Here is a 71,029-nt window from a genome sequence, read left to right as displayed (position 1 = left end):
CTTAGTAGTTGATGAGATACATTTAGTATAAGTGGATTACCCTCAATACAAACCAATCCCCCTTCACAGACAAGAGGAGAGAGACAGAGACAACCAGAGAGAGAGAGAGAGAGTGACTGTGCAGGGAAGGAGAACAAAGGAAACCAGGTGTGTGTGTGGAGGTCAGGAAAGAGCGCAGGCCAACTTGGTCAGCTAGGAAAGGGGAAAGCAATCAAGCGTCTCAGTACGACACCAGGGGAGGTGCTGACACAGTGACCGAGCAGTGCCATCCCATGATTGGACATGATGAGCCCATGTCAACACTTCACCATGGCACACTACACCGGGCATCTGCACGTGGGCGTGCAGCTATGCACCAACGCACAAATAACCAAACAAAGAAAGTCAGGGTGGATTGTTTAGTTACCTAGACATGCTGAAGCAACAATCTGCCAGATACCCTAAACACACTAGAGGATGGCACAAGACAGAAAAATGCTTCACGTCCTGCCAAATCCCATTGTTTCCCATCTTCTCCCAAGCCTGTGACTTGAAAAATTAGATTTCAGCCCTGTCCATGTGCCCTTTCTGTGGAACTGTTCCTCACAAATTCAGATCAATTCATCATACAGCGAGTGCAGCGGCAGTGCAATGATATTGCACAGGAGGGATAGAGGCTTATTCAATGCAGTGTTTATGAAGAGGGTCATTAAACCAGCAAGTCATTCCTGATAAGAAGTCCCCTCGTGACACAAACAGCTTTCCTGTGCCATAGGAACCACAGGATTCCTGTTCATGTGCATACTCTCCAATATATAATAAAAAACAAACAGCGCAAGTGTGTGCATAGCAGGGTCTGTGTGTGTGTGTGTGTGTGTGTGTGTGTGTGGTGTGTGGTGTGTTACCTCTGGCAGACAGCTTCTTAGTGTTGATGATTTTTGCAGCATATTCCTGTCCTGATGACTTCTTCACACACCTACGCACCACTGAAAAAGCTCCCCTAAGAAGACAGAATGAGAACAACCAAAAATCAGTTCCATTTCACATGTTTGCACACATGCCGTGACATTTGAGATTGCATCCACGCGTGTGACAGTAGTTTGTGTATGCTAACAATCTCGCTCTGCGTTTCTCTCACTTACACAAACACACAACAATGCCATTATCTGCATCATTACTACCACATCGGCAGTGTACATGGCCTGAGAGGGCAACACATTTCACAAGCAACAATATAACAAGCTTCTCCAGTATGAGTGCCGATATCAGGTTGGGTTTTAGATTATGAATGAAATGGACAACTACTTTTGCTAATCCATGATAGGCACAAGATACAATGCAATTTATTGTCCTAAAGGAAATTCAATTTGCAACGGCCAGCACAGAGAATAGTCTGCATCTCACACAACGGTGGGCAACATTTAATACATTCACAAGGTAACATCATTCAGTTATCAATCTACTCAGGCGCAAAAGGAAGTGCATAATGTACCAAGCATTGTGCAGCGCATAAAACAGCTCCTACTCCAATAAGTTTCATACTGACCTAGATGTTAAGACTAGTAGAATCCTCCAACTTTTTCACCTGCTATGATGATCATTTCAGTTTTGAGCATCATAGAACTAGCAATTACAGCTGCTTTTTATAGTGACTGACTATATTGCAGCCTCTACAGTGACCCTGTAGGAGGTAGGCTACCACTCATTATACTTGTCAGGATTTTTCATGTGCAGTCCCTACTTCCAAGCCTGCTGCATTCTGCTCTCTACCACTCTGCACTTAGTTTCAATTATTTACAAGAAAATGACAGGTGACACAAGTACGGTGTGCGCTTTAAACTTAGTTACATATGACAGAGTGAAATGAATTCAGAAAAGGTTGCAGAAATGTAGCCTAGGCAATGGTCAGCCTTGAGCACAGTCAGGAGCAGCCTTGCCCAGCTCCAGTATGGAGGATGTGTGTGCACTCGCTGAGCAATCAGTGCCATCGATTACTGTCAATTATTAGGCAGAGAGTGGAAGGGGAGCAAATGGCAGTTGGAAATTAAGGCTGTAGTGTCTTTATAGGGCCAATGTCGCCCTGCTGCCGCTGGTTTGGGTACAACAGGGGGAAGGAAAAAAAAGCCTATACCGGCCAAAAACAACAGATGCTGATGATGAGGAGGAGGAGGTAGTGGCCCGGTTTTCTTGCCGTCATCAAAATACCGAGAAACCACGTCACTACCCCTTACACGGTAAAGGCCAAATCGCCGTAATAACAACTGGGGCTTGACCATTACGCTGCGTTAAAGCCACACAATGACCATGAATTTATTGTTAATTGGTGATCGGGCCAGCTGTTGTGGAGCGTATGGGGATTACAGTGCAAACAGATAGCAATAAAGCCAGGACCGAACAACTTCCTTATCAAATGAACTGGGCTAGGTAACGTTACTCAGCACGGTTACACAAATCATCTGCAGCTGCTCGGAGAGAAATGGTCGGCCTAGCATCGACCAAAGCCTCCGGTCTACCGAGCCCACACGGAGCTGTCAGTTGAAATGTCAGAGGGCTTCGACTCCAGCGTCTCCCCGGGCCCGCTGACGGAATCAGCAGACCGAAAACACAGACTAGCAAACATAGCAGGCTGCAGCTGTTAACACGCCAACTTCTGTGCAATGCGTTCATCACCATTAGCTACTGAAAGAAGCAGTGCTAGTGGGCTAACTGAGCTAGTTTATCAATATACTGTATATCAGCGTGGTAGCTCGTTAGCTAGTAGTGCGCTGTTTCATCTACCGTTACTGCGGGAGCAGCTAGCCGATAGCAACGTTACTTAGCCTAGCCTGCACCACGACACGCAGCCAGGTCTCACTGGCTAACGGGCTCCTGTCAACATCCACGGACAACTGGATGAAACACGTAGCCCGACTAGTCAGTTCGCTATTTTGGCTGGCTAACGCCTGCTAGCTGGCTAACTAGACATAATGTGAGGCGAGGTTGCGGGGGTGGGGGACAAAACGACAAGACAACACGATGCACTACGACAGCTGCTTACTTCCCGAGCTCCTCGTACAGTTGGTACTCGTCGGTAAACCTGGTGGAAGTCACGATGGTTGCCATGGTGGAGCCGTGAGAGGAGCCTGAGCCTCGGGGTACGACAGCGGCTGGCTCTCGTACGGGATCCGGGGGAGGGTAGCCTCCGACACTGGAGTACCTTTCTGACAGGCAAGGCTGAAGAGGAGAGAGGCAAGCAGAGACGGGAAGGGAGGGGCTGAAGAGAAGAGGAGGAGTGATGTGTGTGTGTGTGTGTGTGTATGCGTGTGTGTGGTGGGGGGTAATTCTCGCGAGAACAGACTCATGCAGCGTGAGACCAAAGCCTCTAGTTCAATGAATTCACTGAGAATGTGGGAGGTGGTGCTGAATTCTTTGCCCATAGACAAAGAATCCTTATTTTGGGGACAGTAGGTTACACTGAGGTGACATATTGTTGTCAAGAAATGAGCAGATTATTGTGCAGATTACTTGTTGAAAAACAGCTTTATGATTGCCCTCTATTTACCAATTCTCCTCTCATGCCTCCAGAATACAACAGAGAAGTAAAAGACATCAGACTATTATTTAGCTACACTGGTTGAGATACACCCAGCCCAGGGTCCCACCTCACTGCAGCAGCAAGGCAGACCCTGACACACACACACACACACACACACACACACACACACACACACACACACACACAATGCACACATACATAGCATTTGGTGCACACACACACACCACCCAGGGATCAATATTGATCAATGCAGGTCTGCTCTCAGACAGTAGGCCATTCTGACCCACTGATTTTGCCTGTGTTCGTGTGTGTGTGTAGGGAGGGGAGGTGGAGGAGGGCTAGGAGGGGGGTAATGTGACTGCTGTATCAGGTTTCCACAAACGAGCCTCCACCTATGTTTTTCCACAGTGTGAGAGCTGGAGCTTGGTGGCGCTAAAAGATGATGTCACACTGATCCAGAGTGCTTCCCTAAATGTTTAATGTGGCATGAGTGGGAGGCCATCAGAGGACAGGAGAGTGGGGGAGGGGGAGCCATGAAGCCTGAGAGTTAGAGGACCTGTGTGTGTGTGTGTGAGGGGGAGAGAGAGAGAGAGACAGTGTGTGTGTGTGTGTGTGTGTGGCTGCCTGCTCAGCACTCTGCCTCAAAGGTGGGACAACGAACAGCACATAGACACATTCAGAGAGAGAGCAAGAGAAAGAGAGTAAGTAAGGTGGTTTCACTTGAATATCTTAATGCGTGGTTGTCAGCGTGGGATCACAAAGTTGGAACACTGAAAAGTTCAAATATTATAAGTCCATATCTGCGAGTGCTGACTGCTGAATCCGTGATGGAGAGATGGAAAAGGAGGGCAGCGTGTGTGCGTTTGTGCGCGTGTTGTTTTGTGTGTGCATGCGTGTCCATGCGCACGTTTGTGTGTTATGTGAAGTAACAGACGAACGCGCACTGCAACGTAGGCTACTGGCCCTCTCTTGCCCTGCCTTTCCTACGTGCTAACCCTGCTGCCTCTCCTCCTCTTCCTCCTCCTCCTCAGCCTCCACAGCGGTTACATAATGGTGAACTCCTCAGCCTTTGTTATCTCACCCCAACCACACACTACGCCGTGCCCACTTGACGAGAGACAGAGGAGCAGAGGAGGAGAGAGGAGTGAGAGGAAGAGAGGCAGAGAGAAGAGAAAGTGGGACGGTTTCAGCTGAAATCAGCACTCAGTGAGGGAGACAAAGTGTGTGTGTGTGTGTGTGTGCATGTAAGAGAGAGAGAGAAAGAGAGATGAGAGAGCGAGAGTATGTCTGTGTGTGATTTTCCATATAGTAATATTATTACTGTCAGACCTAATGTCATCTTCATCTTGAGCTACCTTGCATTAATTATACATCAAATCAGAGGAGGCCATTACGCAATGCACTGTGCAGTGTGTGTGCGTGTGTGTGTGTGTGTGTTTGGCAGCGTCATATTGAGATGTCTTGCCTTAGGTTCTACTGTGTCACTGCGATTCTTGTTCTTAGGGAGCGCAGCCGCTAGCCGACTGTGACTTTAGCATGACTTGTTTTTCACAGAGAAGCTGTCTCTCAACACAACGGAGACAGAAGGCCAGCCTTTCATATCAGCTTCCCTCTCAAGATTGCAATGGACCAGGTGCGTAAAGATGGTGGCCACTTGGATTGACATCATTTGGTCTTCCCGACACACCCCACTGCGACAAACACACTCAGCACTTCTGAAATGGCAAGAGGACGTTGACGTTATTACACTGTGGGACCACTGTAGCTGACACAAAGTGCTAACAGGGAGAGCATAAATACACTCATAACTAGATAGCTATGCTGGTCAGTCAGTTATTCAGCCATGTGATATGGGGCTCAGAAATTGATTAGTAATTTTGCATGTGGACTTCACAAACACACCCTGCATAGCTATAGGCAATAGTGGAAATGTAACCAGCCTGTTAGCCAGTCGCTTGCATTCCTCAGAAGGGGCTGATACAAAATTCTCCTCATTAGTCAGAATTTGAATGGGAGCCAATAGAGAAAGTGTGAAGATAGCAGCCAAAATACCTGTGCTGGGCTAATGCTCAAATTTCTTACATTCCACCCCTTTTCGGAGCTAAGATAGTCAGTCCTGTGGTATGATCTGCTATGCCAAAGTATCACATTTCTGTTTGGAGCAGACTCACATGGTTGGCTGAAGTTGTTTGTGTCCAGAATAGACTAATTGTACGAATAGACCTTCAGTAGCCGCAATACATTTAAGCGTTACTTTCCTTTGTTGTGAGTAATAAGACCGCTGGTTGGGTGAATATGCCATCCGTTACATCATCACAACTCAGAGGGTGGACAGGACCCAGAGTTGAGTCATAACACTCCCGTTCTTTTCCAACAATGGTAACACACTGCTTTGGAAAAATAATCTGACTGGGGGAAGTGAATGAGTAACGCTCTCTCCTCCCTCAACAACTGCCGTCGTGATGCCCTGGAGGAAGTTACTGACCCCCAACCGCTCCGGTGGATCTGCTCAGTAGTCGACAGTCCACTGTGGTGGTGTTGGGCAGCTCCCAGCCATTTGTGTGTGTAGCTGTATGAGTGAAAAGCAGGGTGTTGCTGATAAAAAAGTGAGTGTGCCCAGTCAGCCTTCCCTGGATAAATAAATAAATGTTCATTTTTTGAACGACACACTGCAAAACTCCTGTCGAGAACGCATGTGTGTGAGATATAGACCCGCTGACAAGATCCTTCAACTATGCCCATCCTACTCCAAAATTAGATTACAGTGTGTATATTCCTTTAATTGCTAAATTTCTAAAAGATATGAAGACTGCCAAAATTAGATAGCCACCATTTGAAAAAAGTGATACCTACAGATATGATTGGACAAAATTAAAACAAATTATAGTACTTTCTAAAGGACAGTATGTAACTAAAGTTCTTGGTTTATATAACACTTTTACAGACCGGGTCCTCTATATTTTAGACATATTGCAATAAAACTTCATATAATGATTGAATTGAATAATTTTTTTTTACAAAAATTGATACAAATTGATAAAAATTGAGTTTTGGAAATGGATTCTTCACTTTATAGATCGATATATTGATATTTTAGAACAGGTATTGGCCTTTCAGTAAAAATGGGACATAAGCCGGTCAATGTCAGCAACCTCTTATATGATAGATATGATACAATTTGTATTTATTGTACAATTGATCAATACTACACTGGTTATCTATTGTAAGCCCTATTGGAAGCTCTTAGTTATTTATCTATTTATTTATTTGGTTTTCAATGGAAAATGTCTCTGATGTTCTGACTTTTCCATCCTGGCAAGATTCAAATTCTGGGGGAAATGCTGAATACTGAATAATAAGTTTTTGGAATCTTTTGGAACTGAAATTGTCAGATTTAAAGATTTTTAATATCAGCATAAAATATTGGCTATCCACAGCTTCAATCCAAAAATTTTGGTATTAGGCTACTCTCTGCCTTCAAAAACCTGCATCAGTCAAACCCTGCTTCTTATAGAACTTGCAGGGCCGACACAGCAGAACTTGGACTTTGCTTCCACCATCTGTTCAACAGCCACAACTGCAGCATGCAGCAGCTTGACTGGTGTAGAATTAGAGACTGCGTCCCCATAAAGACAGTTGTTGTGCACTCACTGGACTGGTGCACATGAATGACAAGTTCACTGGACGGGTTTGTTATGTAGAAGAATTCTATATTACAGTAGATAGAGACCAAAGAACAACAGAACTGTGTAAAAATTGAAGAAAGCTTAATAGTGATGAAAGGAAAAGTGTTCTCAGAAGAGCAGATACATGATATGAGGAGCTGTATTTTCTTTTGTTTGTTTTTATTCAAGGGGAAATGTGCCACTAAACGCACCCTGCCCATGTGTTCAAGCATATTGAACTCGTAGCCTTTCACTGAGGTGGCAGCCAGCAGCACACCAGCACCTTCATGCATATGCCAAAATGCACACTCCAATTCACAGAAACAACCTGAACTGAAAATGAAGTTCAGCCAACCACCCACTAATGATCCACATCCGGCATGAAGGCAAATAACTGCAAACAGATAAGCTCCCAACATAATAACAGCAAATGTATTAAATGTAAATACTCAGCTTAGGTGAAGTTGCGGCAGCAGGAGGGACCGTATGGAAAGCCAAATGGTCCACAGTTCATCTTACATCCACGCATAGATGAATTGTGGGCCATTTGGTGTTCCATACTATGTGCTCCCTATTTTCACCCCATGTTGCCTGGGACCGGTGCCTTATGTCTTCTTCGTTTGCATGATGCCTGTCTGCTGTGCGTTTTCACAAACTCAAACCAACTCGCAGAGTCCAACTGAGGCCTTGTCCACACTAAGCTGGGTAAATTTGAAAACGCATCTTTATTTCTCCATTTTGGCCTTCCATCTATACTAAGATGACATTTTCGACCACCGAAAACAGACCTCTCCAAAGTGGATAAATCTGAAAACGCCGGTTTCGTGATGTAGTGTGGACAGGGAAAACGGAGCTTTTCAAAAACGCTGACGTGGGATTGTCATGTGATCTCAGGCGGTAGTCACACTCCCAAAAGACTCCCAGTCTATATTCTCTGTGGCTTTGGCGGTCTTGTAGTCATTTGTTACTTTCAAAAGCAGCTCAAACTTTGTCGTCTGTCCAGACAAAGAAGTCTGACTTGCTTTTGTCCGTGTTTTGTCGTGATTTGGACGTCTTGTTGGCGCTTAAGGCTCTGCTACTGCAGCCATGACAACACTTTCGTAAACAGTGGTAACCATGGTGGTAAACACATAAAGGTTATGGGTCAGAGACTTGCTCATGCCCAATAGGGTAGATATCACCGTTTTCCTAGATGTTTTGCGTATTAATGTGGGGATGGAAACTTTTAGAAAATGCCATGGAAACACTAGTGTGGATGGAAACGCAAACGACATGAAAACACCGTTTTCAAATTTACCTGGATTAGTGTGGACAAGGCATGAGTTAAAGCAACGATTGTCCAGTTCTTTAATATGACATGGTTTACCAGAAAAGGCATATACCTGGTAGTATATGACTTGAGGCACTTTTTAGAAGCTAGTTGTTTTCAATTCGGCATACAGCCAATAAACCAAGCAGCTCTTATTTCAATAAAATCTCAACTTTTATAAATGGTTCAAACTGTTCGCTACTGCCTTCCATGGTGTATTTTGTGGAAGACTGGGAGTAGGCTAATAGGCAAACCAATTATGAAAGCTGAAATTTTATTTAAATAAGTAGTGCTTGATGGATTATATGTATGCCAAATTTAAGAGTGGCTCCTAAAGGTTCAGAAAAGGTTTTATGAAGATTTAGATTTATGAATGGAGTTTAACAGGGATAAATTGAGTGTAACCTATTATATTGTTTATTTTTTTTACATTGAAATCTTGAAAGGCAGGCTACCCATATACTGTTATATAAACATAATTTTCCTTATCCCAGTTGCACATTATACTATCTTTTGAAATGCAAAAGTCCCACATCATTCACATAAGGTAAGTGTAGGGCAATTAATAATAGCTTCTATAGTCTATATTGACAAAAGCAAACTCAGATCTGACTGACAACTCCCTGCTGAAAAAAAGGTAGAGTGAGTCTAATGACTCTCAACACCACCGATATGCTGCAGTAAATCTCCAAAGCACCCATTTAGGAGCACACGTTCTGCTGCAACAGAAACCACCAAACATGGTAAGAATTTCAGATAGCAGGAGCATTGTGTGTGTGTGTGTGTGTGTGTGTGTGTGTGTGTGTGAGAGAGAGAGAGAGAGAGAGAGAGAGAGAGAGAGAATATTCCTTGTGTGAATTACACCATAGCCTACCATAGATCTCTCGTTTATGGTTTACCCTCTGACAGAGGGTAAGCCAAAGCAACTGTAAAAGGAAATCATTTATTTTCAGTTTGGATGTACATAAAAATCACACAAAAAATCCAACATCTTGCAGTTCTCCAGGTCAGGAATGGAGGCTGATGTCTGTCTGTCTCTCTCTCTCTCTGTCGCTCTCTCTCTCTCTCACACACACACACACACACACACACACAGTATATAAACTTTGCAATGTTGCAAAACATATACCTAGGCCTATTTAACATTATTAATCAACATTTTTTTCATTTTAGCTTAATAATGCTGTTTAGGCAAAAGCGCAAACAAAGACTAAATTACAAATTGATTAATTGACGGGAGCTACATCTGACGTGATGCCACAATGTGCTGTCCTATTCCTCATATACCATTTCATATGGATGATTTCTCGCACTCAGACACTACAGCTGCGCACACAGGTGACGTCAATTAAGACCATCAAGGCTCAGTTCGTAGGGGGGACATTGGGATTGATTGGGCCTCAGTCTCTGCTGGGTTGCGACCGTGTCGGCGGCGGCAGCAGCGACTTTGTATTATTACCTCTGCCAAGGAGGTTATGTTTTCATTGCCGTTTGTTTGTTTGTCTGTTAGCAGGATTACGGAAAAACTACTGGCCCGATTTTCATGAAACTTCGTGGAAGGGTGTAGCATGGGCCAAGGAAGAACCCATTAAATTCTGGAGCGGATCCGGATCCGACTCACGAACAAGCAATAATAGCACGAACCTTGGCGGAGGTCTGTGCTCTCCGAGTGCCCTTCTAGTTATTTCAAGCTCTAACGTTGAATCCGTGTTTCTTCACCTGACTCAAAGCAAGACATCTTGAACACCAGACAGAAGGCAAGGCAGCTAAAAGACAAGCAAACACTGAATAGCAGTGGCATGTACGACTGCAGTGTGATTGTGCTTTCATGTGTCGGAAAATCAAACATGAAAGACATACAAACATGGGCCTGCAGTTTAACAAGCTAATTTGACAGACTGGTTAGTCTGACTAACAACAAACTTGCAATGAAGGTACACGCATTGGCTAGGCCTATGTGTTTTATTACTGTTGAGTGTTGACTGACAAAACTCAAAAACTAAAATTTTTTTAGTCTTGTTGAAAAGATTAAAGGTCATCATTGCGTCATAACTCGGGTAGCAAACGTTTTCATCCTAGTTTGCAGGGCTTCATGTGAAATATTCCAGTAGGAAATTTTTTGTGTTTTTCCGATATTGATACCACCACAGAAAAAATATTAGGAACTTAAAAGGTTGTGGGATCATCTGGTGGAAGGACTTTGGAATAGGCTAGTATAATGTGCGCTCCCGTTTATTAAGTCCGCGCTTTTCCCCGGTGCGCAGACTCTATGGGCAGAATGCCGACCAGGAAAAATTTTTATGAGCACTCCCCAAACAACGTCACTTATGAGTCCATTCACTGTTTTATGGTCTATGCCTGGATTTTTTATGTATGCCTCTTCATACACAATGCAGTCACCACTAAAGACTGTCTGACAGGAAGCAAAAGTAATGATATTTTGTTGTAAAAATACAATAAAATACATTTTTAATTTCAGTGCACTTTACGCTGTCCGTCAGATACTGAGTTCTCCACGCTTCATTTCACTTTGTTTCCACCCCTTTGCAGTTACAGGTCAGACTCAGCCGGTTTCTACAGTTTCTCTACAATCTGTACACTTACAAGGAACTGTAAGTGTACAGATTGTTTGTGAGCTAGCTCACATACTTACATCTGAAAATCTGGTTTATCTGTCTATTCACAGGAGATACAGCATTTAGACTCACTGAGAGGTAAGAATGGATACTCCTGTGCAGATCCCAAAACTGCTGTTGGATTATCTGGAGGAGTTGAATGAGGAGCAATTGAAGAGGTTTCAGTGGCAGTTGGTCCAGTCCAGGCTGGAGAAGGCTGACAGGGAGGACACTGTGGATAGATGGTGGAGGCTTACGGGGAAGATGGTTCTGTGGAGACTACAGTGGATATCCTCTTCAGGATTAAACGCATTGACCTCGCATACAAGTTAAGGTGAATTGTGTAAAGTATCAATCTCCCCATTTCCTGTCTGCCTTGTTACACTCACTAGATTAGTAACTTAATCTGCCTGTTTCCTTGACCATCACTTTAGGTCCCCCTTCCCCTCTTCACACTGTCTGTCCTACACTGTCTACTGTCCACAGAAAGGCCTTGTTTGGTAATATTAATGGGGAATACATTTTTTGTTTTCTGTGGTGGATCAAGAAAAGCTGAGATGGTTGTTTGAGATCATTTATATTTGCAGATTATTTAGAGAAGACATGGGTGACGTGGGAAACACAAATGTTTTAATCATAAGAAAATGTGTGCTGTTTAAGTGCCATTAGTGTCACTAATTTGTATTGTTCTTTTCATTGTATTGTTGTGACTTGTGTCATTTGTAAATAACATTTCGGTATCACAAATAATAATAATTCCATTCAAGGGGCCTGTGATTGAAGTATAGCAAGAATATTTTGTTGTCTAAAGCTGTTCATTTATTTGATTTTCAGACATTGCAGACAGACAGCAATCATGTGAGAACGTGTCCTCCACTGCCTCTCCTGAGAAGAAGCGTATGGATTTGTCCTTCCAAGAGGATCTTTGTTGTCTGGTTTGCCTTCAGGTTTACACTGAACCTGCCGTGCTGCAGTGCGGCCACAGCTTCTGTAAGACCTGTATACACAACCACTGGGGAAAGAAAATCATTCGGAAATGTCCGTTGTGTGTGACAGTCTTACCTGGAACTGATCCTCCTACTAATTTTGCCCTGAAGAGTTTGGGTGAAAGCTACAAACGAAAGAGAAGTCTCAGTGATCCATCAGGAGGAGACAGAGAGTGCAGAGAGTGCTTCAGCTGTTGAAATGATTATGCTCAAATACATTACATGTAATGTTATGGATAAAGAAAATGTTTCAAAATGCTACTAAATTTGATCTTATAAGTATGCTTTTGTTTTGAAGTCTGTTATATCTGTTGTTACTGGTAGGCTGCATTCTGGGGCTCTGGTTGGAAAATGGAAATTCATACTTGATGTCCACTTTCTGGAACTCGGCTTATTTTGCCGGTAAATCTTTTGTATAATCAGCATTAAGGACAATTTAAGTTTGGATTATGGTGCATTATGGTTTGATTTAGTTTAATGTTGAGAATAACTTTGTTGCTGATGTGATGTTGTAGACAGAGCTGGGGGGAGGCTGATCATAGTTTAGTGCTAGAGTGGGGTAAATATGTGAAATTAAAGCATATTCCATAATGCAGCAGTATAAAATATTGTCTGCCTAACATGTACAATTGCTATCAGCAAGTTTTCCCATATCTTTCAATACCTTCACTGCTGTAAAACCGATAAGGCCAAAATCAGTACTGCGGTGAAACATATTACTAATATAGTGCATGCGTATATAGTGCAGTGTGGCATGTCAACAGTAGATACAGAGGGAGGATGGTTCTGGGACACCTAAAGGTTTTGGGCTGCTGCTGGTGCCTTGGGCTTAATTCAACAAAATATATTATATATGTTGGGAGATACCCATCTGACATCTCATCCTGACGTGTGGTTTAGGGACATCAGATCCTGTGTATTTGTCATTTCTGTGAGAGTGGGATCATTTATTGACTTAAAGCGTTTTGGTTAGGTCTAGTATAAAATGTTTTCTCCTCAACAAATTCAAGAGAGGATTCTGTTTTATTCCAGACTCTCCCAAAGCCTGTCAAAGAGAAGCAGGACGCTTTTCAAAAGGTTAAACGATTTTGTGATGCATCCATTGCACACATTAAGGTTAGTGTGCAACTGTACATATCTTTTGAATTTCATCTGTCCAGTCTTAACCACAATACACAGTGGAAAGATTGATAAGGTGTTCTTCACATGACTCTCAGAATCAGTCCCAGGATGCAGAGAGGAAGATTAAGGAGGACCTTTTGGAGCTTCATGTCTTTCTTCAGCAGGAGGAAAGAAACAGGATAGCAGCACTAAAAGAAGAAGAGATGCAGAAGACACTTATAATGCAGAGGATTAAAGAGATGAACAGAGATACAGTCTCCCTCTCTGACAAACTAAAGCCATGGAGGACTTAGGAGCTGACGGCTTGTTTGTGCATGTAAATGAGAGGATCCAGCAACATCCTTTGTGAAAATGTCTGATTGAGATAAAGGAAAGACTGCTAATGTGTTTTTTGATTTTGTTGTCTGCAGAACTTTAGGACTGAGATAGGTATGTAGTACACTTTCCCTTCTCTTTTCTTTGGCTGGACCGCAACAGCGGGGCCAGCCCTATAAACGTGAATGTCTGTCACTCACTGAGTGAGTGATGAAGTTACACCATTGGTTGGCCGTGGCACGTGGCACATCATAGGATCACAGAGCCAGAAATGTAAGTTTTGTTTTCTCCGCCATCTTGTTTCTCCACTGAGCTCGGGAGCCCGTTTCTCCCACACAGTGAGAAGGCTGACCAATATCATGCATGTAAGCTGAAGCTAACTGAAGCTAACTGAAGCTAAAGTAGAATCTATACAATTATATCACATCGCCGTTTATTTCAAGGCATATGCGCGAGCTCAGTCCACCTGACAGCCCTCTGTTCTGTCGGCGGAGAGAGAGACACAGACAAGTGTGGAGGTTTCGGTGTGCCGAGGGTTTACTGCTGGCGCTTCCCGGAGTTTCCTGGGGGCACGGTTTCGCCCAGTGCCGATAGCTGGGCGCCGATTTGTTCCCGGTGATCCGGCCGAGATTTCGGTTGGGGTCCCAACGCCGATGCGTCACTGGGTGTCCGGCGAACTGCGTTTTCGGCACCGATGGGTACCAGAGCGACCGGGGCTTGGATCGGGAGGATCAATACGGGCCGTGGGTGCGGTGGAGAGGACAGCGGCGGAGAGAGGAGACGGGACGTGCTGGAATGGAGATCAGTATGGATGTATGGACTATTATTCTGAATAGTAACAGTCTATAGCTGACTTTTTACCAGCTGGCTTGACCTGGACTGTGGTAAGTCGAAACAAACACCAGAGTTTCCCGGGGGCACGGTTTCGGCCAGTGCCGATAGCTGGGTGCCGATTTGTTCATGGTGATCCGGCCGAGATTTCGGCGGGGGTCCCGATGCCGATGCGTCACCGGGTGTTCGGCGAATGCCGTTTTGGGCACCGATGGGTACCAGAGCGACCAGGGCTTGGATCGGGAGGATCAATGTGGGCCATTGGTCGGCCGTGGTACGTGGCACACCCATACACGGTCCAGCCATATACTAGGTTTTAACCTAGTCTTGTTGTGGTTCTGCGCTTGTGCTTACAATAAGGTTACTATCTCTAAATTTCTATCCAGATGTAAGAGCGCCCTACCAGATCCACAGTTGCTACATCAATCATTGATAAATGTGGCTGAACACGTGGGAAACCTACAGTTCAAAGTGTGGGAGAGGATGATGAGCATCATACAGCACAGTAAGATTTAGGCTGCAGAATCAGAAAATGAATGCCAATTTCCTCTCTTGTCAGGAAGCTAAATGATGTTTTTTTTACCTACTGTTCTCCTATTTGGTCTCCAGCCCCTGTGATTCTGGACCCCAACACTGCGCTCCCCACACTTCTCTGTGTCTGCCGATCTGACTGAGGTGACAGTCGCAGATACCTGGCAGCAGTGTCCCGGGAACCCAGAGAGCAGCACCAGTTTCTTCCAGGTCCTGGGCTCCGAGGGGTTCAGCTCAGGAGAACACTGCTGGGAGGTGGAGGTAGGGAATCACCCCAGATGGATTCTGGGGGTCACTGAAGAGGCTGTAGGCAGGAAGGAGGAGTTGTGTTCAACTCCACGGAAAGGACTATTATGAAAAGGAGGAGTAAGTATAAAGTAGGGCTGAACAATTTTGAAAAAATATCTAATTGTGATTATTTTGACTGATATTGCAATTGCGATATGATTTTCAATATTAGAGGGAATGATAATTTTTACATCATTATTCTCATTTTCATTGAAAAACATATTAAAATGATTATGGCGTGATTTTTGCAGGGATCTGTACCAAACAAAGATGTTTTCTTTAGAATATGATGTCTGTAGAATATGATGTGTAGGCCAGGACATCTCTGCAGCACGACAATATTTAATTTAAAATGGTATTTTGACACACATTTCGCCTTTAACAAATATTGCGCCTCCTGCGATTTGAAAATTGTAGTGGGCCATATTGTGATTTTGATAAAATTTTGATTAATTGTTCAGCCCTAGTATAAAGATTCTGTGGGCAAAACCTTGACACTGGGGGAGAGACCCAAAAGGATCAGAATACAGCTAGACTATTAAAATGGGACCGTGTCCTTTCACAACGCTGAAAACAACACGCCCATTACAATACATATACACCTACGAGAATACATTTACCCAGAAGCTGTACCCATATTTTGCTTTTCTGAAGATTGATGAGGAGGAGGGGAGGAAGATGAAGATAGCAGCAATGATGATTCAGGTGGAAATGATGTACAGACCTGAGTCAGAGGTTTCTCATACAGTCCCACTGTATGTGTGCGACTGAAGGCTGTATACGTGCATTGGTTGTTTTTTCGCCATGTCTGCTGTCTAATGAGGCAAATGGATGCTGTGCACCCACATGATATTATAACCTCGCCAAAGATCAAGATGCCATAACTTTCAATGGAGTGAAAGTGTTTTTGTGATTTACATGACCGACTTTAACTGTCTGAGATTTTATTTTATTTTTGTTTTCAGACCTTTTTGGATTTACAATTATTTTTTGATGTACTATTATTTTTCAGTGAAGGGACAAACGGGGATAGATTTCCAAGACCATGCATCTGCCTTTTCTCCATCAGCCCTGCTCAAGCCCAACCTCTCTGTTGATTAACCACCAAACTAAAGAACATTTTGAAAACTAGAAGGGCACTTCTTCCTTGGCCCATGCTACACCCTTCCACGAAGTTTCATGAAAATCGGGCCAGTAGTTTTTCCGTAATCCTGCTAACAGGCAAACAAACAGACAAACAGACAAACAAACAAACGGCATCGAAAACATAACCTCCTTGGCGGAGGTAATAATAAGCATATCTCAAACTGTCAATCAGCATTTAGGTTGAGCACTAGAGTGAGAGACTAGCAAGGCAGCTGTCAGAAAAATGGTTTCATTGCTGTTTATCTCCAAATTGATAAGAAAAATCAATGCCTTGTTGATGTAATTTTAATGATTTTTACTGCCTGCTCTATTTGGATGTTACATCATGTAAAATTAGATTTTCTTTTGATCCATTGTCTTTTTTGTGATATGTTCAGATGATATCCTGATATGCCAAATATTGCTGTATATTCTTGTAAAAGTTTAGATTATATATTACTGAGGTGATTACTCACAGACTGCTTTTCATCTGATGCCAAACTGTTGCACTAACAAGATCAATGCATGATTTTAAATAAAATGAAATAAAAAGATGTTGCTGACAGTTTCTGAAAAATTTCAAACTTTGTTTTTAAGTGTAATTCAGCTCTGAATCAAAATGGAATATCTAAAGCTGTTTCTTGTCTTTATAGTAAGTGAAACTGTGCCTTACAAAACTCTGGTTCATTTAAGGACATTATGTAAAAAAATGTTCGACTTTGCATGAGAACCACAAGTTTCCTGTTGTGTCACTACCAAACAGCTCAGAGAGGAAGCAAGAGACAGCTTCATTTATCTGGTAACTGTGCAAACGAGCAGCCATTGCCAATATGACAATCAGACAGCAATCACAGCAGTAAGATTACATGATTAAAGAAGGTAAGCATGTCCTTCATATTTTGATTTGATGCATATGAAAAATAACATTTACTGAATGTAGACATCCTGAATCTGAAAGAGCATTTAGGATTGTCTGTGTTGTATCCAGACGTTTTTTACAGAGACGGACACTGATCTTGTTCTGATGTGCTGGAACTGAATGACTGGAAGTGTATGGGAAAGCCTCCCTCCCATTACCAAAGCCCAGATGAACACTGATGAGCGGGATCAATGGATTGAATGAAAAATGGACACATACGACGAAGAGGGAGCTGTGGAGAAAAAAATGGAGCAGAATGGTATTTCTGATAAGATAGAGAAGGGCTGTACAGGTAAGGATGTCATATTATGAAAATAAAATGATTGCCATTCTAGGCTATGAGGCAACATTTTTGATGGGAATATTAAATTAAACTGATGTCGTTCCAATGGAAATTAATTCTTGCTAGACAGTTAATGTTTAACCCAGTATCACGGTTTGTTAAAATAAAAATAAAAATGAAGAGTTCAATTCTAATATATATTAATATATAATAAAAATATATTTGGGCTAAAAAAAGAAATCATTATCTGATATTAATCATTCAATGTCTAAAATATATAAACATATTTATAAACATATTTTTAACCACTAGCCAGAATTTGTTTTGATTTTGCTCAATTGATCATTGTAAAGAGTCACTCTTTTTTCAAATGGTGCACACCAATAAAATGCAATATAATTTTGGAAGAAAACTGTTGAAATTGACTTTCCTGGTCTCTCAGAACCAGTTCCTTCTATTCAGGCTGCTGTCCATCCATTTCATCTCAATTGCACAGCCCAGCCTGGAGCCACTGTGGTGGCTCCTGCCATCAGTGGCTGCCATATTGGTGGTTCAGTCAACTTAAACATCAGTATCAACTCCACAGGCCAAGGTAGACATATTAGATACAAAGATGCAAATGTGGGGGTAATCAAAACTGACAGACCCTCATCTATATATATATATGCTGTATATATATCTCTATAATTTCCTGTTTTCAAGCTGAGGGCTTCAAGCCCTTCTGATCTGTTTCTCCTTTTGCAGAGTCTATCCTTCCATCGCAGGCATTGTCTAACCATGCTACTGCAGACGCCTCTGTTGCTCTGCAGGCTAACAGTGAGTTATCCATGCAGAATCTGATTTTCTTCTTTGACACATTGATTACTGAACAGCTTAATTCTTCCAAAGGCAAAACAAAATATCAAAATAACCTTTCGACATATTGCCTCTTTCAGATGATCAGATTCCAAAATGTCAACAGAATTTGAAATGTATTCTGAAGAGCAGATTCAGCTATTTGCTTGAGGGGTTGGTGACACAAGGAAACAAAAGACTTCTCGATGAGATCTACACAAAGCTCTACATCACTGAGGGAGGAAGTGGTGAAGTTAATAACGAGCATGAAGTGAGACAAATTGAAATGGCGTGCAGCACAAAAGTGACACAGGAAAGACCAATCCAATGCAACAACATCTTTGTTCCTGTTCTGGGACAAGACCGCCCTGTAAGAACTGTGATCACAAGGGGAGTTGCTGGCATAGGAAAAACAATATCTGCCAATAAATTCACTTTAGACTGGGCTGAGGAGAGAGCAAATAAGAACCTGGCATTTGTATTTCCACTTTCTTTTCGAGAACTTAATTTGATGAGTAAGAAAGTCTTGAGCATAGCAGAGCTTCTCTGTGTCATTTTCCATGAAACAATAGACTCAGGAATCTTTGCACAGGACAAGTACAAAGTGCTGTTCATCCTGGATGGGCTGGACGAGAGCCGCCTCTCTCTCGACTTCCACAACATCGAAATAATGTCTAATGTTACACAGCAAACCACGATAGATGTGCTTCTGACCAACCTCATCAGGGGAAACCTGCTTCCCTCCGCTCTTGTTTGGGTAACATCCCGACCAGCAGCCACCAATCAGATCCCTCATGAATACGTTGACCTGGTGACAGAGGTGCGAGGGTTCAGTAACCCCCAGAAGGAGGAGTACTTGATGAAGAGAATCAATGACGAGAGATTGGCAAACAAAATAATCACACATGTGAAATCCTGCAGGAGTCTTCACATCATGTGCCACATACCACTCTTCTGTTGGATGGCGGCAAAAGTTCTTGAGAAGGAGCTGGCAACGCCGGACAGTAAAGACATGCCCAAGACGCTTACTCAAATGTACATACACTTTTTGGGCTTGCATGAGGAAATCATGAACACGAAGCTGCATGGAAGAAGAGAGTCAAACGCTGTCCAGACAAGGACCCACCTCCTCTCATTGGGAAAGTTGGCCTTCAAAGAGCTAGAGAAGGGCCACCTGATCTTCTACGAGAAAGACCTGGAGTTGAATGGTATAGATGTCACGCAGGCGTCGATGTTCTCAGGAGTCTACACACAGATCTTCAATGAGGAGCTGTCACCATGCAAGGAGAAGGTGTTCTGCTTTGTGCATCTGAGCGTTCAGGAATTCTTTGCTGCGTTGTACGTCTTTCTCACATTCAACAATGACAATGATAACGTCTTGGTTAAAAAGTCATCCATCTCAAGGCGTCTCAGAGATTCATCAACGCTCATCCTCTACAAAGCAGCAGTGGAAAAGGCTTTGCAGTGCGAGAATGGACATTTTGATATCTTCCTACGCTTTCTTTTGGGCCTGTCGCTGGAATCCAATCAGACTCTGTTGAAAGGTCTATTGACCAAGAACAGAACAAACCAAAAGACAAGACCAGAGATCATTAAACACATCAAGGAGAGGATCAGGGCTAATTCATCCCCAGACAGATGCATCAATCTGTTTCACTGTCTGAATGAGCTGAATGACCACTCTCTAGTTGAGGAGATTCAGAGCTACCTGAGCTCAGGCAGTCTTCACAGAGCCAAACTTTCACCAGCCCAGTGGGCCACTCTGGTCTTTGTATTACTGACTTCAGAAGAAGAGTTGAGTGTGTTTGAGCTGAGCAAGTACACCAGGTCAGAGGACGGTCTTCTGAGGCTGCTGCCTGTCGTCAAAGCATCCCAAGTGGCAAAGTGAGTATTTTCTTATGACAGGAGGTTGGAGAGCTTCTTTGATAGTGGGGTTGGGTGCGCTGTGGAAAAAGGGTTCTTACAGCAATGATGAAAAAGAGATACAAGGTTCTCCAAAATGGGTTAACAAGCCTTTATTCTATTTTGCAATTCATTATGAAAAGATTATACGGAGCCCCTAGGGGGACATGGGCAAAAAAAAAAAATCTTTACGTTTCTGGTGCGCACCAGATAGTTTTCCGTGAGCACGGGAAACTTTCTCTAACTATCTGGTGCGCACCAGAAACTATCCCGTGTGCACGCAATACTTTCCCGTGCCCACGGGATAGTTTCAGGTGTGCACCAGATAGTTAAAACTTAAAGATTTTTTTTTTCCCCATGTCCCCTTAGGGGCTCCGTAAGATTAAAAACTGACCGAAATATTTTCCTATTGCAAATGTCAGTCAGCTTATCTCATTTCCAGACGTACCGTATGCCAATCTGCATGTGCTTTAAAATTTGTTTTAACCTGCGTGGAGTGACAGATAGGTGTTGTGACAAATTTGACTACCACAGGAAAGTTAATTCAGTATACTGTGATCGCAACTCACATGAGACTATCTGAGCCCCACTCATCTAATACTTCAAGCAGGCTGAATCAAACAAAATGTCTAATCTCATACAGGAAGTTTTGACTTTGCACCTTTGTCAATTTGCCTTTCCTGTTGCAGTCTAAATGGATGTAACCTCACAGAGAACTGCTGTGAAACCCTGGGAACTGGTGTCAGCTCATCCCAACTTAGAGAGCTGGACCTGAGTGACAACAACCTGACAGATTCGGGGATAATACTGCTCTCTGCTGGACTGAAGAAATGCAAACTGGAGACACTAAGGTTAACATCCACCCTGTTTGTTCCTGTACATAATTTCATTTTATGCAATTGTAGCTATCCTCATCAAATGAAGAATGTTTTTGCTTATTAGCTAGAGGCAAAGCAGCTATTGATTGGCACTTTCCTAATGATTTTCTGTTCATCTAGACTGAAGAGCTGCAACCTAACAGATCAAGGCTGTGATGCTCTAGCCTCAGTTATCAGCTCGAACTTCTCTCAGCTGAAAATGTTGGACCTGACAGACAATGACTTGCGGGATTTAGGAGTCAAATGGCTCTCTGTTGGACTGGGGAGTCTTCACTGTAAACTGGAAATACTTATGTAAGTGTCCTGAATGGAATTCCATGCCAGTTGAATTATTTCAAGGGAGTATACAATATACCAAGCATACAAACTCAAGTTGTTGCAGTCAAAGAGATCTAGTGAAATGACATGTCTGTCGTCTGTGTTGAAGTTTGGCCCTATGCAGAGTTACAGAAGAAGGTTGTGCTTTCTTGGTGTCCGCTCTCAATTCCAACCCCTCCCATCTGAGAGAGCTTGACCTGAGCTACAACCACCCGGGAGACTCTGGCCTGAGGCTGCTCTTTGCCCTGTTAGAAGACCCACACTGTAACCTGGAGAAACTCAGGTAGTGATGATGGCGTCAACACTCAACATTACTGCCAAGCCAAATGGTGACATTCAGTTGATTAAGTACATTTTATATGCATGTATGGAGTTGGTATTGGTGTAGGTCTACATGTTTGTGCAGTACTGACCATATTAAAGACCTTGCTCTAAATTCTGTCAGGAAACTCTACAATCTTCTGTTTTGTTTCTATAGTGTGGACCAATGTGGTGAATCCAGAATCCAAGTGGGGCCAAAGAAATGTGAGATTCTGTCACTTTGGACTTAATGAACACAATTTCCTTCTACACTGATAACGCCATAGTGCAGTGTATTCTGCTGACATTCTCCATCCTGTTTTACCAGATACCACTGAACTCACCCTGGACCCAAACACAGCACACAGAGACCTCACTCTGTCAGAGGGGAACAGGAAGGCGACGCGGTGGACCAAGCAGCAATATCCCAACCACCCAGAGAGGTTTGATTTCTGGACGCAGGTGCTGTGTAAGGAGGGTCTGACAGGCCGCTGTTACTGGGAGACCGAGTGGAGTGGGAGAGTTCTGATAGGAGTGGCCTATAAGCGGATGAGCAGGAAAGGAGAAAGTCATGACAGCTGGCTGGGCCGAAACGACTCGTCCTGGGGCCTGAGCTGCTGCAAAGACGGTTACAAGACTTGGCACAAAGGCATGAACACTGCTATACCCACTCCCGCCAGCTCCAACAAAGTAGGGGTCTATCTAGACTGGTCAGCTGGAACGCTGTCCTTCTACAGGGTTTCCTCTGGCACACTGACCCTCCTGCACACCTTCCGCACCACCTTCACCGAGCCAGTCTACCCAGGATTCAGGCTCGGCTGGGTGGACTCCACAGTGTGCCTGTGCTAAGTTCAAAACATATGGATATGGTGGAACATCTTCAGTGGGACATGCTCTATATTTTCTTTTCTGTTGAATTTGAGCCTGAAGTGACACTGAAAAACTGAAAAAAAGAAAAGAAAATGCCTATTCAGTGACTGATTACTTCCGTTGTACACCAATATCAATAGAATGCATTATGATGAAGATGGAAAAAACAAAATCACATCCTGAGTGTAATAAAGTATATCTGCCATGCCAATTGTCACAGTTTATAGTACAGACACAGAAAGCCAACAGGGATGGGAGAAGCGCAATGTGGAGTTTCACTTTCAACAATCATTTTATTAGCAGTCCCAAGAGGCAATGAACAAAACAAAATGAAAGAAGTGGGAAAAAAAAAGGAACAGAAATTAAGATTACATTCAGACAGTGGGTCAATCAGACAAAGTCAGCGAACGCAAGACGGAACAGAGGGGTACACACACACACACTGAACAAACAAAAAAATCACAATGTTAAAAAAGGAACAGAAAGTGATAAATGGAAAAAAAAGCCTGAATTCAATCTCACAGGGAGTGTGTGTGTGTGTATGTGTGTGTGTGTTGGCTGATCCCTCTGTTCCTCAGGAGAAATTCACCAGGACCGTCCCCACATGCACACACAGTTAACACACTCTTCCCTTTCACTCACACACATATACACAAACTTCTCAAAAAGCCAGTCTAAGCCTTTCCTCTTTTTAGTAAATGCCATGATTTTATATTTAGGCTAACTGTGTGTTTGTGACAGAGAAACCTAACCAATTAACAAACCACAGCTGTTCAGGCAGGTCTTTAAAATTGATTCTTTTTAAATTCTGTACAGATTATATACTTTATTTACGCACCCAAAGTCTTCAGTGTGGAGACCCATAAATTTAGCTAAAAGACAACTCATGTCCATCTATCTGCTGTTATTCTCTGCTCATTTGTGTTGGCTGGAAATTGTGAATTACTTTTTTACACAATTTTTGCCACCACATCCTTTGACTTATGTATAGTCTGCAGCTCTATACATCATATGCAATGCAGAACAACCCAACAGACAGAATTATCCACAGAAACTAATCCTGTGGAGAATTTACCAATGCTGTGATGTTTGAGATCACAAGTCCATACCCCTCCTCCCATTTGGGGATTTGTACCAGCAACGTTCTATTTTTTTGCTCTGGCCTTTCGTAATGGTGCATAGACTTTCAGTTAATGGTGGTTTCCTCTCAGATGTAACATAATCATGACAGCAATTCAAAGTGCACATCTGGTCCATCAATGAAAAGATTTGAGGCTGCGCTTGAGCCAGATGTCGATGCATCGACGGGCAAGACACTCGACTGAAGCTGATTTTAGCAAATCTGGATTATACCAATTACTGTAATTACTGGTGAGGATGACAGTAGTCACAGCAGCCGCTTGGCCCTTACTAGTGTTATTTTCAGTGTGTTTGTGGACACCAGAGTTTAGATTTAAGATACTCCCTGTATGTTTGCTTCGGGTAATAACTATAAAAAGGTAAGCAGACTCCAGATTGAGTGGTCGTTCACTGAGTATTTAGATCTGAAGCTCTGATGCGAGCACCCACCGACACACCGGGAGATAACACAGAGGGCAGCGGGCGACTAAGTTCACATCTGGGAATGAAAGCACACATACATTATGGATGAGTGGAGCAGCATGGGGGGGGGGGGTACTAAGGCCATGGCAAAATGTGAGAAAAGACAGATAGAAAAATAATTCTAGATGGAAAAGAACAGCATTTATTTCATTTCATATATGTCTTGTTATGTAGTTATTCTTCGCTCTACTGGGTTTCAATCATACAAAAAGAGTCGAGTTTGCTATCGGAGGGTCGTTTATGCACCCAGAACAGCCTTTCAGTGCTAGTGTTACAGACAGTACACCGACTACAATCAACATCAGCCCTCTCCCTCACTCACTCACTCATTCATTCACTCACAGTCAGTTGCATACACAAATGCTCGCTTGTGTATATACACACTACCCTCCCTCGCCAATTATTTAGCTCCTGCTGTGTTGGAGCGTTAAGATTTGAGGCAGAGTAGAGCTCTATGAACATTAGATTCTCTCTCTCACACACACACACGCACTTTCTCTCTAACACACAGGCATGACAAGATCTGCCAGCTGGCTGCGTATATGTCTCTGGCCCTTGGCTGACAGGGAGAGCGAGGGGAGGTTTAGTTTATTAGGTAAAAAAAAGAAAAAAAAAGAAAAAAAAAGATAAAGCGCTTTCAGAGGGAAGGGTGAAAGGTGACGGGGGGTCAGTGGGGCCGTATAGGTAAAGGGGCGGAGGGGAGGGGGGAGGGGGGGGCCTAGCTGAGAAGCTGGCGGATCTCCTTGTGCATGTGACACAGGAAGTCCACGTATGACGCTCCCCCGCTGGCGCTCTTGTCCTCAACCAGGAAGTGCCTGAATATCAGCTCGGCTTTGTCTTCCTGTTTCACCACCATCAACTGCAAACAAGAGGACGGAGAGAGTTAGTCAAACGAGAGAGAGAGGGACAGAAAGTGAGAATGAACAGGCAGACTGGAATCGGACAAATAAAAAAGTAGGGTGAACAAGACCGTGTGGAGGAGAGGTTAACAGAGAGGAAACAGGCAAGAGCTGACCTTCATGTATCGTGATCGCTGTGCTCTGAAGGACTCGACGATCTCTCGGAGTCTCTGAGAGAAGGGGTTGTCCAGCACAGGCAGACTTGTCTGAAACACAACACATTAACATCTTCAGAAACGGCACAATACCATGACAACATGCCAGCACCACAGCAGCAACGCTAGTTCACAGTAAAAACAGGACAAACAAAAGAGGATGAATATTCCCTGTCCTGGAGAAACTGAGTAATGTAAAAAGACGGTGGGTTAATTAATACGTCAACATCGTCACATACACGCACAAAGTTTAAAAAATGATGATAAATCCGCCTCACTGACCAACCATGTAAAAAGTTGCATCTTCTCAAGGAAAAGCGATGGAAAAGAGGATTACAAACACTGAACTAACACTTACATACACTGCTATTCCTGATTAATGTCTCATGTCCCTGACAAACTCAGTAATGTCAACATAGTGTGTTGTCTTCTCAGCAACAGCAAATTAGGCTTAAACGCTAACTGTGGGTCAATCAGCTAAGGTCAACAACCACAAGACAGTAGCAGGTGTGTTCTCTCTCACCATGTTGGGGTCTATCTGGCTGAAGCTTGGCGTGCCGAAGATGTTGAGCAGCAGCTCCTGCTGGGCGTTGGCTCCCACCCAGAGGAAGAGGTGGAGCCCCGTCTCCAGGATGTAAACTCCGCCTTTAGACAGCCGCTCCTCCGAGTCCCTCACTGCCACCGGCAATGTCTCGCCTTCCAACTTTGTCTGGAGTGCCAGGGAGAATCTTCAGTAAGTAACTCAGACAATATGTTCAAGATCTTTCAAACAGTCTGACTGACTGACAAACTACGGCTAATCGACTAAGAGGGAGCAACCCTAAACCATACTGTCCTCCATATCATATATATCCATATCATACCCAACAATGCCTTAATTAGGGATGAAATTAATGTTTGTGACACAAAATTTTGTGATACAAAAATTTGATTATGCTCATTGTGGAGTTTAAAGAAATGTATTGAAGAACCCTCTGAACTGAGCTGTGAGCTGAATCCATCTATTTTACAACAGCCAGTCCAGAACTGAGCCACTGAGTACCAGAACTATCTGATATATAACAGAACATAGACTAGAGAAGGGCTTTGTGTTCCTGTGTGTGGGGTCTCACCAGGGGCAGCAGGCGCGGGTAGAAGAAGACGTGGCTCTCCGAGACGTCCATGCAGCTGAGCAGCTGCCTCAGGTAGGCCCGGTCGTCCAACGACACGTCGGCACCCGGCAACAGCACGTCGCTCTTCAGCACGCAGTTCAGATACACCGGTAACAGCTTCATGCACTCTGGCAGGATCAGCTGCACAGCAAACAGGTACAGTTCGTGAAATACACACCAAAACAGACACTTGGTGATGTGTGGATATGATCAGGGCAACACAAAAAGAAGACAATGAAGGCAGAAAAGCGCAAACTAAAACGTAAGGTTGTTGTATAGTTTTTCTGTTTAATACAAAATGCTCCCATGTGTGCCAATGAGCATGAGATAATTCTCTATGTGTACGCAGTGGATTTTTCCCCATGTATGTCAATAACGATAAAGAGGAACCTGATAATTTCTGAGAGTGTTTACCGTGTTTTTGTAACACCAGGTATTCCATGTTGTCAATGACCAAGAGGAGATGATTATCAGTGTGAGTGTGTGTGTCAGGGGTTGTGTTGTCTGTCGGGTGTATGTATGCTAGTGTTTTCAATACCTGGCCAGCAGAGGAGGGGCTGGCACAGTTCTTGCGGTAGCAGGCCAGTATCTGGGCACACTGGTTGACCAGACTGTCTCTCACTGTCTTGGTGGGGCCGTTCAGGACGCTGCGGAACGCTGCACCACACACACACAAATAAATAGTGACACCACTACTACACACTAATATCTAACTACAATGCAGTATGTCAACCACCAGGGATTCATATGTTAAAAGAAATGGTGGCTTGTGTAAGGGATTTAATAAAATAAGATTAACTTTATTGATCCTTATGGGGAAATTGGGTCATTGCATTGTTGCTTCACAACAAATTTGCACACACTGATACCAGGAAGCTGTCATGGACAGCCACAGCCTTCTACTGTTGGCTAATGAGCGGCTCCACAGGAGCAGTTGGGGGTTAAGTGCTTTTCTTGATGGTAATTTGAGGGGATGGTAATTTTGAAGGGAGAGCATTACTCATTCTCTTTCCCCACTCACATTTCCCCAGCCCATTTGGGGATTTGTACCAGCAACCTTCTGACACAAGTCTGCTTGTCTAACTAATAATGCAGAATGTGTAAATGCACGTTCTGCGCTCTCCACCAATCCACCATTAACCCGAATGACCTGACCCTCTATAATTTTCAGTTCAGAAGGGGTTAGTTAGTCCTCACCATATTTGGAGAAGAAATTGATGATGGTGTCTGTCTCACAGTTGCGGTAGAGGTCAGCCAGCTGAGAGCAGCAGTTGACGGCCATGTTGTGGACACGCAGGCGCCTTTGGCCGCTGCAGCTGGTGTACAGCACCGCACACTGCAGGGAAACACACACATGAGAAGTGGGCAGCACTTGTATTAATTACTTCTTGCAAATCAACTGGCCTAGGCTGTGTTCACTATGCGCTTTTTCAAGCAGTCAGCTCTTTTTTTACATTAAAGTCAATGGGGAGCAGCTGCAAGGCGGATGTAAAGCGGACGCTTTAGAACTGACGTTGCCTCTAGCTTCTTTTTAGGCAGAACAGAGTGCTTTCAATCGCTGAGAGGAATTCAGCTTTTTTTTGTTGCTGAGTGGCAACTACTACAGCTAGTCATTATGGAAACCAAGCTGAGCAACCGGCTTTTCATGACCATTACAAAATGTAGTTGAGGCAGTGGCTTTCCTTTAAAAAAAAAGGCAGAATAGTGTGAACACACCCATGTGTGTCATTTTGAAATCCTCAACCTAGGAACTAGTCCAGAATACATGTTTTCATTGTTTCACTTGATCGATTTACATATTCCCAGGGAAGTGCCGTCTAATAGCGACTGATTTAGACCTGGAACACCAGTTGAATGCTATTAACTACCTGGTAGGACAGAAAACCAGCAGGGCTCTGGGTCTTGAGGACCAGAGCTGGGAACCACTACCCAAAGACAAGGCGACCATTAAATGGCCGCTTTCAAAAGTGAGAACAAAACGTACTCCCTTTACAGGATTTTCCTCCTCTATCTATCACACACACAAAAACACGCACCTGCATGAGTGCCCCTGTTTCCTCGCTGAGCTTGTCGTCATGTCTGAATTCGACGGTGACGGTCTTGTCGCAGTCCAGACCTGCCAGCTCCACGTCTGTGGTGTTACTCATGAAGAAGGAGCCAAAGAAGTCTGTCGCTCGGATACCTGAGGGGACAGGAGGAGGAGTGAAGGAGGAAAAGGGGAGAGGGGAGGGGAGTCTTATTGTGTGTGCTTGTGTGTGTCTGTTAGTCTGACTGTCTTTTGATGTATAAGAGCAGTCTCACCTGTGCTGGTGCGCACCCGCATGACGGCATCAAAGCCGACTGGTTTCTGAACGTCTCGTCGGAGGTCGTTCAGGAATCGCTCACGGTCCGTCTGAGCCTGGGATAAATAAAACACACCATCAAATGACCAGTCTGGTATGTTAGGAGTTGGTGTTTGTGTGTAGGAAAGGGTGAGTATGACTGAGAGAGAAAAAAGAGAGAGAAAGACTATGGCAGAGAGAGGGAGTATAAGTCAGTGAGTGTATAAGAAAGTGGGTATGAAAGAGAGCTGAGTGAGAAATGTTCTTCATTCTTCTATTCAATCCATTCAAATAATGATGGATTTGACATTTTTTGGAGTTGTGAGTGTGTATGTATTACACTATATTGACTGCATTTTTACTGACAACTTCAACGTTATTTATTGAGCTTACTTACTCTATGCTTACTGTATTAACTACAGCTAGACTTATTAACTGTAACTGTAAGTCTAGCAATGCCTGACTTACTTACTACTGCAACATTAGCTGACTATTCCCCCCATTTGATGATCACTAGTTTTGTGAAGCAAATATAACCTCCTCAGCATACAACATCCTTCCATCATAAGTCCATCATAATGCTGTTTCCAACTTTTCCTCTCTATTCAGCATGTGTTGGCACAGACACAGCATCACTAGAGGGAGCACTGACTGCATCAAAGGTGCAATGAATTATGGTTGTTGTAATTGAACAACATGCTTTCAGTGTTCGAAAGCATTAAAACTTTGTTTTTCATAAACTAGTGCATCACAGCCCTCAAAATAAATGTAAAACAACATTCTCTTGGGTGGGCTGCCTGAATATAATACATATATGGGAAACCCTGGAGCAGACGTTTCAGAATGAGACTCAATGAGAAGTGTGTTTTTCCTTCACCTGGAAGTAGGTGTACTTGTAGACAGAGCCCCCTGTGGAGACAGGGACCACCCCCAGTGTGGCCACATCCACGTACTGGTTGGGGAAGAGGAAGAGGTCCACGCAGCACCCCTGGGCTACACACTCCTTAGCCAGGCTGCCGTAGAAACCCACCTGGGGCTGAAACAGAGACTGAAGACCACAGGGAGGGAGAGGGGGTCAATCAGGGCTCTTTGGCTGTTAACCATGGTAGTATTCCACAGTGGGTAGTAGCAGAAGTCAAAAAAGGAGGATCTCATTTTGGAGTGGAACTTCATTTCTGCATACATTTTCTTTGTTTGACAGATAAAAGCCTAGCGTTTACCACAATATGCATCTTTTTAAACTGGTGTCTACCTTCTCCTTGTCGGTGCCGACCAGCTTCTTGTCCTCCCTGTTCTTCAGTTTGCCAGGAGCCTCGGCGATGGGCAGAGAGGTGTGAAACACAAACAGCTTCCCTGCACAGTCTGCAGCCTGGAAGAGACACACAGCAACATGCCGATCATCAGCTATGTCTCTGACTAGCCACATGATGTGATAAGGACAAGACAAAAAGAAAGCAAATAAAAGGAGAAAGAACAGGAAAATCAGGTTTCTACACATTTTCAGTTACAAAATTCAATACTTTTTTCCAAATACTTCCAAATATTTCTATAATTTTTGTGGAATTTAAAAATCTATAAGACCTACAAAGACTTGCAAGACATGCATGGGAACCCGGAAAAAGATAGAGGCGGTTTACCTTGAGCGCCTCCAGTCCTGCCTGGATGACGGGTCCAAAGACTGTCTCCGTCTCCCGGGTGTCTGCAAACATCTCTGGGATCTGGTCCAGCAAACTGGAAAACACAAACAGCAGTGTGCCATCAATCCGGACTGCTTCATCTGTGTATATACACCTCATATATCCGTTTATGCGTGTGTGTGTGTGTGTGTGTGTGTGTGTGTGTGTCTGCTTTATGCCCTCTCACCTCTCGATGACCACCCGGCTCTCGTTGACGTTGACCAGGAAACCATCTAGCAGGGGCACAAACATGTCCGATACGTCCGACACCACCAGCATTTGGGGCTGGGCCAGGCTTGACTTGACGTTGTAGAAGTGCAACACCTTGTTGTAGGTGACGAAACCCACCCGCACCACAGAGTCCATGTCTGGGTTCTCCCTGGACGCAGAAACAGAGGGAGATGGGAGAAAGGTGAGCTGGAAGGTGAAGTGCTGAATGTACTGTGTGTGTACTTGTATTATTGTACATGTTAGGACTGGAGGGAGCTTTGCAAATTTAGCAAATCTTCACTTTGAAAGGGAGACATTTTTGGTTTGTTCTTTCCTTCTCCTCCCTTCCTTCCTTCTCTCCCGTCTTTCTCCTTGCTTCCTTCTCTCCTTTTTTCTCCTTGCTTCCTTCTTTTTCTTCCTCGCTTGGTTCCTTCTCTTTCTCCTTCCCTCATTCCATCCACCCTTTTCCTCCTCCATTCTGTCTTTCCCTCCATCCATCCTTTCTCTTTCCTTCCTTCCGACTTTTCATTTCTTCTCTCTTTCCCTGCTTCTTTCCTTCTCCTTCATTCGTTCCCTCCTTCCTCTCATTCCTTCTTTCCCTCCTTCCTTTCTCCCTTCCTGTGTTTATGTGTTTGTGTGTGTGTACCTGGGCAGGTAGTCTAGCAGGGTCTTGAGTTCCTGGCAGACGATGCCGACCATGCCGCTCTTCACAGCATTGTAGGACACGTCGATAAGGAAGATGAAGGCAGGAGGCTGAGGAAGCTTGTTGTTCTGTTAGAGAAGGAGACAGAGAAAGGCCATGTTCTATTCTGAATATCCAAGGGTTTTTCCTGCCTTTTAAACGCTATTAAAACTCAACTTTGGCTGAACACACAGCTCATCAGTGTCACTTTGAGTTCCACCAACCAAACAGGTTGAAGGGAGTGTGGGATCACATCACAACCGGATAGGTTGTCAAATGGAAAAAAAAAAAAAAAAACAAGACAGGGCAACGTTATACTCTGTCGCAGATTATCACAACATTGTTAGGAACATCTATTTTGTTATGGGAGTCTCTGGTGCGTAGATTTATATCACCAAGTAATGTTAATGTCCATAACCTGTCCCATTTAGTATCTTGGCTTATCATGTCTCCTCCCAGCCTGTACATGCCTGTTCTGGAGGCAAAAGTGTGTCCTGCTCAGCACTGGCTAGGTATACCACCTAAAAAGGATACTGAGTCTATATTGTATACAGAGCTCCTCTGACAACTTACTCTTGTATAAGGTATATGTATGATTTCTAGGGCTGTCCCGAATACCATTTTTTGGGCTTCGGAGCTTCGGTAGTAATCAACAGCGAATATTCGAAGCTTCGGCCGCAGCGCGCGCGCGGGGGGGGGGGTGTTAAGAGTCACGCACCTTCAAACTGCTTGGCTTTCCATACACGGGTAACAGTTCACCCGACAAAGTTCACACATAGTCACAGTTCCTCCTCACAAAAACACAGCGCTGAAAACATACTTAACATACATATAACTTCAATTAATAGCCCGAGAGAGAGAGAGAGAGAGAGAGAGAGAGAGAGAGAGAGAGAGAGAGAGAGAGAGAGAGAGAGAGAGAGAGAGAGAGAGAGAGAGAGAGAGAGAGAGAGAGAGAGAGAGAGATGGTCAAGCGAGCTAGAGAGAGAGAGAGATGGTCGAGCGAGCTAGAAAGTGAATGAAGAGAGGGAGTGGTAGTACCGAGAAATAAAACGTTATTTTCTGATCGTTTCACAGCGGTTACGTTCTAAAGCGCAGAGAGAGAGAGAGAGAGGGAGAGCCCCGTATCAAAATACCGGTAGCCTACCTTAGAAAAAAGATTTAAAAAAAAAAAGATCAATGGAGAAATGTCTTGCTGCTGCTTCTCTACTGCTTCTCCTGAGTTTTGTTCAGCAAATTTGACAACTGACAGCTTGAATTTCAGGTCGTACTTTTTTCTCTGTGCCACCATGGTGATCAGCAAATGTGACTGACATTTGAATGCAAGTAAAAAAAAAAAAGAAACTGCTTCGCAGCGTCAATGGCAACCGGCTTACGGATTACATATAAAATTACATTAAAAAAACGAATATCCGAATCCCAAAATTGAAAACCGAATACCTACCCAACGAACGAATATCCGAATAGTCAAATATTCGGGTCCAGCCCTAATGATTTCATATAATGGATCTTGTTTTCTCAAAACATTCCAATCAACGTTACGTTTCCTCCTAAAAGGATGCAGTGTAATCAGCCAGGGGAAACCCTGTATCCAATATACTGTCTTTCATTTATCTCAAAGCAACTGAGAGAACAAGGCTCGTCATATGAACTGCCTCTCTCCAGAGTAATTCAGGTACCATTAGGATCGACAGAGGTTGAAAGAGAAATATATCACAAAATTAAAATTATACATATCACTAAAATTCCATCGGCGATCAAGGTGGTTAATCAACACCAGGCAAATGCTGATAAAATTCCACAATCTATTCCAAAATCCAATTTGGCTCTTAAAATAGTGAAAGTGTCTGCTCAGTTTTGGAATCCAACAGATACTGTGGCCAATGGGAAAAAAAGTTAGTTTCCTCCTCAGCAGGAGACTCAAGCCCGCCAGGCAGACCCCCATCAATCTCGTGCCTTACCTTACAGTAGTCGACCGTGGCCAGGAACTCGTAGCTGCCATGTGAAAGCTCCGGCCGGTCATAGCAGTCCACCCGCTTCCCAGTGTGGTCCAGATGCTGGAAGTAATGGGGAGGCACTGGTGGAAAACAGCAGGAAGGGGAAACGGAGGATGTCAATATGGTTAGTAAAAAACAAAAAACAAATTCCAAGGACTTCCAACTCTACACCTCATTTTTTTCATCATGCATTCAGTTTAGGTTTTGACACATAGACACAGACACACCAACTCACCCTCTGTGACGCAGCTGCAGAACCCACACTGGAAGCGGCGACCTCCCTCTATGAACTGCATGTAGGGGCACATGTAGGCCTTGCAGCGATTACAGCGGATTGGACCGCCCTCCCCGTGGTCCACCAGGTATGGAGGGGTCTGACCAAGAAAGATTGAGAGAAAAGGAGATGAGTCAGATATGCTTCTTGATCCAATGATCTGGATAGGAGAGGCTGACAGACATCATGATCCATTTTACAACATTAGCAACAAGGAGAGCTTCATCTAAAAACCCTATTTGGAGGAGAGTAATGCATTTCTGAGATTTTAGTGCCGCACCCACATCGGTTAAGATCCGCCCTCTTTTAGCTACAGTTATTTGTCCTGGAAAAATTATGTCAGGTAAAACTAGTCCAGTCTGAATGGATATTGGTTACACGAGCGACAAGTACAACGAAACAAGGTCACATAGCCGCTCCCATCTCTGTAATTTTGAGACAGATTATCCCATTGTCATTACAGACATCCTGCGATAACAATTACATATCAGGCAAAACTAATCTCTTCCAAATCAGGCTCAGGGTGGCAACTGTCCAACTGTTACTAAAATCTGAGCAGAATATACACATGGGACACATGATGAGGAAGACGTATGATTTCAAATAATGCACCTTCCTAGCTTTCTGAAAGGTTTCCAAAGGTTTCCTCCAAAAAGGACAGTATCTCCTGTGATAACAACTACATTGTCCTGAAAACTAACCCAGTCTGAATGGGGCTCGAGGGTGACAACTGTTTCTAACGGTTTCTGTTTCAGAAACAGTCGGGCAGTTTAAGAGGAGAGGGTGGAAAGAGGAGGGTGGTGTCGGTGCGTCTCTCACCTCATCTGGCGGCAGCGTGGCGAGGGGCTTGATGACGGCAGCCAGCGGCACCTGAGACTGCTTGGCCATGTCGGCTGTGCAGGGCATGTTGTACGCCGTGCAGCGGATAAACCTGGGGCTGGCGTTTCCTACACACACACACACACACATAGAAACAGGAACAATTAAACCTCTCCCATTGTTTAATAAGACCATTACCATATTGTCCACATAATCTTCCTCAGAAGGAGAGACCCAAGTCCTATCAGGGTGTTGTCAACTTTCTCTGCATAAATAAAAGTTAAAAAAGCTCTGACAACACCGTTTTATTAAAGAGTGTTATTAAATCATTTGATTTGTTTTTGGATAAAGACAGCGTAAACACAGGGCCAAAAAAACATGTTGAGCCTGAAATGTTCCTGACTGTAAACCATGCGCACAGATTTGTAATATGTATATTGATAACATCAAAGAGGGACTTTTAGGCCTATATACAGTGAGCCAGAGCCATTACACACCGCTTGGCATACGAATAGTGAGCTATAATAGCCATTAGGCATCTAGACCACACCAGTATAGACCTACTGGTGTGATCAATCAATGGTTATGGTTCACATATATGATCCGATGTGTGTTTTGGTGACAATAAGAAACCTATTTACTCCCTATAAATCATGCTTGTAGAAAAAGCATGTTAATGCTAGGGTTGCAAAGGGGTGGAAAATTTCCGGTAAATTTCCAGAAAGTTTCCGGTAAATTTCCATGGGAAGTTAAGCTGGGGAATTTTGGAAATATTCCAAATTGGAAACTTTCCATGGGAATTATGGGAATTTATGGGAATTAATGGGAATTTATGGGAATTAACTGGGAATTGAGGGTAATTTAATGGAAAGGTATCATATCCAAGCATAAATATTTGTTTTGTTATAAGCAGACATCCATCCAAAATAATACAATTAAAACAGATTTATTTGTAAGTAGAACTTTATCAAGTGTTAAATATTTTATTGAACAATCAATTCTTTCATTGAAGAACAAAAACATGAATGTTGAGTTAAATATTACTCATCCCCCCGACCCAACCCATTCAAAAATTAACAAAAATGCACAGGAATGCACAGTGCATGTAGGGGGCGTGGTCTCAATAGCCCTGCAGTAAGCAGTGTGCTATGTGTGCATGTGATTGAGGAATAGCATAGATATTCAACTGTACTTGCATGATATCTGGTTGTTTTAGTCAGGATTATGCTAAAATATATTTTCCCCAACTATATTTAAGTTCCCTATTAAGAGCATACCTTCAATTTCGTAAATTCCTGGTTTATTCCCGTTTATTCCCATAAATTCCCGTTAATTCCCATAAATTCCCGTTAATTCCCATGGAAAGTTTCCAACTTTGAAAATTCCCGGAATTTTGCAACCCTAGTTAATGCATACATCTACAAATTGTAGATGCAACTCTGTGGGCCACTGTGGTGTCCCTGTTTGACGTTATCAATATACATATTACAAATCCGTGTGCAGTCTACTAATCCACGGGCATGTTTTAGGACTCCGTACGCACCGATTACTAATTTGACGGCACGGTTTACTAATCCATGCGCACGGTTTACTATTCCGTGCGCAGTTGACCAATCGGTGCCCGTATGGATTTCCACACAAATTATTTTTTTCTTACCAGGTGACCCCTGGGGAGCTCCGTAGAGAACAGTCAAAGCAATGTCACATTTTTATGCTGAATGACGATTGTAAATTGTGAAGCTACAGCTGTAACTGTCGCTCCCGGCAATGTGGTCAGATATCGGAGTGCGCGCACAGCGGCGTTGTGTCTGGGATTTCCTCATGTCAAAAGAGCACTTTCTTTCTGCTGGTGCCGTACAGCCTCTTTGAGCACACAGTGCAGAACAAACACCCGGTTCCCTTAATTTGTCGCACCAAGTGTCAAACGGTTTCCTGTCTCCACCCGTTTATTCAATCCATACCTATCGCGGCATGTTTTTTACCCCTGTCTCAGTGGCGCGTGTATCTTCACCAGCTTTCATAAACTTCGTTTCCATATTTCAGCTGTGCTGTACCACGGAATCAGTGCTACATGGTAATAGAAAGTAGCTCGCTGTTCATTGGATAAAAATTTTTTTACTCACATTCCATTGGTAATTGTAAAATATTGCTTTGCTTAACATGATTGGATAAAACGCATCAAAAACAAAACCCCACGTGGAGTGAGTTTTTTTTTTTAGTAAATAGTTTGTGAATATAAAACGTCAATACGCCGGAAATCCGGCACATTACGGGAGGTCTTTAAGCCCTGGCAATGTGAGGAGAAGTGTTTGCAGATATGCAGGTGATGTTAACAGGAAGTAGAGCCTACCTTGATCTTTGACCTGGAAGTTTGTGGTGACGAGGGGCGGGGCCTGACCCCTGACCCCCGTGGTGAATGGCTCATTGCTCTTAGCCTTGTCGTCCTCTATTACCTGGATCTGAGGAAGGAAAACAGTCCTAATTCATCACGTTCCCAGCGTGGATACACACATTTAAGTACACATGACAAATTTTCCCTGGGTCTGACAAAGTCTCAAAGATGAACATCTAACACCCATGCAGGAGAAGCCTTTCACATTACCCTACACACACAGCTACTGAAAAGACATTGAAAACCCATTAAGAGTTTGTCTAGATATGGCGAATGACATAGCACAGGTGACATGTGGGACAGACACGTTTACATCGTTTGTGCACATTCACGACTCGGTAATGAGAAGATTCGGAAAACAGAAATAAATCACATCCCCTGGAAAAAAGTCAGGATTCCTTAATGCATGCCATTTATGTGGGTAAGTCAAGACGCTGCAGGCTGGCATGCAGGGGGGAGAGTTGAGAAGGGGTGGCTGTCTGAGAATCCCAATGATGACAAACCCTGGAAACCCTCGACATGTTTGTCAAAACTAAGATGGGCTGCCTCAAGTTCCTGATGAAACTCATGGTGGGACTGAGCTAGTGGGGCTGGCGAGATGATATAGAGAGGAAGATTGATGACATATATTTGCCAATAAAAGTTATTAGTGTTCCTTGAATAAAGACCTTAAATATGTCACATCTGGTCTGTGTAACAGAGAAAGACCACAGTGACTGCTAAAATTGTCATAAGTCACAGTACCCAAGACGCAAATAGCATTGTGAAACAATGTTATGTACACTGGTCTTTGGTACAGGACCGTTCTAGTGTTCTAGTTGTAGTGTGCTAATTTTACTGTGGCATTATTATAGCTGGAATATATCAGATGCCAATATAGCATATAAATGCCTATATTGGCGGATAAGATCAGTGTACTGGTATATCTGCTAGGCCCTTCTGGATAGGAAAGAATGGGGACGACTGAGCCATCAATACAATAGAACAGAAGTCTGAGTTGTTGATGTTTGCAACAGGAGCCCATCTTTGACATTGTGAATACCACTGGCTTGGGGGAGTTAGAGGCCGGGGTTAGGGGGTGAAGCAGTGGTGTTAGTGCAACAGAGCAGAGAGGACAGGGTGAAGCAGAGCTAAAGGCAGGCACACAGGAGACTTACTGGGCTGGGGATAGCGTCTGGATCTATTCTATGTCTTGATTTCTGCACAGCCGGCAGGTCAGACGCTTGCTTTACATTCAAAACAGAGTTTGTCCAGCAAAATGTGCAAAATAAAATAAAACAGAATAAAATAAATACATACAAAGAGTGAAAGATAAAAAGGAGACAGAGTGTGAGAAGAGAAAACGCAGCAAGATTGTACCGAGTAGCAGGCAGCATTATGTTGTTGTCCAGACTGATCGGTAGTATTGATTATAGATTAGTGGTACTGTAGACTATATTACAGGCACAAGTAGATCTAGCCTGTTTGATGCACATGCTAAGCTGTTCTACATGTACAGGAGACTACAGAAGGTTACAAGCAACAAAGACAGATTATTACTGTTAAGCTGCTGTAGTGCATGCAAAATCTTATACATCACATTTTTAACATTCACACAGACATACGCCTCAAAAATCACCTTTCATCACAACTACCCTATCTTAAAATGAGGTGTGTGGAACAAATTAGGGCCAGAGATTGACAGTCAGCATGTGTCATAAAAGTAAGAGATCAGCAGAGGGGGACAGTGTGTATGTCTCACCGGGCTGGGGATGGCATCTGGGTCAAGTCTTTTCTGTGCTGGGGGAGCAGGAGCGGGGGCTGGTGCTGGGGCTCCGTAGTTTGGTTGCCCGGGATATGGGCCTGCATAGCCAGGCTGAGGGCCTCTCACCTGTCCAAATGCTCCTGGAGAGAATAAGAAAATCACTGAGCGATGGACAAAACAACATGCAGTTATCCATTTAGCTTCCTTAGTGAATGCCCCATTTCCATTTGAATAATATGGGTTGTATCTGAGAGGGTTGTGGCATTTAGTGTTTAAATTGATGACTCTCTCCTCACCGTTCTGTTGGGGGGGGTATCCTCCCTGCATGCCAGGCTGAGGCGGAGGCTGCTGCAGAGGCCCAGGGGGGCCCGGTGGGCCTGGGGGCAGGTGGTTGGCCTGGGCCATAGAGGTGGGAGGCATCTGCGCTCTGGGAGGAGGGGGGCCAGCGGGGTAAGGAGAAGGCTGGGGCGGAGGGGGCTGGGGCTGGGAGGGCATGGCGCCTGGGTACGGGCCAGCAGGAGCTGAGGTGGGAGGAGGACCGGAGGGAGGGAACGGCCCAGGTTGAGAAGAAGGAGGTGGAGCTCTAGGTGGGAAGGAGCCCTGTGCAGGGGGAGGCGGGCCAGTGGCGTAGGCAGGCTGGCTGACAGGTGGAGGGGCAGAGGAGAAGGGGGGCTGGGCGGGCGGGAAGGACTGCTGTGGCTGGGACACTGGTGGAGCGGGAGCTTGGCTGGGCGGAGGCACAGGACCGGAGAAGGAGGAGGGAGGAAAGGCTTGCTGAGAGGGAGGAGGGGGTGCAGAGGAGGTGAACGGCTGTTGAGAGGTAGGGGGAACAGAGGAGGTGAATGGCTGTCGTGAAGGAGGAGGGCCTCCGTAGTATTGCTGAGGAGGTGCAGGGTCACTGGGAGGGGGCGCCTGGGTGGGGGCAGTGGACGCAGGGGGAGGGGCTTGGGTGTAGGAGGGAGGAGATGCAGCGGAGTAGGCAGCATTGATTGGAGGCTGGGAGCTGTGAGGCGGAGCTGAGGAGAGAGACATAGACCAACAAAGTGTCATGAAGCCTCTGATAGACTTGTTCCTATGTATGTAAAATTTGTTCAGTTAAGGGTGTGACTGACTTTCCTTATGTTTTTCAAGCAAATCAAGATCATCCCAGTTTGTAAATGAAACAAATTCATCTCTAACCCACCACACCTGTTTGTCGTGCTCGGTTCACACAGGACGTGTAGCGGCCCCGAAGCGGAGGCCGCTTCCTTTCAGCGCCCATGTTAATGGGTCAGGTCATTCACATTGGCCGTGGAGAGATATATCTAGGTCCCCTACACTTTCCTAATTATTGCCTGATCACAAGTCACGACTGATGCTGAAAAAACAAACAAATAAATGTGACTGCTTTGATATGAGGGAGTTTGTGAAGAAAGGGAGAAATGAAGAAGATGGAAGACATAAAGTTAATCCCTGATGTGGAAAAGTACAGTGAGCTGTCAGCAGTGTTTCTACAAGGACAACAGTGAACAGATGAAGCTTTGGTGGCTATTGGAGCACAATGTAAGCAGCCTTCAGCTGTTTCCACAGGGTTTTCTCCTCCTGTAGAGCAGGAGAGGTGCTGGCCGGCGCGGAGGAATACGCTTCTTGTGTGAACAACCCAACTGCGACTTGCGCGTGAAAGCTTCCTGTGTGAACCCAGTGTCAGACAGCACAGGATCGCTTGTCACTTCTTTTTGGGGCAGATCAATATGCCATTTTGATTGACATCTCCTTTACTACCATTCACATTTATTTAGCTGCCTGGGGGGAAGAGCCAGTAGTAGTCATCATTCTTCTGATAAATGACTTTGCAGTCAAGTGTAAATCCATTCAAGGCTTACCATATCCTGGCCCGGCCGGTGTGGGCGGTCCAGAGGTGATCTGCAACCCAGTCATCTGATTGGTGACCTGGTGCATGCTGGGTGGGGCCCCATACTGCTGGGGATAGGAGGGGTGTGGCCCTGACAGGTTCATTGCTCCCTGGTTGTATGGCTGAGACACGGCAGGCCTGGAGACATACAGACTGTCAACACTGCGCACACACTAAACCATCTGTGCTTACACCGTGCTGCGGGTGCAAGTACACCTGAAGTTCATTTTCTGTTCTTTCTGAACCATAGCAGAAACGTTTAACTTGTTACATTTTTGTAATTGGAATAAACTAAGAATTAAAAATAAGAATTTGAATAAACCGCTTCAAAGAAGCTTGGTGTGAAAGCATCCCAAGTATACAGACCGTCCATGCAAACATGCAGCAGGGACGTGATCAAGACCACAAAAAACGCAGAGAAACACTAAGGTTCAATCAGAAATAAATGGAAGTTAGATGTCTAAATCTAGAATTCCCCTGAAGAAAAAAACACATCATGGATGTGTGTAATAAAGTCCCATATTGGCCAGGCGGACCTCTCCATTGGCGGCGCGTGCATGCGTGCACCCGAGCAAGCGTCATATGGGAGCGAGCGCTGATGTGCGCCTCGAGTCACCGCTGCAAGACTTAACAGACTTTTCCTTTGGTTAATTGGCATGTTTCTCCCCCCTTTCCTGTGTGCATGAATGTCCAACCAGTAAGTTATATGTTCTTATCCTAATATTGAGACTAAGAACGGACGTGTTTCGGACTACAGAGTTAATAGACGTAGTTATTGTGTGTACATTTGGCTAGATGTATCTCTGTTTGATCAGCCGTACATGCGTTTGATTAATACTGTTACTGGTAAATAGGAATTGATATCGTATTAGTTGCTAATTGCAGTGGCTTCTTATATGAAACCCACGTGTTGCTGCTCTAGTGAAACGTAACCCAGCCACACGGTCGGCGGGTCTTTGATGTTGGTAGTACTGGTATTAATATGAGCGTTAGTATGCCTACTGATATTGGCATTTGTATTAATAGGATTATTATTGCTGTCAGTGTTTACATTGTTACTAACTTCATCAGTGTCAGAACCAGGATTATCATTACTGTTAAGTCCTGTATACAGTTTCAGCAAAGCCTAGTTGAATTGTTGGTAGTTATGACTAACCTGATGTATGTATATTTTATTTCCGATTTGTTTCAGACCACACACCTAGCTTTGATGCATGTCATAATTGGGTCTACTGTACCGCTGTGCTGTATTGAGGATAAATCAGTCACTAAACGGTTAAAGCTCCATCCTGTCTCCTGTCTAGTGTGTTCTGACCGACACCCCAGGGCGAGTGCTATCCTGAATATTTCACAACCAGAACCCCCTATCTTTCAATGTGATTTTAATCAGTAATTACCTGGGCGGTGCCTGGGTCATAGGTGGGGGTCCATTCTGGATATCCCCTTGACTGTACTGGGAGTAGGGCTGAGGCGCTGAGACTGGAGGGGGCCCAGAAGTAGGAGGGCCCCTGGCAGGACCTGAAAGACGGGGATAAAAGATTACACAGCTACCTGCAATAGACATAATCATTTTTGCTCACAATAATCCTGAATCCTTTCTGAAATCAATCGTTCTACAGTGATGAGATTAGTGCAGCGAGCTGAACATGGCTATAGGCCACTGTGGATCCCAGACACTATTTTAAAACCACCTGGTTACATTCCCAGATTTTCCCTCTGAGGTTTAGGAGGACAGACTAAATACTGAAACCAGGCTAGCAAGGGATGTGTGTTAAGAGCATCAGTCAGATTCATGGGACTGATGCTCTGATCAGGGCTTGAAATCAACACCAGACATCTGACAATTTTTGGCTGTGGCCGGTACGTAAATTCTAGTATTGTATTTGTCAGGTTGCCAACTTGTCTTCAGTTTTTAGTATTCTAAAATTAAACTTGCAGCTCAGAAATCATTTGAAAATTTCAATCCACTAATAATTTAACAAAAAGTGAGATGTCCAGGAGACAGGGAGGAAGTGAGACATCACTCTGCCTTTGCTACTAGACACTGAAATAGCAAATAGAGATATATCCTACTGATGCAAAGATCTAATTTGGAACAGATCTGTCACAACCTAGAAGTGTTGTCCACGTTTAGAGTTCATATTGCAATTCTGTAATAAGAAATTACTTTGAGGTCAGTAACAGATTGGTTGCTATGGTAACAGCTGTTGGCGTGGGGCGGGCTAAACTGATCCTGTTCTAGTGCTTGTGGGGAAGAGCACATGGCAGGAACGATAACGCCCACTTGTACATACAGGAAGTTCGAACAGTATTTTACAAACGAGTCCAACATCTTTGTCTGACTCCAAAGCAATGATAGTAGAGCGTGTGGGAGTGGGAAATGAGCAAGAAAGAGACAGAGAGGAGGCAGTTACCTAAGTCAAGAGAAGAGGACAGGTCAGAGACTGGGTTGGCTGCCACAGCCTTAGAGGGAAAGCTTGCATAAGGAGAGTAACCTGAAATACAAGAAAGAGGGAGAGAAGACAAATACAGAGAGATGGAGGGAAATACTTAAAGCAAGGTGAAGGAATGAGGGGACACAGGAAATTCAGATGAACACAATGCAAAAGCTAGAACTGCAGTGGCACGCTGCTCTTTCTCACACTTGCAAGCACACTCACGCAGAGGGAAGGGGGTAGGACACTTCAAGGTTATGGCCTTGTGAATGCTTGAACAGCATCACGGCTAATCTGATGTGTGTCCCTCTCTCTCTCTCTCTCTCTCTGTCTCACCGACACACACATTCAAAAACACACAGACAGAAGCTGCACTTTACCTTGTGGGGGAGCCCCGGGCTGGTAGGCTGACGCAGGGCCATTGTAGGGTGCGTAGGGGGCGGGGTACCCCCCACCCAGGGGAGCGTAGCTGGGCTGGCCATAGCCAGGCTGGGGCTGGCCGTATGGAGACGCCATGGGAGTCTGCTGGTTTACATTCATCCTCAGTTCATCCCTAAATCTGGATTAGATTATGACAGAACCACCAAGAGTTACTCAAAACGATCATTCACAACCAGCCTGTCGAGCCTGTTACCGAGTTGAAAACAGAGATTTCACTACTGGAATGCCTGGAGTAAAGAAGCCTGTGGGGCAGTATAGTGATGTTAATGATGAGCAAGGCTGAGAGTCCTGAGTTACACTGGGTCTAAAGTGAAGGCCTCTCTCTCCAGCGGAGAGGAGAATCTGCCCACACAGCACTCCTCACACTAAGGGGGAAATGTGCTGCTACAAGACGACGGCCAGAACCTTAAACACAACAAGCAATGGATCTGAGAGGATTCACCGCCAAATCTTTGACTTCATCTTGATATATGAACAGGAGTTGTGCAATTCAGTCAAAGGTTATGTAACCTATAGGATACATTCTATTCTGTTTTCAACTATGCTGTCATTAAAAATCAGGACAGTCACAGGAAGACACATGACCCAGAGCAAGCTGAGTTTGTAGGCACCTCACACCTGAACTAACAAACAATGGGGAAAGTAACACACAAAGCTTTCAGAACATTCAAGCCTGCACATCTTTTAACTGAGAGTGGGCACAACAGTCAGCCATACTTATATCCGTCATATTTCCTGTATCAGAGAAACACCTTTATTAGCTTTCTGTTTGACTTGGTCACACCCTCCAATTGCACCTTAGTCACTAACTATAGTGAGACTCAGCACACAGAGCAATAACAAAGCCTGGCTTGACATTAACTCAACACCTAACACTTTACTCAGAGGATGCACATGATTGTCATACTGAAAGTAGCACAAGACACTGACTTAAACCAAAACAAACTCAATAGTGGTCTGTTCGGTCTGCTAATTTACAGCACCACAGGCACAAGCCACAAGACCTGTAACTCTCTCCCACAGGAGGAGATGAAATGGTTAATAAAAAGTGAAAACACTGTTAGATTTGTTAAGTGTCCCTTCTACAGGACCCATGCCTCTATCTGACTGAAATGTCTAAGGGCCATCACAGCCAGGTCATTTACCTACTAGTGAAGGTCCCTCTACTTAGTAGAGCAATCAACTTACTGAGCAAGATTATTCCTACATATCATATATCAACCTCATTCTTGCCAACAGATGTGCACAAGTTGTGTTGTTTATTCACTTGGCTTGTGAAGTTTAGCCTAACCTATGTGACAGTATGATGAGTATCATCTGACAGACAAACACGGGCTAAGCGAGCAGGGCCTTTGAATAATTCAGCAGTGCAGGTGCCACGACGAGAAACACAATCGCTGGAGTCGTGCAGCTATTTAGTATGACGGGCCTGTTGAGTGACCCACATCTGCTCCTCTCTGGCTAGGTTCACAGTTTACTGAACACGAAGAGCGATTTACTCTTTAGCCATTTCAGTCAAACACTACAGAAGTATTCTTAAAGCCACAACGAAATGTATTCTCCCATAGTAGGAAACTTAAGACAGGCAAATATATCGCTAACTACCTTGAGGGATAATGTGATCAAAAGCACAGCCGAGGAAAGCTAGCTAGCGTAAGTGTATGCTAACGGGAACAACCTCAGTACCGCATTACTGTTACCTTACTAGCTAGCTAACGTTAGCAAGCTAACGTCAACCAAAACCTCACAACACGGAACCTGGCCAGCGCAAGCTACCTGCTACTAGCTTAGCCACAGGGCGATGCGCAGAAGAGGATCGTTGATTTTCCAGACTGCCAGCTTATGGGGCCTAGCTAGCTAACGTTAGCAACGGGACCACTTCAATCATGATGACAGCAGCAGTTGTTGAATCAGCTGTGAATCCCCAGACCGGAGCTAGCAAATGTTAGCCAACTAGTGGGCTTCAGCTATCTCGCAGAGCGACGCTAGCTGGTAGCACTAGCTAGCATTAGCAAACGTAGCAAAATCCTAGTCCCCGTATCAAGCTAGGCAGGAATGTCACATAATAAATGGTTTCAAATCGAAACATACCTCCGAAGTGTTGTAAATAGTTAGGCTGTCCTCTGTTCAGAGCAGAGTTAGAAACCCGGTGGTCGACAAACTGTTACGCCGATGTCCTCCCGGGGTGTTTCTCTAATCCTTCCTCGGTATCAGAAGCGGACATTCACCGGAACTGCTGCAGCGCTGTGCCACGTCCACATCCGGACACTGCAGCGACTCTTCCTCCCGGGTCACCTGCGATATTAACAGCAAAAAACATTGTTTTCTGAAAGCAATTCAAGGGCTAATGCGTGGGGAGTGATTATTTTGTATATTTATTGTGGTACTGGAACTTGTTGGAAAGGAGTGGGTCCACTCTTTTCCAACAAGTTCCTGGTATAGAAGTTTAAGCCATTTGTGTTTTCCATTCCAGGTCCTCAGGGAGGATTTTAAAGTAGGCTAAGTTAAGTGCTAGTAGTCAACATACAACATGTGTAATGAGATTCTTTCACTTGAGGGGTTGACACATATTGAAATAGAATATGCACAGGCCTACAAATGTTCTTGTTTTCACACTGTTTGTTATAGGAACATGTTGCTGGCTCTTAAAATTTTGGCTCATCGAATTAGGCCAAGGGCTAAATTAGGCTAGGCTGATCCCCTGATACTTCCTCAAATAATAATAATAATAATACTAATAATGTGATACTTTATGGATCCCCATAAGGAAATTCAGGTAGAGGTCAGAGGTCAGGGTCAGCTATAGTACAGCACCCCAGGAGCTGGAAGGGATTCAATATCTTGCTCAAGGACACTTCAGCAGGGAGATGCTTGCCAACATAGGACTTGAACTTGAGTCATTTGTTAAAGGACTGTCTGTCTATCCACAAATCCACTTTGAAATCAATGCCTATGTGTTTTTGTGTGCACAGTGCTGCTCCCCTAGCTCCCCAAGGCACCCAGACATGACCGTGGAGCTGTTGGACTCTATGGACAATACAACCATAAACATTCCTAAAATACCCCCTTTTCACGCCCCCCTCCTCTGCTGTAAGCTCCGGGGTGCTGTGGGGAGATGGGAGGCAAAGCGCTGAGCCAAGGCGGCTGCGCTGGGGGTTGAGAGAGGAGAGTGGTGGTGGTTATTTCGGGACGGTGTATCAGCCAGCATCCCCTTGGCGGAGCACTTGAGAGTGACATGGCAAGTGTTGAATACAAGGGAGGGCCAGGGCACACACACGCACACACACACGCACACAGAGACTTTTGCCCCCTCTCACCCACCAATGCGCACCCGCCGACACAGCATTCCACTGTGAGCAGATGAAAGCCAGCCACCCCCTGTCTCCCTATGGGTGGAGAGACTGGGCATGGTCACAGAGAGGAGCGGAGAGGCAGCACACACACACACACACACACAGCGGCCCCACTTACTCTTTTGGTACTCGCATAGTGTGAGGAACTGAAGAAGGGGAGTGCAACATATACGCACTCTGTCTCTCCGAGGCCCTCACACACAGCAGGCTGTGAGCTGTGAGCAGGATGGTAGCGGAGGAGGTTGTGGTCTCCCTGTCCGGAGGAGCCCCATGGGGCTTCAGACTGCAGGGAGGAGCAGAGCACCACAAGCCACTACAGGTGGCCAAGGTACTGTATAGTGTGTGTGTGTGTGTGTGTGTGTGTGTTGCTGAGAGGTTAGTGCCAAGGTGGTAACATGAGTGGATGGACTGAATAGGGATTGCAGCTGTTAATTGTGGTCTGAGGCCTTGTTACGTGGCCTGTGGTCAATCTTGAGGTTTCAATAGTGGTTAATGTGGTTGCAGTTTATGTTCGTAAGCCTAGCTTGAACCTTGTTGGCTAATATCCTTAGATTCTGAATAAAATGGATCGATTGCCCATTGCTTTGACTACACTATGAGCTCAGATGTCTGCTGCTTGGTTCAGTTTTATCTGCCTGTCATGTTTCAGCTGGGGTTTGTGGGTGAGAGGATTACATAGCGTGGACACATGTTTGAGTTTTGGTCTTGACTTGGGTTTCATCACTATATGTTGACAACGAACATACATTAGATTAGTAGGTGCTTCTTGTTATTATGGTTCTGAATCTAATGTTACAGCAAACATTTCTGTCAGAAACAAGGTATATCTGAGACACAGACAATGAATGAACTGTGTGTGTGTGTGTGTGTGTGCGTGCGCATGCATGCACTCCTTATGTTGATGTCGTGTGTACCCGTGTGTGGCTGTATGAATGCGCACATCATAGACAATGAATTTGTTTTGGATTTGTCAGTATAGAATGCTTGTGAGACACGATAAGTCCACTTTAAGCGCAGGGATTGACTTTTTTTTTTGGTTCGGTTTCTCCAAAGGCTTTTTGTGTCTGTCCTTATATTCGTTGACAGTCCAGAATGTTCTCTCTAATAAGAAAAGCTATTCTAGAGAGGAGGAATGTGACCTCGCTCACACTGACCAACCTAAATGTTCACTAGCCACTGATAAGCTGTCATAACCTCTGATTGAATATGGAGTCTGGCAGGAGATAAAGAGAGTGGCTCTGGCACCAAACACCCCTCTTTACCCAGTATTTTCAAGCAGATAAGGTCACCTTAGTTTGATCAGGGTTTGCTTCCTCTTGTGTGTATGTGTGCATCCTCTCATGGGTGTTTGTGTGCGCGTACACGTATGTATGTGTGTGTGGAAGTGAGGCATGCCTCAGATAAGCCCAGTTGGGAATGGAGTGCAGACTAGAGGATCAGAATAGCTCATTTAAGAGGGGCTGGAAGCTGGGCATGGAAAAAAGGCCTTTCATTCACACACACACTCACACACTCACAGACACACACATGCACGCACTCTTTCCTGTCTTAAAAAGCTTTTATTCTAATGCCATAGGTAGTATTCTTCTTCACATCACACTAGCTCCTGTCTTGGGTCTGTCTAGGAATGTGGTTGATTTTCCCACTAGGTTTTATTTTGGGTATGTGGGGAACACATGGCGAATGCCCCCTGGTCCAGAGGGCTGATGCAGCTGTTCAAACCCCCTCTTTCATGATGCTCAGTTGTTGTGTGTGTATGTGTGTGTGTGTGTGTGTGTCTGTGAGAGAGAGGGAGAGAGAGAGAGAGTGAGATAAGGAGTTTGAGCGTGTGCTTGTCCTTGCACATGTTCATACAATCGCGCAATCAAGTGAGTGAATGGGGTTATTGGGTCAAGAGATACCGATAAAGGGAAAGACTGTACACTCCTAAGAGTCAAAGTAGGTGCGGGAACACACAGCGCCTCCACTCAATATTTTTACCTCCAACTGAGGCGACGGCGATAAGGTCCGTGTATTGGTGTGTATGTGAGAGGGAGGGCCTTATCTACTTCTTTTAGGGGAAACTGCAATCTAGCCGACAAGAATACACTGCTTCCCATCTATCAGTCACCAACCCCCCACAGACATACTTCCTGAAGGATCCTATGACATCATCTCTTAGCCCCCCCCTCCAGCTATAATAGCTTAATGACTTCAGGAGTTATTCTGGCAGTGTTCGGCCGGTCAGGACTGGAGATGGGTGCCAGTCTCTGGGACGTTACTGAGCAGTCAGTGTTCCCCACTTGGTCTGCAAACATACAGGCTTTTTGGTAAATGGGAAGTAGACTGAAGTTTCCATAGAAAATGACTATTAATTAGGTTTAATTTAAGCTGTCCCTGAAGATGGCGGTATTGTTGCTTGCTGGTCCGCAACATACAAATCCAACTGTTTCTAATTCCAGAAAACATAAAAGTTTGAGAAGTGTTAGGGTAGAGTTATGAGAGTAATAGTGTATTTATATTGGAAAAGGCCTGCCAGTATCCTTTGTATGACATCACTTGGTTGACAATTTAACACTCAAAACTACCTACAACTCTACAATCAAACAGAGCAGTGTGAGACTGTTTGGGATACTTGTTAGACAATGTATAGGCCAACAATATATAATTTGGTGCTGTGGCCCCTGGAAGGTGAAGATTAGGGATGGGAAAGCACACACACTATGAATAGATTGATATCTTTTTTTATCACAGCTATGTACTAATGTGTAATTAACCCCTTGTCTCCCTGCAGGTACGCAGGCGCAGCAAAGCATGCAGGGCCGGCCTGAAGGAGGACGATGAGCTGGTTGCTATTGACGACCATATGTGTGCAGAGCTCAGTCACGCTCAGGCCATGAGCCTCATCGACACACAGAGAGCTACGCTTAGCCTGAGGGTTAAGAGGTCAGAGCATGCTAAGCCAAGCAGCGCACACATACACACACATGCACACACATACACACACATACAAACACAAACAGACACAAACAAACATGTATTGCATACTGTCACACACTTTCTGACGTAGCCACATAACTCCATATCATACATCCTTGCCACATATTTCACATTTTCACAAATACAGTAAATAGAACTAAACAGATTTCTTTGTATGCTGAAAAATCAACATAATAGATCATCTGCTGTGTCTGTATGTTTCCAGGGCTCCCTCTGGATTTCACTCCTCATCCCTCTCTGGTTGCTCTGTATCCCCCCACTCCTCGGTGAGGGTCCTGTCTCCTCCTGGGGCCCCGCTGCCCTCCCACCGTCCCTCTGTCCTCTCCCCCACCAGGGGGCCCAGGGGCGTCACCTCCCCTCCAGACAGCGAGGCCTACTACGGCGAGACGGACAGCGATGCAGACACACAGACGCACACGCACCGCCGCCAGCGCCGCACGCCTCCTCATGCACGCTCACCTGGGCGCTATGACAACCAAGAGGAGGAGGAGACCTCAGAGATGAGCGGGTAAGAGATGTAGGGAAGGCGGATCAGACAGGGATTCTTTACCTTTACTTTATTAGCTCCCTCTCTTGTAGTAAACAATATTCACATAATGTCAAAAGTTTAGACGTTAGAACTTAAAGAAAATGCTTGTCTTTTGATCTAAGGTATGAGAGCGCCCCAGATGGAGGGGTTTCCTCCCAGGGGCAGTGGGAGGAACCCGACCTGGGGGAGTGTCTACCTGGCGTCCCTCGGAGAGAGCTGGTCTACCAGCCCCCCCAGATGGAGTGGGCCACCCCAGCGCACACCCCACACACTCTCACCCCTCACACGCTCACCCCGACCCCTGACCAGGGGTTGGTGGAGGGGGAGGGAGAGGGGGATAGTGGCTTCCAGGAGGCCGGGGGCTGCGTAGGGATCGCCTGCCCGCCGCTGGTGTCTCCTGAGCGGGCTAAAGAGGCTCTGATGCTGGGGTCTGGTCGACAGCTGGTGCCCATGGTGGGACCGCAGCTGACCCCCATCAGCGATGAGCTGTCCACCACCTACATGGACAAGGCACGGCAAGCCAGTGAGTATACATCATGGAACAATGTTGCACTGTTAAATGTGCTTTGTGTAGCATTTAAACATCAATAATTCATTACCACATTCATTTTGAGACAGAATTATGAGTACCGTAAACATACGAGACCATCATTGGGAAGATTGGCAGCCTCTACTTGCCTCTACACCGAATTTTACACCATGTGTCATCGGGTCAGATTTTGTTTTTACGGCAGGAAGAGAGTGCTGTTCTTCCACCACAAAGAGAGGTAAAGCGTTCAAGTTTCTCGCAATGGCAGATGGTGGAACGAGTGAAAGCCTGATGGAAAAATCACTTCCAATATGTTAATCCTCTTCCGTAAAGCCAAAGAGAAAACAAACACACTTGGAGCGACACCAAGGAGGACGAGGGAGGAAGGGAAAGGAACAATAAGGGGGGACATGTATTAACGGGGTGTACAAGAAATGTGGTGATATGCTGTGACCGGCAGTTCACCAATTTTCCAAGTGGAATGATTGTCAGTAATCAAATTTTCCAAACTTTTATTTGGCAAGTTTAACCACCAGCTGCTAACCAAGAGGAGGAACATCTCTTCTCTCACAGTAACTACAGCTGGTAGATTAAAAGGATTGGAAAAAGAAACAGTAGTATGCACCTAATTGAGCGCAGTGTTTTTACTTTTTGATTTAGATTAGGATCAGATTAGATAGATTAGATAGGATTCCCTTGGTGTTTATCGGGGCAGCTGTTCGCTGTGCATAATGTTGCAGCTTAAAATCTACAGCTATATCGCCCTCTAGTGGTTGTTGGCTGTAACTGGAGCCTCCCTCAAAGCCGGATTTGCAGGCAGAGGAGTTGGCCACGGTGGGGTGAGATATACCAGATATCTACAGAGGTATTCCACCCCCCCTCCCCTCTTCTGCCCCCCGCAACAGCAGTCTATCTCCTCTGTCAGTATTCTGAGCATTTGCCTCACTGACTGTATTTATAGGCATTGATGCTTCTCATGGACAGACTGGACATAACTCCGACTTACAGAGCCGCACAGCTGAATATGTTGTGTATGTGTTCCTGTGTGTTCACATGAGTGTGTGTGTGGGTGTGTGTGTGTGTATATGTGAGTGTGTGTGATTTCAGGTATATGTGTGTGTTGGATGTTCATGCACTTACATGTGTGTACAACATGTCAGAAAGAGGTTTATGATTTCTACTGTGCTATCAATTTTTAACTCTTGCCATTTTTTATTGACTAATTCTTCTCGCACAGATAGATAGTGAATAATGATTAAGTGATGCTGATGATCAAACTGAATAGCTATGCAGTGACTGAGTTGTGACTGAATAGATGTTACAGTAATGAGAGACCTGTCCTCTAGTACCAGAGGCTAAGGACTGAAGGGTTCAGGTTAGGGCTTTGCAGGACGGGACGGGGGGACAATAGTGACAGACTGTTGACTGAGGAGGCCGGGGACCTGCCCTTTCTCACATTACACACACACACACACACACACACACACACACACACACATTGCCTTTGGCTTTGGATATGGCATTGTTGGATCTGGTATAGAGTTGTGTGGCAGCAGTAGTTAGGGGTCTGGAGTGAAGTGGCAACAGCAGAGAATGGCAGATCAGCAAAGAGTTATGAGCAAGTCGTTCTCTATAACCTATAACTGGCCTTAGTAACACACACACACACACACACACACACACACACACACACACACACACAAGGACAGGGAGACCCCTCACCCGAGGATGTTTAGACACCGTGTCATTGAGTGCGTGTGTGTGTGTGTGTGTGTGTGTGTGTGGGAGACAGAGAGGGCCTGGACAGGTGCTCGATGCCTGTCAGACAGACAGGAATAGTGGGCTGACATCATGTGTTAGTTTGGGTTGCTGGAAAGAGACAAAGGTCTTTACATGGGCCGTGGCCTGAGAGAAGAAGGGGAAGACAGAGGGAGAGACTAAACGGTGCCCCCTAAGAGTGGCTCTGGACACTCTCCACTTCTGCGTGTGTGTGTGTGGGTGTGTGTGAGGGAGGTTATAGGGATATACACACACACACTTGCGAGATGAGGGACCTCACATCTCCTTCGGGTTCAGACCTGGGTGGACACACAGTCCCACACACCGTGTACGCAGGTAAGAGACATACACACTTGTTCACACATATAACTCAACTGACATGCAGAATAACTGGAACTGGAACTAATACAGTTTGAAGTGAATGTTTGCTTTTTTCAAAAAAATCAGAATTAGTTAATTTCTGTGTTGTTTTTTTAGCACTATAGTAAGTTATTACGGTTCAAGCGGTTGTGATGTATGTTAATGTTGTTAATGTTTGTTGGTATTGGACTTAGTGGACTTGACTGATGTTGATGATTGAGGTAATGATAGGTGAGACATTTAGCTAATACTCTACTACTCTATCACTCTACCTGTGCATCTTTTGGTGGTTTTATGATGTAGAGATGAATATCATGATTCAATGTGGGTCTGGATCTGTTACTGTATGCAAAAGTAATTCATGGAGCTAAAGGTACAAAACATTGAAGATTACTTCTCCCCGACTGAGGGTGAGATTGATTTCCTAGGAAACTGGAAACTGAAATATCATGAAGTTTGATAGTCTGATTGTGTGTTTGTCTTATATATTTCCTGTATTTACATTGGTTGTTGTTGTATCTTGGTAAAGGCAACTGTTTTTGTCAATGTATGGAAGTGAGATAGAATGTGGATGTGTGAGTGCAGAGCTTACATCAGACCACAGTTATGCAGTAAGTATGTTTATGAGGATATTCATGTGAGATGAGCCTAGATACTAAAAAGACTTAAATAGCCTTACACTTAGCAGAGATACACACACACACACACACAAACACACACACACATGCACAAACACACACGCAACACAGACACCCTGATGTCACCTTCCTGGAGTGTGTGACTCAACATTGGAGAGCAGTAGGAATTCTTTGTTCTAAATCCACAACACACTCTCCTGTCCGTCATTGGTAATCCTCATCCCAGCTCCTCACTGAGATAATACTGCATAAATCAGGCTCCACTCGGAGTCGGTGAGGTGTAGTTTCCGTTATTTGTTGCATGCGTCTTGTTATGTATTCATCAAAAGTCTCATAACCTGTTCTCTCTTTTTCTGCCCCTCTCTTTCTCTCTCCCCCTCTTTCTCCATCTCTTTCTTGGCCCCTCTGTCTCTCCTCTTCCTCTCTTTCAGAGTTGCAGCGCGGGGAGAGTGTGGTGGAGAAGCAGGTGAAAGAGGCTCGTACTAAATGCCGCTCTATTGCCTCTTTGCTGACTGATGCTCCCAACCCCAACTCTAAAGGGGTGCTTATGTTCAAGAAACGCCGGCAGAGGGCCAAGAAATACACACTGACCTGCTTTGGCAAGGCGGAGGGAGACACAGGAGGGGAGACAGAGGGAGAGACAGGAGGGGAGACAGAGGAAGAAGGGGGAAGTTCTTTCCTAAGTGGCTCAGATGTTGACGAAGAGGGATTCTCGGCGTCCTTTGACCCGACGTGGGATAGTGGCTATCTAGACCTGCTGGACAGGAGAAGCTCCGCCTGCCCATCAACTACACCAGCTACTCCAACAACCAATCACAGTCCAGGGCTGGACATCTCAACCTATCAGAGTCCAGGGCTTGTGACCTCTGTCAATCACAGCCCAGGGTTGGAGGTATCAGGGCTGGACGGCTCGGCCTATCAGGGCTCGAGGCTGGAGAGCGGCGGCACGAAGCAGCCTATCAGTGCCCACCCCGCTCCTAACCCCGCCTACATGTCTCCCCCAGCGGTGGCTCTGACCAATGGGGGGTCAGTAGCTGTGAGCCGGGCTAGTGTTGTTCTGAGCCCGCCCTCTCAGACACCCCTTCCAAATCAAAATGGACACCATGGCAACCCCAATCCTAGTCCTAATCCTAACTTTAACCCTAACCCAAACATAGACTCAGATCATAACCTGAACATCAACCTTAGTCCTAATCCAGGGAGTGTACTGAACCGCACCGCGCGCCCCTTCACCCCTGGCCCTGCCGCCGCTCGTGCAGCCGTTACCCCCGTGGCGTTCCGCCCTCCCCAACCCAGACCCACCACTGTAACCACGGTGACCAAACCTGTGGCGGCCGTTACCATGGTGACCATCCCGCCTCCTCGCCAGCCATCGGGGCCAGATGCCAGGAGAGCGGTGTCTAGCACCTCTCTCTACATCGCTCCGAGAAATAACAACAACTCATCTGTTCACACTCCCCCCTCTGTCCACTCTCCTCCCTCGGCGCTCTCGCCTCCCTCCTCTCTGGCCTCGGCTCCTTTCTCCCAGCCTTCCACTAACCCGCCGCCATTTTCTCCTCAGTCCTCAGTGCATGCCTCCCCCTTCTCTCCTCCCTCCGCCCCGTTCTCTCCTTCCACCGCTCCACCTTTCTCTCCTGCTGCCCCTCCGGTCTATCCATCACCTGCTCAGCCCTTTTCCCCTTCAGTCCCACAACTGTTTCCCTCTCCTCCTGGTCCTAACTATCCTCCTCCCTCTCCTGGCATGTCTGCTCCTCCCTTCTCCCCCCCACATCCCCCTGCTCCTGCCCAGGTCTACATCCAGGCCCAGCTGTCCCCTCCTCTTCCTCCTCCCCATCCTCATCCTCATCCTGCTGCCCAGGCCCAACCTCCTCCACCTCTGTCCTTCAACCCCTACATCAACATGACAGGCGCTGCGACTCCAAACGCTGCCATGGCAACCGCAGCGCCTCCCCAGGCTCCTGATTCGATGGCGACACGTGAGCAGCGCATCTCCGTCCCCGCCGCTCGCACCGGCATCCTGCAGGAGGCTCGTCGACGCAGCAACAAGAAGCCCATGTTCTGCTCAGTGCAGAACAACAAGGACGTTTCCCCGAACCCCGCCCTGCTCTCCATGCTCCAGAACATGAACGACCACACTACGACAGGCCTAAGCTCTGTGGGGCCTAGAGGATGTGGGGCCGGGGCCGGCGGGGAGGCCGGGCATGAGTCGGGGCCCGAGGAGGACTGGCTGAGGCTGGGGGCCGAGGCCTGTAACTTCATGCAGGCCCAGCGGGGGCCCAGACCTCCTCCTGTAGCGCCCAAACCCCAGGCCCCGCAGGTGCCACAGCTGGGGGGGAAGGGAGGGCAGCTGTTCGCCCGCAGGCAGAGCAGGATGGATCGCTACGTGGTGGAGCGATCTCCCTCCGTCGCCGCGGCGCCCTACTCCCCTGCCCAGACGAGGGAGCCCTCGCCCACACCCTCCCTCCCTGCTGCCTGGAAGTACTCCTCCAACATCCGCGCTCCACCTCCTATCAGCTACAACCCCCTGCTCTCCCCCTCCTGCCCTCCCAAGGCCCAGAAGCCACAAAAGGCAGAGGTGGCAAAGGCAGGTGGATCTAAGGCAGGAGGGCAGAAAGTGGGCATCAAGCCTGTGGACATTATGAGCCACCAGCCCTACCAGCTCAACTCTTCTCTGTTCAGCTACGGGGGCGGGACTCCCCAGAACACCTCCACCTATCAGCAGCAGCGAGGAACGCCAGGCGGTGCCCAGGGGCCGATGAAGACGGCTCGAGTATGTGAGGTGAGGCGCTTCTCGACGCCCCCTCCCACAGCCACAGGGCCCGCCCTCAAAGTTATCGCGCCTCGCTCGGCCACGACGCTAGGAGAGCCGCTGTGGCGCTCTGATGTCACTTCCCCTCCGCCCGCGCCCGCGCCCGCTCCCACCCCCTACCAACCCTACCAGCCTCAGCCTCAACCGGCCACCACTCCCTACCAGCCGCAGCCTCAGTGGGCCACCTCCCCGCTGTCTCCCCCGCCTCCCCCGGCCCCTACCGCCCCCCTCCCTCAGCTCCCCACCCTGTCCTCTGCTCCTGCTTCCAATCCAGTCCCAACCCCTACCTTCTCCCACCTGCAGCCCTCCAGCACCGCGCAGGCCAACAGGCAGTTTAAAAGCGCCCCGGATCTGAGTCCCCTGGGCCCTGCTGGCGCCTCTCGGCCCGTATCCAGCAGCACCCAACCGGCCAGGGTCCCCAGGCCCAGGTTCAGCACTTCCAACCTGGGGCTGCAGCCCTGCGTCTGGCGCCCTGGATCCAATATGCACTGAAAAGACACTGGACACAATAAACTGACCAGCTGCTGCACTAAGGGAACAACAAAGAGCAGAGTCCATGTGTTTTCAGTAATTGTAGAATTGTTATTTAGCATTGAATTTTAGGATTTAATCAATCACAAGTTTTTTCACATGATCATCAGCTTGGATAGGACACCCATGTAGCACATTTTATCACTTTCATGTAACCTTGTCTACTTCGACTCATTTGTTATTGCATTTGATCATAGTTAAAGGGAACACTGTGTTTTGCTAAGGAAATGTTATATATTGTGGAAAACCGAGAAAGGCCAGGTTAAAAAATGGAAATGGAAAATTGAAGGGGCAGACAGACATGTTGAGGACAACTGAAATAATGTTGTTTTCTGTAAATATTGTTTTAACGTGAACGATAAAGAATTAAGTCTGAATAGACCGAAGAATGGAGGATGTGCAAAAGACAAGCCTGTGGAGAGAGAGAAGTAGCTGCGGGAAAAAAGATGGAGAAGAAAGGACAGGAGAGACATCAACAAATAGAGATGTTAGAGACAGTGTCTGATGAACTGTAACAGGTGGGGATTTGACTTAGCCTAAATCTGTATACATCCTACCTGTTTCCTTCCCATCCATATCATATCAGAAAAGGTGGCATTTCACCAGTCTATGTAGCCTCTTCCATGTGTACACTATTAATGCCCTTGTTGTTATATATTACAAGTGAGAACCTGCCAGGATTTTTGTTTGATGATTGAGTGTCATGAGTGTCATGTTTGTAGTTGCACTCTGCAGCGGTGTGCGCTTTGTTGTTTTCTTCTTCTGTGGTTTTTCACAGGGTGAGGAGCACTGTTTTTGGGGAGGCATTTAGACTTGATTTCTGATCTGTTGATAGGAAACAAGAGCAGTGTGACAAGTCTGTTTAGCTGTGATTATTTGCCACAGAGACACACGGCTGAATAAAAATAGACATGACTCACCTCAGCTGTCATTCTGTTTCTTCCTGTGTCACCCACGTCTCACACCAGCCCTCTGTATCTCCTCCTCCTCTTGCTCTAGTTTTTTTTCCCCTCTTTCTTTCTTGCTTACAGACTTATTCTGACTTCACTGATGGCTGAATTGTTGGCTCTGAATCTATGTAGCTCTGAGATCATTGATGCAGTGACTCTTAGTCTGGGCATCAGGGAAAATCTTTTTATGAACTTTCACCACAGGGAGGCACTATAGGCATTATCATGCAGACTTGCTGTATCTCTACGGTTTACAGTCCACTCCTTAGTCTCATCATAGATATTACACTGGTAAAATGCTTAACAATAATAAGTACCTTAGGGAAAGACAGATGGCATCCCTTTTTTGTTTCAATAAGTTTTTACTGATTTACACACATACAAACATCTAAACTGACAGCACACCTATTTCAATTATTAAAAAGAAAAAAATTATTTGAAATACATACATCCCCTTTCTAATTCTATAATATTTAATCACTGCAGTTGAAAATGGTCTTGTAGGATTCTTGGCCTACATTGCAGAGTGGTTTAATGACAGCAACCTGATGGCCTTGGCGCTGTGAAACCCAACCTTGGCCACAGAAAGGGATCTAACCTCTGACCCCTAAGTGGGATCAGGTGGCAGACAGCGCTAACTTTAGCTGCTAACTTTAGTCCTGTTCAGGTCCGCCGGTCTACTGCTGTGTTAGTGGAGAGTACAACATACGAAGCACCTTGTATCCTCCAGTGAACATACTCATTTTTCAACAGTGTAGGTTATTGGTATTTTGAAAGATACATCCTGACACTGCACCTATAGCAATGACTGAAGAAGCACTTTAACTCTTGGCCACATCATCAAATTAGTTCTCTTTCTCCCCTCTTCCTCTCTCTCCCTCCTTCTCTCTATTGCTCTCCCTCTTTCTCCCTCTCAAGTGTGCATGCACTCTCGAGTGCATGCACGCGCGCACCCACACGCACCCACACACGCACACACACACACACACACACACACGCACACACACACACACACACACACACACACACACACAGCCCATTTCACCTATTTTTGGAGCCGTTAATCTCCAGCTATTTGGCCCAGTGCTAAAACTCTTAAACTCTTAATTCTGATGGCTTTTTTACAATGTGATTGCAAGCGGAGGGGAAGTGCCACCTCGCACATCCCATCTCCTCTCGCCGCTCAGCCAAAGAGACTCTTTGCTCGCACCATGTTTGTGGGTCAAAAGAATAGACATGAGCGTTTGGGGTCGAGGGTCAGAGTTGAGGGGCGGGTCAGGTCATGGACTGGTGGCCGTTTTCAGTCTTCTGTGGCTCCCTTTGATCATTTCAGGGTTGTTATGGTCATTATAAGAATAGTTTCTTTACTGTTATTTTCTTGCTATTCTTTTATTATTATTTCTTATTCACTGATCTCTCTGGTTGAATAAAATGGCAGGGGATTGGGACTATATTAAAACAAACTCCCTCCAATGCTGAAGAAATCTCTCTCACTGGTCAGTCAGTGACATGAGGATACAGACAGCTGCTGCCAGGCGCAGACTAGGCCTGAACTTGGTCATATCAACCTGGGTGCAGGACGAAAGAAGGAAGAGAGGGATCGGGGGGAAGGGAAACACATCAACAAAAACACAATTGCCCTTAGGCGTGTACAAACTGAGTGACAGGGAAACACAGAGCAAGAACGTCACTGCTGACAAGATCTTTTCTGTCCCGACTTCGTCTTCGTTCCCCTGCTATCGGAGGGTGCGGTGGAAAGGATGCAGGGGTGCACAAGCTGGAGGATCTTCCCCCGACAAAAAGTCCTATGTGCCTGAGCATGTTGCACCTTGTCGGATGACTGTCCCTTGCTGTTGGTCTATAGATAGCTAAGCCCAGAGGAGCATCTGCAAGGCGGTATCAGTCATCCTACCAACCTCTGAACTCTGAACCCCACCCCCCAGCTCCCTCTATCCACCCTAGTCAATCCACCCTGCCACCCCCGCCCCCCCAGGCCCGGTCCATAGCCCTGCAGTAGCCCTGACGATAGGGTTTCACTCTCTCTGGGGCATAGAGGAGGGCAGTCAGTAAGACACAGCCTCTGGGACTCAAAATCTACCTGGGGAATCTACTCGTCTTCTGACACCCACCTATTCTGGGACCTTTTTGGGGACCTGTCACTTCTCTTCCGGTGGATACCTGGCTTGTAGGTAAGACATCTGAGAAAGCAAGCGTGTGACAGCATGAATAACACACACAACCACATAAACACGCTCTCTCTCTCATACGTGCCACGCATGTTTGTGGATTATCCTGTGCTGCTGGTAACCGAGTTGTCAAATAACTCTGAGTCGTCTTTGGGCTTACAAGGAGACATTTATACTCAAATCCTTTTGATTGCTGTGGTCGACACGTGTTGGCAAGGCCCTGCCAGAGGAGCCCCCGTTGGTGGTGTATCATGTTCTGCATCCTGTAGAGGCATATGCCAACTGATAAATTCATGAATGAAGGAATCAGATGCTCAACCTAACATTACAGAAGTGACTGCTTCTGCTGTTCCATGGTCTCCTCTAGATTAACCGTCTCTCTCTACCTCACAGACACATTATATATGGTTTGACAAATATATTGCTGACTCACAACTTCACAGCCAACCAGTGGCTTGAATGGCAATTAAATAAATGTGAATGGGAGCAGACCAGTGGCCTACTTTCCCCTCTCACAAATCCTTATTCCACCAGCTCTCACCTAACGCTGTGGTAGGTGAGGAATGTGGCCCAGTGCAGCGAGTTTTTAGTCAGGGAGCAGGGCGCTTGGGAATGGATGGATGTGTGTGTTTGGGAATGTGCTGACTGATGCTCTTCCTCCTCAGCTGTCCCCTGGAGATTTATCTGGAGCTAAAACAGGCCGGTCGTGGGGGACAGGAGCGCCCCTCTGCCCACGGGGGCGGTAACAGGAGCCAGGCCCTCACGCTGCTCCTCTTAGCCTCCATCAGCCCCGCACAATTTCCCTCCCGCCGGCATTTCCCAGAACCAATTTCCCAGAATCTCCAAAAAGCCTGTAATCTCCCATTTAATCCATGGCCACTGTCTCCTATTCATCGCAAAAGACTGTAAAGCCGTTTTGAGTGTGAACGTGTGAATGTGAGTGTGTGTGCCTGTGCGTGTGCTTTTACGTATGTGTGCGTGTGCGTGCTCTGTCATGTGTGTGTGTGTCTCGCACTGGTGACAGTCCCCCTCAACACTGTGCTGTAGAACATGGGTATATAAAAATAGCTTCGTGCAGGATTGAATCCCAGGCTAGGAAATGAGCTTCAATTACAGCGGATGAAAAGCAATTACATTAACTGTCTCCCTATGGATGGGCCCTTCAGCTCTTTCTCTTGTACTGGGACTCACCTCCAGCCTTACATAATTGCTTTCGACCTGTGCAATAGACAGCGACATACTGCCGGCGCCCATCTGAGTAGTTAGTCAAGAGAGACATGAGCTGCCACAGGGAATTAGTGTCCTCAGGGGCATGCAGGGGCTATATGCTATGCTGGTGAATCAGCAAACTATGCTTAACTTAATTAGGGATCCTAGTGAGGTTATGCTGTAGCTTGCTAGAGTATGGGAATTGCTTTAAAACTCCATCATAAACTAATAACTCCTAAAATATACATGGATATGTTTAGCTTTTATTGTATCCAATTTCTCTACCATTATATGTCTTGATGCTGGTTTTTGCTACATGTTAATGTAGCACCTTATAGACCTGGGTCAAATAGTATTTGGGTCTTAGCATTTGTTTAAACATGCTTTGAGTACAAGATAGGTGGGGTTTACAGTATAGGACAATACAGCGAGCGCTAGAACCTAACACCATCTGAATGTCCTAATGCAGTTAGCTCCACCCATGTCATATTCCAAGTCAATTGAAACAAACACTAAGGATTGTTTTCAAGTACTGTTTGACCCAGGCTGGTGTGTAATTGGTGCACTGAGGTCATTGTTTCTCTGTTCTGTCCAATAGGCTGCTGTCATGCCTCAGACAACTCCCGTCCCTCCTAACAAGAGGAAGAAGGCCAACAAGATCATCACTGACCTGTCCAACATCACCCAGGATGGTAGGACACACACACACACACACACACACACACACACTAACACACAAACAGCATATAGATCACACACTCGCACGCGACATGTACACACGTGTAACATTTTGCCGGTCCTATTCATCCTCATCCCTCGAAGACCTTTCTATCTCTCCCATGTGATTTGATCATCCAATCCTGTAAATGTCATATCCAATTATAAGTCTCACTCTCTGGTTTCTGCTATCTGCACAATCTGTGTGTGTGTGTGTGTGTGTGTGTAAAGGGCACTGTGTGGGTGTAAATCGCTGCTTGTGTTCTTGTTATACTGCAATTAAATAAGCACACACACACACACACACACACACACTTGTTCCAGGAAGTAACACAATATCTGACATGCATGTGGCACCTCCTGGAGGGAGGTGGGTAATTATCAGGTGGGAGACCAATCACAAACCTGTCACCAGTAATGGCACCACAAAATACCAGACTGTAGATCTGCTCCCGCCATATTTGAGACAGAACATATGCAAGCAGCAGCTGAACTGGAATCAGTGCAATTTAATAGTAACACATAGATGACACATAAATGTATCAAATAGTTAGTTTTGACGTCTTTTTCCTTGGATTTTCTGTTGATGCAGTTTGAGTTTCTGTTTGTAACTACCCAGTTCTTCTATGTATTCCAAACAAACCACTATTGCTGCTACCAGAAAAAATAAAACACATCATTTCATGTGCAACAGAGGATTTTTCCCAGGAAAGACCTACCAGACACCAGGTGTTAGAAAATGTCGCAAACCATCACTTTAAAAGAGCAGACATTTCCACAGTCGAACCCCCGCAGCATCTGTGTATCTGTCTACACGGTTAGATCTTCTGTTCACCAATCTGTTGATCTCTGCCTGTTTCCCTGTCTGGGACGCTGTCTGCCAGTCCCTCTATTCATCTCTCTGTCAGTCTGTCTGTCAACCAGTTTGTTTTCAATCAATCAGTCGGGGACTTATCCTGGTTATCCATTATTTTGCTCCTGTTTATCCCCCATTCATCCATCCATCCTCCCTGCCTGTCTGTCTGTCAGTCTATCTGTGTCGTCCCCCCCCCCCCCCCCCACTCCCCCACCCCCCCGCTTCCCCCTCCTGCCTCCGTCAGTCTGTCCAATTTCCTCCCAGTCAGCAGCCGGCTCCAGTTTCACATTCTTCTGAATTAACACTCTAATCAATATCCCCACGGGAGACTTCGCTCTGCACAGCAGCCCCAATTATTCTCTCTCTCTCTCTCTGTCTCTCTTGCTCTCTCTCACATGCATACACACGCACACATACATGCACATACACACCTCTCCCTCTTGCTCTCTCTTATGCATGCACACATCGACACACATGTACATGCACACACATACCACTCTCTTGCGCTGCTTCTCTCTCATGGACATTTACACACACACACACACACACACACACACACACACACACCTCTCTCTCTCCATTTCTCTCTCTCTCCCCGTCACACACCCACACACCCACACACACACCCACCCACAGGCCTGATTTACGAGGCACTGCTAACAGCTCTCCACAGCATTGCAATGCCAACTCCCGGCTTTATGGATGTGCGCGCGTGTGTGTGTGCGTGTGTGTGTGTAGTTTATGGCTAGGCTCCAGGTGTTATGAGTGATATCGGAGTGTGTGTGGTGGATGAGAAGAGTGTTTTATGAGGAGCTCTGTGGAGCAGTAAAATCCATCAGATCTCTCCATCACAGAGAGAGAGGGAGAGAGAGAGAGAGAGAGAGGATGACGGAGGGGGGGTTTGTATCAACCGTACCAGAGGTGGCCAAGGATTTCCCTCTATAAATGTCCGGTTGACGGTTGAGGTCCTGGTGTGACATTCCCAAACACCCTTTTCTGCCATATTGCTTTGGCCTAGTAACCCCTAAAACCTCCCCAGGTTTTTTTTTATATTTATTTATTTCTACATAAGTGCTCATCCTAGTTTATAGCACAATGGATAGTTACATGAAAGAAAGAGGATAAAAAGGCCTCCTTTTCGGTCTTAAACGTCCCTTTTTCCAATAGTCCGCAATATTAGACATGTAGTGGAGGGTAAACCCACCTGAAAGTTTACACACCTTTTTATTTGGGAGACAGAGTTTACCTCCCGTTTTAGGCTGACATAAATCTTAATGAGGTAAATCCATACTATACATCATAGCAAGTAGTATCAAACTGATGTAAGTTATATGAGGATAGGGTCTTTTATCTCTTTTATCTTTTTTCTTAGTATGGATAAACCAGGACTATTTTTCCCTCATACCTCCACTGTTCACTGTTCTCTCCCTTCATTTTCCCTCTCTTCCTCCTCCTCCAATCCTTTCTCCTCTGCCTCTTCCCAGACGATGAGTCGGACCCCGAGGCCTCCGAGTTCGACCTGGGCACCAAGATCAAGACGCCCAAGGACGTGATGCTGGAGGAGCTTTCCCTGCTCAAGAACAAGGGCTCCAAGATGTTCAGGATGAGGCAGCAGAGGGTCGAGAAGTTCATCGTCTCCAACGAGAACATGGTGAGAGCAAGGACCAGACGGGGTGTGTGTGTGTGTGTGTGTGTGTGTGTGTGTGTGCTGAGCAGATTCTTTCTCTTTTGTCTTCCAGCAGAACCTCCAGAATCTGCTGATGTCCCCTCCGATTCCTCCCCCCAAGCCTGAGATGCCAAAGGAAGAAGGTAGGGACACACAACTTTCTTTCTGTCTTTCTTTCTTTCTGAAAAATGCGCAAATTTGTAAATTAGTTAAAACAATTTTTTTGTCAATGGATTAAATCTGAGTACGGATTCCTGTTTCAGTCTAATGAATTTCATGTCATGAAAATGTCTAATTTCTACCAATTTTTTACATAGACAATCTCATAAACAATAAATGACAAAAGATATTCAAAAAAGCTTCTGTAAATTACTACTTTTATAATGAAACACCATGTAACCATGGAGTACATCATTTTCAGAAAATGACCTCTAAGTTGCAAAAAGAAGCTAATTTTGTGCATGCATCTGATAAAATATATGAGTTATCTATTCATAGTTGTTTTTGATTATTGTATTGTACAATTTATGAACTGAGATATGAAATATACCACCATTGGGCACATCGATGCTCCTTTCAACCTCCCTTTAACATTTTGCATGTCAACCCTCTGGTCTCCCCTCCTCTCCCAGTGGTGGAGGAGAAGGTGGATGAGGAGGAGGAGAAGGAGAAGAGGAGGCTGGAGTATGTGCGCACCTACGTATCACCATGGGAACGGGCCATGAAGGGCGACCAGGAGCTGACAGCCACCATGAGGGCCAGCATGCCGGGACCCATCCAGGCCCACCAAGACCTGCCCCTGTACAAGAGCTTCAACAGGTACACACACACACACACACACACACACACAAACATGTAAATGTACCCATACATGCAGACGTTTACGCACTTAAACACTTATAAGCACACATGCAAACACACTTACTCATGCACAATCAGGCACACACACATGCAAAACACTCACAAACACACATAAATGCAACAACACACACATATATTGCCTTTACTATTCTAATTCTTCAGAGGAGTGTCACTCGCAGCAAAAAATACCCATCTCATTAAGTCATGTAATCTTGTATTAAATCTTAAAATCCAATTATTCAGACACAAATCGGCCAATGGGCAGATTCATGAATCAAGGGACATTATCTTGATACCAGTGGAGTGATCTACCTCATGTCAAAATGTTGTCACTTTATTCTGGAAAACTCTTGAAAGTAGTCAAACTGTGTTGGAAACAAGTGAAATTATCTCACATTTCTGTCAGATTGTTGCACTTGCTTGAGGACTCAGGTGTTTATTACTCTTTAGTGAGACATAAACCAGCACATGCAACACTATGAGTACCTGACACTTAGAGAATACTGTGTAGAAGAGATTGGTATAATAACAGTGGCATTGCAATAGTGGTATTATTACAGCAGTATTATAACAGTGGCATTTTAACAGCAGGACAAACCTCAGCCACATTACCTCGTTTTACCCACTCCCATAGAACACACATCACTATGACAACCAGCATTGTTTCATCAGCAATAAAAGGCTGCTTCCTTCCTGGCTGCGTTTCCATGGCTTTACTCAGCAGTGCAGTGGAGAGTAGACGTACCTATACAGACTACAGACATTTAGAAATGTACACACCTATGCTTAACAACATTTCCCCCCAAATCTAATTATCTTAATCTTATTTGTACTCTGGGTATCTGTAGCTATGTTGTAATATTGTTAATGGTTCTTGTGGACCCCAGTCAGAACAGCTGCATCCTTGGTAATCACTAATGGATCGCAATAAGCAATAAACAATAAACAATCTATGCTTAACATGGGAAATTAATTTAAGTATTTGAACAAACAAGGCAGTGCCAAGCCTGATCTTGTGGTAATTTGTGGAAAATCATATTAAATGCAGTGCACTGTAGTTTCACAAGCCTTGTACCAAAATTTGAAAGGTAAAAGCCGTTGCACTGACAATGCAAAGCACATGAGAGGGGGTACAGCAGATTTTGCAGCGTTAATAAGTGTTGATTTTTCAGTGACAATTCTTTGGACTTGACAAGTGTTGATTGGAGTGTTGTTTAGAGCTGATATGGCTCTGGGGCGGCTGCTCACAACGGTTTAAAAGTGTTGAACTCTAATGGGTGTGGACTTATAGAAGCGCTGCCACCATGGTGTTGATTAACACTGACAATTTTGCTGTGTGGTTGGCATGTTGCTACGATGCCCCGTCCCCTGTCCCCTTGACCCTCCTCCTTTGACATCATCACCTCTCCTGTTCCCTCCCCCCTCCCCTCCTCCCAGGACGGCGCTGCCCTACGGCGGCTACGACAAGGCGTGCAAGCTGCTGACCTTCGAGCTGCCGGAGATCAACGTGGCCCCCGAGGAGCCGGAGCCGCTGCCCTCCCTGCAGGCCGACATCCGCTCGCGGCCCTCCTTCAACCGCACGCCCATCGGCTGGGTCTGCAGCGAGGACAACTCACACATCCACATGGACCTGGACAACATCCCCTTCGACGGAGAGACGGACGACCTGTGAACACGCATGCACATATGCAGAAACACACACACACACACACACAAGCGTACCCACATGCAGACATATGTAAATGCACACATGAAAGTACACGCATTGGAACTCATAAACACACACACACACACACACAAACACAAGACAACATGTGTAAGCACTGTTACAGCTTCTCAAGCCCCCATGAACACACTGTTGAAATGTATTTAATTGCATGGAACTGAGTATGACTTTATGGAAAAGGACAAAATCTCTCCCCTGGTCTCCTGTGTGCTTTCTTGCCCTTTCATCCCCAACTATGAATGAGTCTTATTATTACGATTTTGCATTCTGTCAGCCAATATGAGACCTGTGTGAAGAGAAATAGAAAAGCACTCTGCACTCTTAAAGCAACGCATTTTAAAACTATGTATTTATGCAATAAAGTTCCTCTTTACAGAATGTCTGTTGGCTTCTCATGTAGAATTGTATGGACTAGTCTAGGAACTTTATATCTTTATGACTTTATGATACAAAAAGGGAATACATTGTTTTTAAAATTATATTTAACCTTTATTTAACCAGGTAGTCTCATGGCCAAGAAACCAACATCAATGACAGACATAAAAGTTGGAGACAAAAATAAAACATGTCATTTGGGAAATACATGTGTATTTGTACCAAGGCCAACCATGTGTTCAACAGCCTATTCAGTTTGATGGTAAAAGTAGGCTAATGATTATTATTACTTTCTACTATGAATGATAATTAATATTTTCGACAGTGGTCCATGACTGCCCTCCATAGGATAGCAAAACATAAATAAGTACTATACTATACTATACTACACTATACTATACTATACTATACTATAGGCTACTATACTATACTATACTATCCTATATTGTACTAATAATTATTAACCATAATATTGGGTCATATCTGAATATATTTGGGGGGATACATCCCCCCTAATGTGTATTATAGTTACAGCCCTGTATGTTGTTTTTCTTTTAAGTTTGACTTGTTGATGGAAAATAATATTTTTGAAATATTAATCAGTTTGCCCAAAGGGTAGTTTTCATTTTGTGCACCATCACTGCCAACCCAACAACGACCCCATGATCTTCCTGACCTATCTGGATATTTAGGTTGACCTGTGTGTATGACAGGAGGCTGAATGAGGGGATGGCAGATCTCCAGTGACAGTAATTTGTCCTGTACATGAACAAAGTGCAGTGTGTGAGTGAGAGGTAGGCCTAGAGACAGAGAGAGAGAGAGCGAGAGAGAGGGAGAGCGAGAGAGAGAGAGAGAGAGAGAGAGAGAGAGAGAGAGAGAGAGAGAGAGAGAGAGAGAGAGAGAGAGGTGTGTGCTCTCTCCACGGGACCTTGCTGAAACAGGTAAGGCCGGTGAGCTGCGGGATGACATCATTACCGTCCCCGTCCTCTTCCACCTCGTGCCCAGAAGGCGGCGGCATCGGGCTGAACAAATTCCCCATAAAACACTACGTCACACGCTCACACGGGGAGCTGGAAAATGGCCTGGTATCGCGAGAGCGGCGTGCCGCGACCGCAGCGCTGGATGGCGCTGGTGGAGGCTGGATGCGCCCACGGCTCGCCCTCTCTCCTGTTAAATCACACGGCAGGACACGCGATCGGACGGGGACTGGCGGCGACAGCACCCAGGGTGAGTAGGCTAACCCGCGCTACGCACTGAGCTCCATTATACGGCACGCGCATGGGAATATAGACCGGACAGAATACACCATCCGGAGGTGTGTGTGTGTGTGTGTGTGTGTGTGTGTGTGTGTGTGGCCAGATGTGTCCTCTCCAGATGTGTTCTTCTCGTGACAATTACGGAGGTTGGGTGTCATCATCATCATCATCATCATCATCATCACCATCATCCCCATCATCATCATCATTATCATCATCATCAGCAGCACGGTGCGGCTGCTGCTCGCTGGTTGCTCTCTCGCTCTTTCTTACTCTCTCTCTCTCTCTCTGTTTCGTTTCTGTATCTTGTCAATTATATTCTTTTCTCAGGGTGGCTCCAATAAATCGCCTCTACGCAGCCTCTCTCTCTCTCTCTCTCTCTCTCTCTCTCGCCGCACGGTAGTTGCCGCTCTTACGCACGGCAGCATCCTTCCCCGTAAGTTCATCCCGTTCCCATCGCGGGCCATTTCCATCAGAGTCCCGGCTTGTTTTTAACTAGTGGAGATGTGTGGAGGAGGAATCGGCCCAGTCAGGTAGAGTCACCACGAGAGTAATTGGGAACTGCGCGCATGGTTCGTACTGCGCGTGTTGGGTTTTCGCGGTGCGGTCAGTGCTTCGGTGGACTGTGGACTTGTTGATGGATAGCCGAGAGACCGCAGCCTTTTACCGTGGCGGATTCACGCTCCGCTTTCATCGCTCCCGGGGGCCATTATTGATTTAACGTTGCGGTTTCGATCCGTGTGATAGATGACTTTGGTCCCTACCGGGGCCGCATCACCACCGGCTCAGAGAGCAGCGCGCCGTCACACCAGCGGTGACACATGCTTCTGCTGCCTCTCTCTGTCTCTCTCTCTGTCTCTCTCTCTGTCTCTCTCTCTCTCTCTCTCTCTCTCTCACACACACACACACACACACACACACACACACACACACACACACACACACACACACACTCACTCACTCACTCACTCATTGGCCATCCACTTGTTCCATTTTCCTAGTCAACACCATTAAGAAGACACACACACACACACACACACACACACACACACACACACACACACACACACACACACACACACACACACACACACACACACACACACAAAGCTATAGCAGAACACCTCCACCCTCTAAACTGAACTGAAATGTCTCCATGACATTTTGGAGTTGTCATCATTTTTAGTTTTTGGAGTTGAAGGCCTGTGGAAGCCAACAAGTTTGAGCTATTGGCCCAATAGGCTGCTGTTTTCATGTTTGTTATTGTTTTTGGTAGTTTTTATGTCATGTTTAATGTATGTGAATTGGAGTGTTTGAGTGTGTGTGTATGTGCGTGGGCACATGTGAGTGCCTGCTTACTGTAATAGCGTTGTCTAGGAAAATGGAATGAGGGACTGGCCAGTACCCACACAGCCTGTTGGACTAGAAACCATACCAACTCAAGGCCAATTTCCTCACTTTATGTAGCATGTCATACAGTCAAATTCCCTCTCCACACATTGCCTCTGCTCAGTGTTTTATTGTCATTGTTGTCTAGGCCATAGATCCCAACATCCCCCTTATATACAGGGAGCAGAGATGTAGAACCCACCGAAACTCTATTATACATACTTTTTTTTTATTTGCGAAATAGTTCGTCCAACTTTTTAGTAATAGCATAAATTAATGCTTTTCTGAAAATATAATGTGTTGGCATTGGTAGTTGTTTTCTTTATGATAACCACTGACTGGAGGTCATAGTTTACCCACCTTGTTATTTACCACTACACTGCCTGGGAGTCTCCCTTATTTTTTAAGTTACATTTTGACAGGATCTACTTGTTGTTCAGCAGAATCTCAATGGGCTTCAATATGACAAGTTGCTCCAAATGGAGAATCTCCTACAGTACACGATGGGTGTCTGAACACACTGGCTGCTCGCCCGCTTTTAGTCAATGCTCAGACTATTTGGTTGTTTAGTTTTCAGTTGACTAACACCAATTTAGTGGGTTAGTTAGTTTGAATGATTTCTGAGTAATTTGCTGAAAATACACCCTTCTAACCAGAACAGTATCCACAAAGCATCCAAATCATCCAACATGTGGATATGTTGATGTTTCAGAAGGAACAGATCTACAGGTCACATTGCATGATTGCATGTGTTTGCAGAGAGACAATGATGTGGGTGAAGCAATTTTGAAGATTTGTCTATTAAAAGGACTTTTTAATTTGTTAAAATCCTATGAGTTTTAGTGGACTAAGGATTTCTTTGTTAGTGGCTTCAGTTGAGGTGGTGTGTCCTGTGTGACCGGTCCTGGTCCTGGTCTCCATATGCTTAGGAATGGATGTATTGGTACTATTTCAACCCACTGCCTTCAGTTAAGGTCTGTCCCAGTGTTGGAGGCTGGAGCCCCCATGTATGGGACTAAGAGGTTGAGGTAAGGAAGAGC

The 71,029-nt window shown here is 45.4% G+C and overlaps 4 protein-coding genes and 1 pseudogene across 4 annotated transcripts; 3 read left to right on the top strand and 2 right to left on the bottom strand.

Moving 5' to 3' along the window:
* The window catches only part of LOC139647951 (calcium/calmodulin-dependent protein kinase type II subunit gamma-like), a 27,814-nt pseudogene extending 24,638 nt beyond the window's left edge, over positions 1–3,176 (bottom strand).
* A 13,894-nt stretch (positions 3,177–17,070) lies between these two features.
* Positions 17,071–22,804, top strand: LOC139647961 (NLR family CARD domain-containing protein 3-like). Its single transcript, XM_071523981.1, has 10 exons — positions 17,071–17,180; positions 17,290–17,512; positions 17,946–18,095; positions 18,248–18,319; positions 18,439–20,221; positions 20,929–21,090; positions 21,238–21,411; positions 21,545–21,718; positions 21,914–21,960; positions 22,064–22,804. The coding sequence occupies exons 2-10, from the start codon at positions 17,428–17,430 to the stop codon at positions 22,582–22,584; spliced, it is 3,168 nt and encodes a 1,055-aa protein (XP_071380082.1). The 5' UTR covers positions 17,071–17,180; positions 17,290–17,427; the 3' UTR covers positions 22,585–22,804.
* Positions 22,805–24,617: 1,813 nt separating this feature from the next.
* sec24c (SEC24 homolog C, COPII coat complex component) lies at positions 24,618–45,505 on the bottom strand. Its single transcript, XM_071523980.1, has 24 exons — positions 45,383–45,505; positions 43,231–43,409; positions 42,830–42,910; positions 41,813–41,933; positions 40,387–40,553; positions 38,821–39,540; positions 38,522–38,664; positions 36,739–36,847; positions 34,389–34,516; positions 33,531–33,669; positions 33,260–33,375; positions 31,266–31,390; positions 30,597–30,788; positions 30,371–30,464; positions 29,986–30,102; positions 29,611–29,781; positions 28,714–28,810; positions 28,449–28,594; positions 27,610–27,748; positions 26,951–27,069; positions 26,374–26,553; positions 25,785–25,970; positions 25,223–25,312; positions 24,618–25,066 (listed from the first exon to the last, which is right to left on the bottom strand). Exons 2-24 carry the CDS (start codon positions 43,388–43,390, stop codon positions 24,926–24,928), a joined length of 3,681 nt encoding a protein of 1,226 aa, XP_071380081.1. The 5' UTR covers positions 43,391–43,409; positions 45,383–45,505; the 3' UTR covers positions 24,618–24,925.
* Positions 45,506–46,870: 1,365 nt separating this feature from the next.
* On the top strand, positions 46,871–57,656 carry synpo2lb (synaptopodin 2-like b). Its single transcript, XM_071524008.1, has 5 exons — positions 46,871–46,972; positions 49,418–49,569; positions 49,829–50,131; positions 50,275–50,675; positions 53,890–57,656. Exons 1-5 carry the CDS (start codon positions 46,871–46,873, stop codon positions 56,757–56,759), a joined length of 3,828 nt encoding a protein of 1,275 aa, XP_071380109.1. The 3' UTR covers positions 56,760–57,656.
* Positions 57,657–61,747: 4,091 nt separating this feature from the next.
* myoz1b (myozenin 1b) lies at positions 61,748–66,915 on the top strand. The gene is made up of 5 exons (XM_071524019.1): positions 61,748–61,835; positions 64,201–64,367; positions 64,456–64,525; positions 65,015–65,201; positions 66,681–66,915. Exons 1-5 carry the CDS (start codon positions 61,751–61,753, stop codon positions 66,913–66,915), a joined length of 744 nt encoding a protein of 247 aa, XP_071380120.1. The 5' UTR covers positions 61,748–61,750.
* Positions 66,916–71,029: the final 4,114 nt, after the last annotated feature.

This window comes from Centroberyx affinis, unplaced genomic scaffold (assembly GCF_046629955.1).
Source record: "Centroberyx affinis isolate AG114_WGS23_722 - 3 ecotype Tasmania unplaced genomic scaffold, CSIRO-AGI_Caff_v1 ptg001131l_1, whole genome shotgun sequence".
NCBI classification, from domain to species: Eukaryota; Metazoa; Chordata; class Actinopteri; order Beryciformes; family Berycidae; genus Centroberyx; species Centroberyx affinis.
Note: the sequence above shows the minus strand (reverse complement) of the source record. Positions and strands in the feature narration are given on the sequence as shown.

Excerpts from the sequence above, each read along its gene's own strand:
- sec24c (XM_071523980.1), bottom strand. The coding sequence starts at position 43,390 with ATGAATGTAAACCAGCAGACTCCCATGGCGTCTCCATACGGCCAGCCC. Across the intron at positions 25,971-26,373 it reads ACCCGCGCCTGCTGCCCCTG|ACAAAGTTGGAAGGCGAGAC; the intron begins GTGAGACCCCAC and ends CTGGCACTCCAG. Across the intron at positions 25,313-25,784 it reads GCCAGATAGACCCCAACATG|ACAAGTCTGCCTGTGCTGGA; the intron begins GTGAGAGAGAAC and ends GTTGTGTTTCAG.
- synpo2lb (XM_071524008.1), top strand. The coding sequence starts at position 46,871 with ATGGTAGCGGAGGAGGTTGTGGTCTCCCTGTCCGGAGGAGCCCCATGG. Across the intron at positions 46,973-49,417 it reads AGCCACTACAGGTGGCCAAG|GTACGCAGGCGCAGCAAAGC; the intron begins GTACTGTATAGT and ends GTCTCCCTGCAG. Across the intron at positions 49,570-49,828 it reads CTTAGCCTGAGGGTTAAGAG|GGCTCCCTCTGGATTTCACT; the intron begins GTCAGAGCATGC and ends GTATGTTTCCAG.
- LOC139647961 (XM_071523981.1), top strand. The coding sequence starts at position 17,428 with ATGGACACATACGACGAAGAGGGAGCTGTGGAGAAAAAAATGGAGCAG. Across the intron at positions 18,096-18,247 it reads TATCAACTCCACAGGCCAAG|AGTCTATCCTTCCATCGCAG; the intron begins GTAGACATATTA and ends CTCCTTTTGCAG. Across the intron at positions 21,091-21,237 it reads TGCAAACTGGAGACACTAAG|ACTGAAGAGCTGCAACCTAA; the intron begins GTTAACATCCAC and ends CTGTTCATCTAG.
- myoz1b (XM_071524019.1), top strand. The coding sequence starts at position 61,751 with ATGCCTCAGACAACTCCCGTCCCTCCTAACAAGAGGAAGAAGGCCAAC. Across the intron at positions 64,368-64,455 it reads TCGTCTCCAACGAGAACATG|CAGAACCTCCAGAATCTGCT; the intron begins GTGAGAGCAAGG and ends TTTGTCTTCCAG. Across the intron at positions 64,526-65,014 it reads TGAGATGCCAAAGGAAGAAG|TGGTGGAGGAGAAGGTGGAT; the intron begins GTAGGGACACAC and ends CTCCTCTCCCAG.